This window comes from Sander lucioperca, chromosome 11 (assembly GCF_008315115.2).
Source record: "Sander lucioperca isolate FBNREF2018 chromosome 11, SLUC_FBN_1.2, whole genome shotgun sequence".
NCBI classification, from domain to species: Eukaryota; Metazoa; Chordata; class Actinopteri; order Perciformes; family Percidae; genus Sander; species Sander lucioperca.
The window spans coordinates 10,642,848-10,714,936 of record NC_050183.1 but is presented as its reverse complement, the minus strand read 5'-3'; the positions used below and the strand labels follow the sequence as shown (position 1 = coordinate 10,714,936).

The following is a 72,089-nucleotide window of genomic DNA, read 5'->3' as shown; positions in this document are numbered from 1 at the left end:
CGTATAAACAGTGCTTGTACGCCTAGTTTTGTACTGAACTGAACTTAACAGCCAAAATACTGAACGCACTACTGAACTAAAGACAGTTAAAACAGTGCCCAATGTATACCATAAGGAACAGTGATGTATTTACTTACTTATCTTCGTACTGAAGTGCGGTTGAACGATGATGCGATTGCCTAGCGTAAAAAACCCCGTCGGTGACTACGTATCTTTGAGCTGAACTGAACGAAACCATTCAAATTGGCAAAGTGATGTGGAATTTCCTCATCTTACTCTCCTGACCTGTACGCAATATATGAAGCTAAAGCCAGCAAGCAGTTAGCTTAGCCTAGCAGGGGGAAACAGCTAGCCTGTGTTAAAAATATCCGACCAACAGCACCTCTAAATGATTAAGTGCTGGAACTATTTTCTTGGTCTTGTGTAATGAGTTATTTAAAAAGCTTGCCGGTGCTGGTAGACACATTATCTACCCCCAGTTTGTCGTAAAACTGTTGAGGCTGTGAAAATACGTAATTAGACTACTCACCCCAAAGTCGCATTTGTGACGTCTTGGAAGCTAATTTGCCTGTGTGTTTCGTACCGGAATGTAACGTTAATCACACAGGGGGTGGGTCTTGCTTGTTCTTTCGCTTCCTGGCTAAAAAAAGACGCTGGATAAAACACATCATGTAAGATAATGTTTTGTGTGTTGTGGAACACAGCTCAGCTAGCTAAGCTAGTTTACCAGAGAGCAACCCGACCAGCAAGCAAGGTGACATATATTGTGAGAGATGAGATACGTAGTTCACTGAGTTGTTTCACACAAAAGCATGGGCGGAGCAAGAGGGTGGCTTCTGGGGCTCCAGCCCCGAATGTTTTCTCAAAAGCCCCAAATCTTTTAGGTTTTTAAAATAACTTCCACTTTGTGTCATTTCCTCTCAGTCTCTCAGGCTGGACCGGCAAATTAATGGAGCAAAAGTTCTATTACTGGGGAAATATCGTCTTTCATTCTGTGAACTTACGTCAAATTCCTATCCTATGTTATGTAACTTAAAAATGGTAACATCAGACAAGTTTTGCCTCTTTTTAGGTGGCAGAAGTGAAAATGAGTCATCCTCAACATTTGTTTTATTCTAGTTTCAGAATGATGAAGACAGTTGGAGAACAATCAATTCAATTCAATTCAATTTTATTTATAGTATCAAATCATAACAAGAGTTATCTCGAGACACTTTACAGATAGAGTAGGTCTAGACCAAACTCTGTACTTTACGAAGCCCCAACTATTACAGTGGTTGCCTCAAGAGCAAGCATTAGCAGTAGCTATTGCGACAGTGGCGAGGAGAAACTCCCTTTTTTGTTAGTAAGAAACCTCGGACAGACCCAGACTCTTGGTAGGCGGTGTCTGACGGCACCAGTTGGGGGAGTGGTGAATGGTGGCAATAATAGTCATAATAAAGATAGTGAAACAGTGATCACAATGGTAGTCGTAGTAGTTCATGTCATAGTAGGGTACAGCAGGGCGTTACGGGGTGTAGTGTGGCACAGCAGCCTGGGTGGACGCAGTTGGACGCAGCAGGACGCAGTCGGACACTGCGGGGAATCGCAGAGCGTAGCAGGGTGTAGTAAGTCCATAGCGTCAGCTGCACCCAGGACCCCGGTGTAGGTGCCACCCAATTCCAAGGCGATGTTCTGGGTGAAGAAGAAGCAAAGGGACTCCGGGGAGAAAACTCCCCAGAGCTAGGTTAGTAACAGGCATTTCTGGGACTAAGATGCACACAAAAGGAGACAAGTGAAAAGAGAGAAGAGGGAGCGGCTCATTGTGTCCTTGGAAGGAGCTTCCCACAGCAGTCTAGAGTTATAATAGCATAACTAAGAGAGGCAGGCTAAAGAGAGGGGCCCTGGACCGGGCTCGTACTCTCCCCTGCCGGAACGGGCTTGTACTTCCTGCCTCCCTCTACTCTACTCTACTACGCTGCAACTCCTCACTCCCTAACTATAAGCTTTATCAAAGATGATGGTTTTCAGTTTATTCTTAAATGTGGCGACGGTGTCAGCCCCCCGAACCCAAGTTGGGAGCTGGTTCCACAGGAGAGGAGCCTGGTAGCTGAAGGCTCTGGCTCCCATTCTACTTTTAGAGACTCTAGGAACCACAAGTAGCTCTGAGTTCTGGGAGCGCAGTGCTCTAGTGGGACAATAAGGTACTAAGAGCTCTTCTATGTATGATGGTGCTTGACCATTTAGTGCTTTGTAGGTCAGGAGAAGGATTTTAAATTCAATCCTGGATTTTACAGGAAGCCAATGCAGAGAAGCTAATACAGGAGAAATATGATCTCTTTTCTTAGTTCTTGTCAGAACACGTGCTGCAGCATTCTGGATCAGCTGGAGGGTCTTGAGGGACTTATTTGAGCAGCCTGATAGTAAAGAATTACAGTAGTCCAGCCGGGAAGTAACGAATGCATGGACTAGTTTTTCAGCATCGTTTTGCGAGAGGATGTTCCTGATTTTGGCAATGTTACGAAGATGGAAAAAGGCTGTTCTTGAGGTTTGTTTTAAGTGGGCGTTAAAGGATAGATCCTGGTCAAAAATGATTCCTAGATTTCTGACAGTAGTGCTGGAGGCCAGGGCAATACCATCTAGGGTAGCTATATCTTTAGATAATGAAGTTCGGTGGTGCTTGGGTCCCAGCACAATAACTTCCGTTTTGTTTGAGTTTAACATCAGAAAATTGTGGGTCATCCAGGATTTTATATCTTTAATGCACGCTTGAAGTTTAGCTAACTGACCGCTTTCGTCTGGCTTAATTGACAGGTATAGTTGGGTGTCGTCTGCGTAACAGTGAAAGTTAATTGAGTGTTTCCTAATAATATTGCCTAGAGGAAGCATATATAAAGAGAATAGAATTGGTCCAAGCACTGAGCCTTGAGGAACGGTCTTAATGGATGGTTTATCGTTAATATTAACAAATTGGGATCGCTCAGAAAAATAGGACTTAAACCAGCTTAGTGCGATTCCTTTAATGCCAACTAAATGTTCCAGTCTCTGTAAGAGGATGGTATGGTCAATAGTGTCGAATGCAGCACTAAGATCTAATAAGACAAGTACGGAGACAAGTCCTTTGTCAGCAGCAGTTAGAAGGTCGTTAGTGATTTTCACCAGTGCCGTCTCTGTGCTATGATGCATTCTAAATCCTGACTGAAAGTCTTCAAATAGACTATTTCTATGCAGAAAGTCACACAATTGATTAGCGACTACCATCTCAAGGATTTTGGAGAGAAACGGGAGGTTAGATATAGGTCTATAGTTGGCTAAGACCTCAGGGTCGAGGGTGGGTTTTTTCAGAATAGGTTTTATCACAGCTACTTTAAAAGACTGCGGTACGTGACCCGTTAATAAGGACATATTGATCGTATCTAGTAATGTGGTATTGACCACGGGTAGTGCTTCTTTAAGTAGCCTCGTTGGAATGGGGTCTAAGAGACAGGTAGTTGGCTTAGCTGAAGAGACCCTTAACATTAATTGTTGGAGGTCTAAAGGATAAAAGCCGTCTAAATAAGTATCAGGTCTTATCGTTCTCTCTAGCCCTCCTGCGCCCAATGGTGAGCCGTTAGAAGCTGTGGGCAGAAGGTGATGAATTTTTTCTCTAATTGTTATAATTTCATCATTAAAAAAGGTCATGAAGGCATCACTGCTCAGAGCTATAGGAATAGATGGCTCAACAGAGCTGTGACTCTTTGTCAGCCTGGCCACAGTGGTGAAAAGAAACCTTGGGTTGTTCTTATTTTCTTCTATTAGTGTTGAGTAATAGTCTGATCTGGCATTTCTGAGGGCCCTCCTATAATTTTTTAGACTATCTTGCCAATCCACACGAGATTCTTCCAGTTTGGTGGAACGCCATTTACTTTCAAGTTTTTGTGAGATTTGTTTTAATTTGCGAGTTTGGGAGTTATACCAAGGTGCTAGTTTCCTTTGCTTCATCATCTTCTTTTTGAGAGGAGCAACCGAGTCTAAAGTAGTCCGTAGGCAGGCCGTAGCAGCGTCTACAAAGTTATCAAGTTGGGAGGGACTAGAGTTAACATAACGATCCTCTGTTATATTAAGGCATGACATTGAGTTAAGTGCTGTTGGAATATCTTCCTTAAATTTAGCTATAGCACTGTCAGATAAGCATCTAGTGTAGAAACTTTTATTTAATTTCGTATAGTCTGGTAGTAGGAATTCGAAAGTTATTAAAAAATGGTCTGATAATAAAGGATTCTGCGGAAATACTATTAAATTGTCAATTTTAATGCCATATTCTAGCACAAGGTCGAGGGTGTGGTTAAAACAGTGCGTGGCCTTATGCACCCTCTGAAACCACTAGAATCTAGCAGTGAATTGAAAGCAGTACTAAGGCTATTGCTGTCAACGTCCACATGGATATTAAAATCACCTACAATAAGTACTTTGTCTGATTGAAGGACTACGCATGATAAAAACTCTGAGAATTCAGATAAAAACTCAGAATATGGACCTGGTGCTCGGTAAACAACAACGAATATAATTGGCTGTACTGTTTTCCATGTTGGGTGTTGAAGATTAAGAACAAGGCTTTCAAACGAGTTATAATTTAGTTTAGGTTTAGGATTAATTAACAGGCTCGAGTCAAATATGGCTGCAACTCCCCCTCCTCGGCCTGAGCCTCGTGGAATTTGGGTATTATTATGACTGGGAGGAGTGGCTTCGTTTAAACTAACATATTCGTCATGGCCCAGCCAGGTTTCGGTGAGGCAGAATAAATCAATGTGGTTATCTGATATCAATTCGTTTACCAATAATGCTTTCGATGACAGAGATCTAATATTTAATAGTCCACATTTGATTTTCCTATTCTGTTCTATCGTTGCAGTGGTTGTTTTAATTCCAATTAGGTTGTTTAGTATAGCACCTCTTTTGTTAGTGTTTTGTTTAAGCGGTCTCAGTCGGGGGACAGACACCGTGGTTATGGGATTATGAATGGGTGATTGCTCTGAAGGGAGCACAGAGGGGCGTGTAGCGCTGTATCTCTGATTATTGACTTTGGGAGAGTGTGTCTGGTCAGTGTGCTTGTGGGAGTGTTTACGGGATGTAAACAGTCAATCAGAGGTCTGGGTATGCAGGGCGTGGTGCAAATTTCCACGTAGCATCTGGCTTCCGCGATCAAAATACTCAATCAAATACTAAATAGGATGTAGGCTCTACAGGATGATTCTTTTCCTTGGCAACTATCATGTTTTTTCCCATATGATGTACAGATTTTTAGGCATTCTATTATCAAATGGTATGAAAAATGGTGCACATAGCTGCCGTAAATGGAGCATGCCCCCCAGACCCCCCTAGGTTTGGGCTGAGCCCCGAAGGTTTACAACGTCCGGCTCTGCCCCTGCACAAAAGTAAGTGGACAAACCTACAACAAACTTTCTTCACTTGCAAAATTCTTTTTTTAAATTGATAATCATCATGTGTGTAATTCATGGCTCAATGCAAACGGGATCAAAAAAATATTTGTCTCTACCCATTCACTGCCGTTAAGGTCCCATTGGGTCGACCGGATGAAAAAGGAATTTGCCTCTCTATTTAGCGTACAGACATGAGAGTCGTATCAATCTTCTCATCTAACTCTCGGCAAGAAAGCAAAGTGTATTCCTTAAAATGTTGGAATCATTCCTTTGAATTCAATTTATCCTCAGCTACATGTCATTACATGGATGATAATATTTCAGGAGAGACTTTGTTGCAGATATGCAAACATTTATTACTAACATATAACCAAACAAGTACAAACAATTATTTGGAGATTAGACTCCATTGTAAAGGGATATCTATACAATTCTAATGTTTAGGAAAACCAAACACATCCCCCAATGGAATCTAGACACTGGTGGTGGTGGTGAGAAAATCCGAAACTTAAAATGGGCCGTCAGCCGGGAGAAGACCGATACACCGTCGAAAATGCCTGGAGGTAGAAGGGGAGGAGGCGGGTCGCACTCTCGTCTGAAAATACAACTGACAGAAGCGGGAGAGAGAAGATATTTAAAACAAGGTAGTCATGCTGTGATTGGATAGAACATAAGTGTCTGATTCTAATTGGTATACAGAACCGAAACACCCACTGCCCAGCTGATCAGTTAAAGAGAAGAGAGACAACGTAATTGAAGTCTCCCTGACAGAATTTACGCTGAGCTACATTAAGTAAAGAACTACTGAGTTACAGTAAGTTAAATTAGATATAAAACTACATATAATAGCACTATTTTGTATGTGTTTAGAAACAAATTAGTGCATTAATCTGTTCACAGAAATACTGTAGGCTGCATAATAAGCTATATAAAAATAAAATGTTCACACTGAAAAAAATCTTATCTCAAGAGAGTAGTGATATTTTTGGTTTTACTTCTGCATTACAACTGTGATTTGATTCTAGTTAGGGCTTGTAACAAAAAGGGTTAATGACTATGTATCTGAAGGTGTCTGAAGGTTTGAACTCTGCGTTAGTGCTGAGCCAGGTGTCACTCAGACACACTGCCAAGTGAGTCAGACTCCACTTTGGTTATGGGATGTGAAGCTCAAGGTTGACACTGACACTGTCGGTTAACAAATGCCACTTATGAACTTTTCAGATGTGGCGGACCGTTCACCTCGATCAGCATCTGTAACCTTAAACAAACACCACATCCTCTGCTGCGAAGGCCTTCTGCTGCGCTGGCATGATTCAGCAGCAGATAGAGACATTATGTACGGCTTATAGTAAGATGAGAAGAGCGGAACTGGCCTTCAGTGTGTCGCCATGTCTGTTTCACACTAAGCTTACATGGCCATGCCATGACACCTAAACATATGCACAATCACAAACCCTCACAGAGATTGACATGTGACGTTATCCCAATGGAACCTGGACTACCTGACACTGCAAACATTCTCATCCCATTGCCTCCTGCTCACTGGATCAACTTTCATATGTGGTCATTGCAGTGTAAATTCTCTAAGCCTATCAATTAGCAAAAAGAATTGCATGGGTCTTCACTTGAGCTAACGTCAGAATGAACAATTAATTCAATTCAATTTTATTTATAGTGTCAAATCATAACAGGAGTTATCTTGGGACACTTTACAGATAGAGTAGGTCTAGACCACACTCTAATTTACAAAGACCCAACAATTTCCCCCAAGAGCAAGCATTTGGTGCGACAGTGGCGAGGAAAAATGTCCTTTAAACAGGCAGAAACCTCGGACAGACCCTGACTCTTGGTGGGCGGCCATCTGCTGCTGCCGGTTGGGAAAGAGAGAAACAGATACAGATATATACAGATATGGAGAAATATGATTCATAATAATTATAGCAGTTGGTATAACTAATAAAATCAAAGTCATTGTTTAAGGTCATGCTGTTTTATTGACTGTGACTCATGATAGGAATTTAACAATGATATCAGCACCAATAAAAGCAAGCCTTTCTCCTTCTGTAATGCCAGCACCATATGCTCTCTCGTGAATTGAGGCATGTGTGAGTACAAGATTTGTTTTCTTCGAAGAAGATAAAAATGACTGTGTCCCAGTTTTGTGGTATTTAGGGACTTTTTGTTCTGGCATCACAATGTTGAACATGTAATTGTTTGATGGCTTCGGTATGTTACGGATGAACTATATCTATCTACTCATCAGAGACTCGAAGAAATGCCTCTGAACTATCCACTTTCATTCAAGCATCCCAGAACATCGACAGCGTGTTTTATTTTTAAAGCATATCCAGTGACAAAGGACACTTCAACCCCTCGCTTAGATTACATGTGGACGAGTGTAAGCTCATGGATGGGGGGGTAATGTGTCTTTGAGCTGCCCCAGGCATCATTATGTCCTACGCATACATGCTTTTTAATGGGTTGAGGGGCAGACCAATCACACTTGTCAACCTGTTGCCAGGATACCGGCGGTGTGGTTGCTAAACATCGGTCCACAACTTTTACATCATGGACTATATTTCTGAAAGTTAGAATATGAAAGATTGTATTACCTCACAGAAGTGCTGAAGCAAGTCCCGGGAACACCTGCTCTTTCAGTGTAAAATATCATCACCCCTGCTCCTGAGTCCGGACAATTTCCTCATTTAATGCCTGCTCTCAATTGAGAAGATGATCACCATCTGATCCTAATAGGTTGTCTGCATGGAAACGATTAGTAAAGCAGAGGTGATAATGGTTCAATTCAATGCATTCTCATAAACGGGTTCGTGTAATATTGTACGAAAAAGTTATGCACAACAATTCGCATGATATCCTACGAAATAGCCGACAAAAGATGGCTGTGAGCCGAGTAAAGTGCACCGCGTGGTGACTGTCCTTTCAGAGGCCATTACAGTTAAGTTTAGCCGCCAAAAAGTGAGCGTCATGCGGCAACGACAGTTAAGTTTAGGCACTAAAACGACTAGTTAAGATTTGAGAAAAGGTCGTGGTTTGGATTAAAACACCAATCCCCTTAAGTAGTACTCCTGGGACACGACACACGTTTCCTGGGTGAAAGTTTTGTGTTTTCTCTGAGACACAAACTCCGCTCCCCGGCTTAAAAACCATGTGTTTATGATGCTCCCGTCCACCCTGACCTCGGCCCTACATGGCACTTTGCGCTCTTATACATCAGCAGTCAATATGGTGCATACAGCAATAAATACATGGAATACAAAGGAATTACTGTGCATTACTTTTCGTTGCGAAATGTACAAATGGTTCATGAAAACAGCCTGCTCAGTTAAAATGTATCTTAAGTCAAGATTTAAGCACTAAGCTGAAGCCCTCATTTTTTTAACTGTGGCTCACTTGAATGTCACATTAGGCAATTATTAATGTAATTATGTGGTAATAAGCCCTTGTTTCAGTTCAAACTGCCAATGTTTCAGTTCATTTCCCCACTGTGAATGTGAAATTATATTGTGCTAAGCTAACACTGCACCATGAGTGATGTCGACCGGCATCAAAAGACAGCAAAGACAGGTTTAGTGTTGGATTAGTTATGATTGATGGTTTGTGGTTCACTGGTTGTCTGCTCCTCAGTGCTGGGACTGGTTTGGTGAAAAGCTTTGATTGTGTTTACCAAAAGTGCTCCGCTCTAGTTTGTGATGGGATTCTGTGCCCTTGGGGGGAAAAACAAAGCGATCCACTGGTACTCGTTTGAACCGGAGCAGGATTTAATCCACAGTTTCATGTTTTTGTTTTTGTTTAGCAATCCCTTGCTCCAGCATCCTGCTGGTTAATCCAAATCTGTATACTGTACACTACACACTGTACACTTTACGTGTACAGTGTACGTTTGAGGAATCACTGTTTTCACTGTGTTCTCTGATAGCCATGCTCCACTTTACACCGTCCTCTTTTTTAAAAGTCTGCATTCAGATTAATAATGTTAATACCAGTGCAGCATCCTTTATGATCCATTAATTCAATTCAATTCAATTTCAATTCAATTTTATTTATAGCATCAAATCATAACAAGAGTTATCTCGAGACACTTTACAGATAGAGTAGGTCTAGACCACACTCTATAAATTACAAAGACCCAACAATTCCAGTTATTCCCACAGGAGCAAGCATTTAGTGCAACAGTGGCGAGGAAAACTCCCTTTTAGACAAATGAACAATTCCAGTTTAGGTGTCTTTTCCTTCTTCTCCAGAATATCGAACATGAACCTAAAGCGACACTAATCAGTATTTTTTATGAACAAGAGATTTAATAGACTATATGTAAACGGGTTGCTTGTAGAGCTGAAACAATGATTCTATTAATCAATTAGTTGACTGACAGAAACTCAACCATCAACTATTTTAATAATCTACTTTGTTTCTGTTATTTTTTTGTCAAACATCACACGTTGCAGCTTCTCAAATGTAACAATTTGAAGCATTTGCATATGCAGTTTGACAGTAAACTTAATATCTGGGTTTTGGACAAGTCATCCTCATACCTAAACGACTCCCAAAACAACCCATACAACCGTTCTATTTCCTGCTTCACAGTGGCAGTTAAATCATGTGACGGTAATCATGTGACCATTCTATTTAATGTAACAAGCTTAGTTTGATTTATTTTTATTTTTTTGGGGGGGGGGCTTTTCCCTTTATTTGTAGTGACAGTGGATAAACAGGAAAGGTGGGAGAGAGACAGGGGATGACACGCAGCAAAGGGCTGCAGGTTGGACTCGAACCTGGTTGACTTTTGGTTTCAATACTCAGGCGTTTACATTGCAAAAGCAAGTGTGAATTTAAAAACAAAAATATGTATACAATAAAAAACATTTACTAGAGAATAAAGTGTAAACAGAGCAGTATAACATTGTAATCAAATATTTAAATGAAAATAAAAGGTAAAGTTGAACTAATATATACATACGTATATGCCTATATATACAGATAACTTAAGATAAAAATAGAAAAGTGTGGACATCGCAGTTAAAAAAAAATATAAATAGTGGCTGTTTAGCTCAGTTGGTAGAGCAGGCGCACATATACAGAGGTTTGTTCCTCAACGCAGAAGGTCCAGGGTTTGAAACCAACCTGTGATGGTTTTCTGCATGTCTTCCCCCCCTCTCTCCCCTTTTCATACATATATATATATACATACATACATACGGGATGCCAAAGAGCAGTTGGTGGAGCAGCTGATGATTATATATATTATATAATTGATCCATTAATTCAATTATATAATATATATATAAATATATATATATATATAAATGCCAATAAGTGAGATATGTATAAGTGAGATATGTATGTACTGTGTCTGTACAGAGATCAGCACAGTGCAAATGGTCAGTGAGTAATATGATTCTTCATAGTGGTTTTATGCCATTGGATGTCATTTTCTGGTCACAAACATACCATGTAATCAATTTCATTTCAATTATTTTTTAATGACCTATTCTTTAATTCACCAGTTCCATCATAACAAATTATTTCTCATAATCACTCGTGTAATGTATAAACATCTAATTAACAAATCTGGTTCCAACTGAAGCTGGTTATACTGGAAGCATTATAAAATTCTGGCTCACTGCCTTTTTGTTGCTGCAGGCATGATTTGTTTTCCCAAGTTGACAACAGGATATCAGGTGTAAAAGTCACTGTGACAAAAGACACTAAAAACTAAGTTGAATCATACCGTGGGAAAGCATTTTATAATTGTCTGGGAGTCTAAATATTAATGCAAAAAGTGATTCAGTGAACAGAGATACAGGTTTAACTGGTCACATGGGAAAGCTTGTGCTAGTTTACAGCTCTTTACCTTTAAGCGCCGTTATGGAAGTGCAGGACTGGTTGTATGACGTTGAAAATATTCCATGCTCTGGGAAATTAATTTATATACTTCTACTTTATATGCTGTTGATATTTTTTAAAAGCAGCTACAGACGCATCTTTTAATTCAGGCGTTTTTATTAGCCACATTGTTGACTGTATTACTTATTTAAATGTTCCTTGCCATTGTGATTTATTGTGTATTTTTATTGGGTATCGATGGGTTTTCATGTATTTATTTATTTGGCCTGTGAAGCACTTTGTGACTTTGTTTGTGATAATTGCTATACACATAAACTTTACTTACTGTACTTACTTCCTGAAAGTTTTTCAAATGTTCCACTTAACGGCCTGCTTGAACTTTCCCCAACATATTGTATAGTTGTATGGGGGGATGTTTTGAACAATGCCATGTTGCCGGGCAGTTTAGTGCATAGGCTGTAAATTATCACCTCTCAGACATTGCACCGGACACTGGCAGTTTTGACTCATCTGGATTTCCCCTGCATTAGTCACCAACTGGAATATACACACAGACGCACACAAGTATGCCCCCATAACCCCCTCACTGTGTGAGAGTGATTGGCCACAGTGTGGTGTATGTGACTGACACTGATAATACATCTCTTCATAGTGCAGCAAACGTCGGGGCTACTTCATCAGCTGCTCCGCCAACTGCTCTTTGGCATCCCGTATGTAAACTCTAGACATTAAAAGGCTGTGTGAACGGGGCCTCATAATGCCTTCAGGACAATGAACACACCAAAATGAATGAAGCAGATATTGGGCTGTACACTCACCGTACAGGCTGGCTGCCATCTATGGTTTTGACTGCCGACATTGTAGATTAGAGCGAGCTTAGCGCTCACAAATCAGAGCCTTATGAGAATAATAAGCGCATTAGACATATGTGCACTCCTACTGATGACAGTATCTGAGCTGTCACTGACGTAGCTGCCAACTCATAAACACACACATACATCTCAAATGAAGTAATAGGGGTTTGGTGACTGGTTCCCAACACCGGGGCCTTAGAGTAATTAATGATGTAAGGGTTTCAGATGTCGCTGTAAATATCAGATTTAATGACATCTTGAGGTCAGTTTGTCCTTGTTATGTTGAGAGGTAGACATGGTCAAAGCTACAGCGTGTGTAAAAGGTTTATTAGAGGATTTTTGTTGTATTAATAACATAATAATTGCCCAGAGGTTTTACAAGTGCATGTTTACTGTAGTTGTGAGCAGAGATTAAACTGGGAAACTTTATTTAAGAGAGAAAGCTGGTTAACAACAACTGATGTTTACAGCAGTGGCCATGGGGAATAGTTGCTTAGACAGGCAGACAGTCGCAGTGCAGTGTAGTGATTCAGTGCACATGATAACAGCAATGGTATCTTCTTCAAAGTATGACATGCAATTTTTCTGTATTTTATCCATGTATTAAGTTTTTATTGTCAGAGAATTTGATTCAAAGTGACGGTATGGTGGCACAGTGGTTGCCCCTCAACCACAAGATTGGCGATTTTTGATCCCAGGCTCACCCGACCACATGTCAAAGTGACTCACTGCAGATATTGTTGTGCAAGACACTGAACCCCAAGTTGCTCCCCGGATGCTGTATGTCCAGTTGTCCACTGCTCCTAATACTTAGAATGGGTTAAATGCAGTAATTCAATTTGCCTACATTGTACTGTCAATTGTATGTGACAAATTAAGAATAAAGTTTCTTTTTCGTATATTGGGCTTTTTGCTAATTAACAAATCAAGTGTCTTTTATGACATCATATCACATTTTAGATACTTAAATCCAAATCCTGTGTAAAATTCTAGTCGTCAAGTTAACTTTATTGTCAATTCTGCAATATGTGCCAGACATACAGAGAAAATATGTTTCTCTACGACCCACGGTGCAATAAGAACAGGTACAACAAGTATACTATAAAAGATAAGTAATATATACAAATAAAAAATGATTAAAAAAAGATAAGTAAGATATACAATACAATAATAAATTATAAATAGTGCAAATGTAAGGCAAAACCAAACAGTATAGAAAACTAAAGATATTCACACTACACTACATTTCTACACTAGGTTTCCTTGATTTAATTTCAATTTTGATATTTACTAGTAGCCAATTTGTCGCACTCATCTTAGCCAAAGATGACAACAACAGTGTGGAGGATTAAACCTTATTACACACATTTATGATCAAAATGTTGCAAAACGTATTTTTAGTCATGCTAACGGCATGGCTCTATGGATGGCAGTGTTAGTCGGTCAGTCCATTTTGTTCGGGACTGAAAAATCTTAACAACTATTGAATGGATCGCCATGAGATTTTGTACAGGCATTCATGGTCTCCAGAGGATGAATCCTAATGACTTTGGTGATCCTCTGACTTTTTGTTTAGCGCCACCATGAGTTGGCATTTTGTTTTTTTAAGTGAAATGTCTCTATTACTATTGGGTGGACTGGAATGAAAATTGGTAGAGATTCATATCTCCCTGAATTAACTAGTATCAATGAATGATCACAACCTCCCTGTGCTAATGATTCCTTAGCACTTCTAGAATCTAGTGCCATCATCAGGTCAACATTTTCATTTGTCCAATCCTTTATTTTATGATCAAATACCTGCAAAAATAATGACATTCCCATCAGGCTGAGCTGGACTTTGAGTTTAGTGCTAATAAGCCAAAGTTAGCTTACCTTGCATGGCAGCTGGATTCTTATATCACTAGATCACGCGAGAATAACATATATCTTGTCAGGCTTTAAGTAGTCTCACTTTGCCAGACCAGCGCTGCGGAGGAAGGTCTGGCTATAACGTGCTCTGGTTTATTGACATTTCTTTAAACCAATCACAATCGTCTTGGGCGGCGCTAAGCGCTGGACGGAGCTACGGTGCCTCTGCAAAATAACCTCGGGAAGGAACTTGTTTTGGTTATGTGTACGTTCAAAGGTAGTTTTAGTCGTGCAACAGAAAACTCCGATTGAACAGATAGTCTAGCTAGCTGTCTGGATTTACCCTGCAGAGATCTGAGGAGCAGTTAACCATAGTCCTCACAAATCCACCAGAGGTTAGAACGCCAACACAAAGAAAATGGAAGGAAACGGACATTCGGCCGAAAAGTGTGCATCTGGCGGAATTTCCGGCAGCAATGGACCAATCCCGGAAGTAGAACGTTGTTGATATAGACTAGGCTTTAAGTAATGCGTTTGTATCCGAACAGCTGCGGACTGAACCAACCAGCGTCCCGTGAGGAGCTCCTGGCAGCTACGGCCGTGGTTTAGGTGTGTGTGACGGCCGCGACTGTTGGTTCAAAACAACAGTAGAGAATGTGATAGACAGATGGTTCATCCAATCACCTGCCAGGTATTTTTTACAAGTGCCTGCCCTTTATTAAACAGTTTCCAATCGCGGCTTCTCAAATGGTTCTGTGTTAACAAAAAAGTTCAAGTTTATATAAAGTTTAAATAAAGTTAAAAGTTAGCATGCTAACAGGCCAAACTAAGATAGTGGCCATGGTAAACATTACTTGCTGAACATCAGCAATTTTTATATGAAATCTTGTTTCATAGCAAATGCTTGTGCTGCGGTAGATTATATCTTTCAAATAACAGCTGTGTGAGCCCAGTGTCACGTCACCAGGTTGGCCCGCAGTGTACATGTCTGCTGTATCTGTGGCAGTGGGCGCACAGCAGGCAGTCAGAGGCTAGAGAGAGAGACTATATCTCTTTATTCAAAGTACAAGAGAGCAGCTTAGAGGTTTGTGTTCCCTGGATACACCACATCTATTTATTATCATTCCCCCCGCTGTGACCCTACCTTTTTATTTTAGCCTGCTGATTCATCTGTGGTTCATCTCTGAAAACCACACAAGACCTCTAGGTTTACGGTGTCATACTGTTAGGGTGAGAGAGAGAGACTGATATTGGATTGAAAGTATGTGCTAGGATGTAGGCTACTGTAATGAGTTTTTAAAACCGCCTTGTGTTTCGTATGGTGTCTGTTTATCTCCGCTCAATCTTAAAGAGGATATAGGAGGATCATTTTCTTCTTGTTTTCTGTAATGGCCATCTTGTCCTCCTCTAATGTCTCATTAGACATCTGAGATCTTAGAAAAAGAGTATTTCACTTCCTTATAATCAAATATTTTTGGTGATTTTGTTGTTGTTTCACTAACTGAATCTTTGCTGAATCGGCACACAATGCTGTTCAGAGTGTGTTCATGGCAATATTCAGCATGCTCGAAGCCTCCCGGGCCTTGGTGAGAAGTTTGATGCAACAGACATGCCCTCAACCCACAAAGCCACTGGGGAATCTGGGTGGAAATATCACAACTGGCAAGAGAAACACATAGCAGTGTAGGGGTGAGCTTTTCAGGACAGTGGCTAGCTGTGTTCACCGGGTGGGGAGGCACAGGGTCAAATGTAGTTGCTTGATATCTATATCCTAGCAACTGAGAGTGAGTGATATCTTGTACAACTGTAGCTGGGGATTGGTCAGAGAGCTGACACAGGCCCCTCCTATTTGTAGGCTAGCCTAAAAAAAATACCTAAATTCAAATTCATCTCTCAAACGTTCTCCACTCTGCACTGTACCCTCTGGCACTTTAATCAAGGCCTTTATTTATTTGTTTCTTTGTTTTTTTGTTCTTCGTTAATTGTATTTATTCTTGTAGCTCATGCACAGCCGGTGATACAGGTGCCTTTATGACAAGCTGATCATTTGTGAAGAGTTCAGCAAAGTGAAGTTTGGCTTGACAACATGAATTCACCTTACACAGCTGTGCAGTATTACCCAGAGTTTCCCTTTCATCGGTAAGTACATACATGTTATATCAACTGATGACTTACAGAATTAGTTTTCCTTAATATTACGATGTAGCTGAAGCCATGTGATTATAAAAACATAAAAAAGGTATTAAATCCTGTATCAGCACACTCATCTTTATTAACATTGAATTGATTTAACATGGGATACAAATATGGGAAATGTGTACTTAGCTACAAACATTTACACGTATGATTACCCTTTGACTAAGTTCTGACTTATTAAAACTGACAAAATGACTCATTGTTTGACCTGGACTGCCAGTCAGACTGATACTGTCTGGAGGTCCAAAGCGACCTGAAAACAGCTGTGTCTGCCTGGATCCTCAGCTGCTGCTCTGTCCTAATATATATTTAAGTGTGGTATACTTATGGCAACAATGCATGTGTAAAGGGCCATCAGGGCCAAAGTGGCAAACGGATTACATGACAATCGCGGTTCTTTGGTCTTCTCCTGATCCTAACTGAAATTGACTTACAGCCTTTTCAATGTAAATGCATGTTGTGATTGAAAATATGTCAGGTGTTTTGCAGATGTTTAAATCCAGAATGATAGATGATTGAATTACTAATTGCAGCACAATTCTGAATCCTGTATAACTTGGCTCATAAATGTCTCAATAGGTCAATACCAAAGTCAGGATGATAACATGATGCCAGAACAGTATGTTGCTTCTTTGACATCTGAGATTATACATTTAGTTTAGAGTTTAAAGATTATTTATATGCACAGGCATCAGGGTAAAAAAAAAGTATGTTACCGGAGAAAAAAAATTCTCACCATCAAAAAATCATATCAGTGCAACTAAAACAATAAAGTAATTATGAAGCACATTAGAACATCAAACAGAAGAAAGTAGAAAGTAGTAGAAGGTTATATGTGCCAACTATTAAATAAACATAATATACAAACTTCAATTACTGCTAACAGGCATCGCATGCAACTGTTAAAACGCACAAAATACTGGGATTAAACAAAAACAATGTATCAACCAATATAATCAATAACCAATAAGATCTAGATCTGGATATCAACATACAGTACATCTCTTATTTGAACAGTTTTTCAGTATTATATATGAAGCAAAGCAAAGTATTAAATAACTTCATCATAACTACCATAACTACATCAAGCATGTCTAATCATAATCCTTGATTTCACCCGTGATCAGACACACGTTCATGTAGTCTTCCAATGACAAAATAAATCAAACACACCTTGATTTTGTAAATACTATTTAGAAGTACAGCTTCCATCTGCACAACTTCATTCATTTATCTCACTGTGTTCATTTCATAATAATTTATATTAAATTATTTATATTATTTATATCATTTTCTTACAGCTTGTCATTGTGTATGCAATAGTGTGCAGAAACATTATGTACTGTGTGCTCTTTGACACTTTCAACACAATGCCATGTGTCTTTGTAGTAGTGTTTGACAATCACACTTTTTTAAATCATCATTGCGCTTCAAGTTTTCTACTTTGATTGAACAGAAAGTTGAGTACACAGTTGAACTACACTGCTACAGGTTTAAAACGTATTATATGATGCTTTCAAATAAAACCTGCTTCCAGTCGTGCTTTAGTCTGTTTTTGAAAAAGGGATGTTTTGGAAGCATTCACTTTTCTATGGTGTTGCTTTTTAGATTTGATCGGTTTTCAAGCATCAAGGTATCTTTTTGGTCCACTAATTTTCACCTCCTCTCTTGTTCTTTTTGCATTCCAAACCTTAGAGGAATTTGTGCTTGTCCTTTTGCCCCAGAGGATTTGACTTCAGACTGTTTCACTTCTATAAAAGTAAGGGGATGAGAAGAGGAGAAACTTTGGGGCTTTCTATTGTTTTGAAGTCATGTCCCTCTTCCAGTCAGGGCTGACAGATGAGGGGGAGAAGGTCTTAGGCCTTTGAACAAGTGATTAATAAAGACATTGGAGAAGGGCCCCGATCGGCTGGGCTGTTTGTTTTGATTGCATTTTCATCGGTCGGTGTGCCCAACCTGCCAAGAGACAATAGCCACCCCTGTTTAGTGCTGACCTCTGGCCCAGTCTCGTCTGGAGGCGCTGCACTGTCTTTAAGTGGATGCTGAACAGCCTTCGCCTCAGGCTAACTGAAAGACTCTCTGAGTAACCAGACACCCAAAAGCAGACAAACAACACCCAAAATAGGGATAAACCCATCTATTTAAACAGATAAAACTGCTAAATATATTTAAAAATAGTTTTAATAATAGATTACAAAAATAAGTTTTTAAACTAAACCAGAATTGTACCGTAGGGTGTCCATTAGTACAATAAAGAACTTATGTTTATATGTTGTTATTCAAATTTTATAAATTAAGATTTCCCACTCTGACATGTTTTACTTATTGTTTAAAGGCCTTGCTCTTAGTTTGATGACATGATGCATTTTTTAACTCTATCCAATACATTTGAGTTATAACTCCAACAGGACCATGCACACATGGTATGCAACTGCAGAGAAAACATGCAACACAGCTAAAAACTGTTTAAAGCACACGACATCAGGTGTAGCCTATAGTTTTATTATGATGAAAATGTGGCTATACATGTTGAACCTGATGCACAACGTTTGTGATTATATTCTGGATTTTAACCAGTCAACAGACAATGCTGTGAATCAAAAGCTCAACAGTCTTTTAGACAATTTAATGAGGTGACAGTTGAATGAGTTCTGCCAATTTGAAATGAAGATTCAAGCCACAATCAAAGGGAGCTTAACTGAGGCAGAGGTCAGTAGGAGGACCACACCTTAACCCTCCCTTCTCCATTAACAGAGATGAAGCCACACCTGCTCCACCTGCAATTTACCTAGGCTATTTGCTTTTTAATTCATCCACTCAAGTTGTTTTTTTGGATGGACTTATGATGCATGTAGGCTACGTATCTGCTACGAAACCCATAGTCTTTCGATTTACATTGTAGATGTCAATCTTCTGCAATTATCCTTGTCCTTTGTTGTAATAGTCAAATTAAAACTGTCCGAAGTCTAATATAGGCTATAGTACAAGCTTAAATATTTAAGAAATATAACCTACATAATTTCCAAACGTGAAATGTTTTGGCCTATATTTGATTCCAAAGACAAGCTGCTGAGGCAAAAGTAAGCTACCGTAGGCTTAATTTCTAAATTAAAATGATTTACAAATAACATTATTTTGCATTATATCACAAATATAGAACAAAAATAGGTGTGTTTGATTAATGAATAGTGCTGCAACATTTTAATTAACCTTTTTTTTTTTTTTTTGATTTTACAAATATAAAAAACATCTGTCGGCATCTGCCCTGTGCTGCCGCGAGACTCTAGTTTCCATGACAATTAACAAGGGCCGTAAAGGCAACCGGGACAAGATCAGACGGGTTAGTTAAATTCGCGACGCTGAAGGTAACACAGTTTTAAGCTAGCATTTCTTAGAATAATTGTTACGTTAGGTTAAATAAACTCCAGTTGGCACAGCAAATTGTGCTGTAAAGATACCAAGCCAAGGCAGACATGTATCCTAAATAATAGCTTGGCCAGCTAAGGGGAATTGAGGTAAAATGACCAATAGTTGTGCTAGTTAACGTTACCTGTTCAAAATGAAATGAGGCTAACTCTTGCTAAAGAGGCTAACATTTTAGTCAACAAGCTGCAATTTACCTTAAGTTAACGTTATTAAATTCACGTTAAAGCTGCATGGCAGATATATTTGTTTTATATAATTGTATTGTTACAAAACGACTTAGCTAGTGTTAGCTGTTACTGTTACTTTAACCAAATTAGATTGGCAAAAATATGTTTATTTTCTTAACTAATGCTAGCTTGCACGTGTAACGTTACGTCATTTTAACTCATATTTTAAGTTAGCCGACATATCCAATCAGTTTGATTCATATGCTCCTATCATGACTCGGCTAACAGTTAACTGATTTACAGAGCGTTTTAATGCATACCTTGTCAATGTTTTGTTACTTTACCCTACTACTAAATTTTGAGTGCATTTAGCCTGTCAAAATACTATTGTGTTATTCTTTCAATAGTCACAAACACTGTGTATTCAGTAATGTGCTTGACATGTTTAATTGACAGGTACACAGCATGTAAAACAGTGTACATGTTCAGTTCCAACACAAGATGAGCTAGAGTATAATAATCCAGTAGTTGTACATCATTGCTCCTCTTAAGGAGTTGAAGCCTCTAAATGGTGTTTATATTGGAAAAGCTTTTAAATTGACTATATTTTAATTTGCCCCAAACTGAATTATCTGTATGCTTAATCTCCTACATCTCATTCTTTTATGGTTATGTTTGGGCATTGCAAACTTAATAAACCTTTATTCTAAATGCAACACTCCATGTGTACCTCCTGCATAAGTTAAATTATTTGCTTCATTAGATATGCCTGTGTTTGTAAGTCAGGTATTAATATCATTCACCACGCAGTGTTGGGGAATTCCAAAACCCAAAATAGTGCCAGCTTCAGATTATGGCCCCCCATCTCCTCTTGCCCCCCCAAGCCCGTCCAGCTGTACACATACCAGAAGTTGCAGCAGTGCTATCATATAGACTGTGGGGGGAATTCCGCCTGTCTCAGACTGCAGCGTGCGCCACTTCAGCAGGAACAATGGCAGGCTGAGCTCTGAAGCAGGTGTAATGTTTCAGGGGAGCAGGTCAAAGTGCCTCTGTCTGAATGGTGCATAATCACCATTATGTGTAGTACAAATATTCAGTATTATGCAGGCTGACTTCTTCACAATGGACCTGCTCTTCATGAATGGCTGCCAGCAGGACTCCTCCTCCTCTTTTCCTCCACTGACTGGGTGGCCAAATCTCAGCCCTGCACATCACCATTTATGTTGAATGTTTGCTGACATTGCAGCTTCTAAAACTACCTATTAAAATAGTTTTGCCATTTTTGAAAATGCCAATAGTAAAAGTAAGTATTGCTTTTTTTGGAATATGAGTAGTAAAATGAATGTGATTGTGGTTGATTCTGTCTCCTTGCAGACTCAGGGACCCTTCGTCTCGTTTGTCCTGGAGAGAGAGCTCATTCCTGACCACCATGTCCCAGAATCAGTCAGCACAGACAACGGACTTTTTCAGCCAAGATGTGTTCAATCAGCTGTTTGATATGCTGGACCAGTGAGTGAACACTACAAAAACAACAACATTGTACTGTAAAGGCAAAAACATATGCAATAGACAAGTGACTAAGAAAAAAAAAAACGTGTATATCAACCAACTATTCTCAGTATAATCTGTCTTTTTATGTTTCAGATCTGCCATCCATTCAGCTCAGCCCATTGAGCTGAACTTCAAAGACAGTCCAACTGATGTGTCTGCAGGAAATACCATTCAGATCAGTATGGACTGCATAACCATGCATGAGCCAGATGAGACGCTCACTGTAAGTACGTAGGTTTACTGTTCAAGCAAAACACCAGTTTTCATTTTAATCGTCTTTCACTAGCAATTTCTGCTGCCTCAGATATATATATATATATATATATATATATATATATATATATATATATATATATATTAGGGGTGTAACGGTACGCAAAAATCACGGTTCGGTACGTACCTCGGTTTTAAAGTCACGGTTCGGTTCATTTTCGGTACAGTAAGGGAAAGAAATGCAAACATTAAACTGCAGGTTGTTTATTACTATAAACTTTTTGTTTTTACTTTTTTAAACACTTTTTAATAAAATATAATAAATAAAATATATATAAAATAAAAAAAGAATAAGAAAAATATTGCTGCAAAGTTCTCCACTAAATAAAATACTCTCAGTCTCAAACCAATATCACATAATAAAATATAATGAAAAATATAAACAAATAACTATGGATTACAGTGCAGCATTACCAATCCCAGCTTGTCAACAACCGAGTATGGTCGTAGATCAGCTGCTATAAAAACACCAATTGCTTTCGTTATTGCGTTGGCCCGATCGGAATTACCAGCAAAGGTCTGTTTAAATGCCAACGGGAGCTGCGTTTGAATTACGGTCGTTTTTTTCCTTGTAGTAGTGATGTTCACACTCACTTGATGCCTTTTCAAGTGCGTTAACAAGTTTGAAGTGTTGCCAGAAACATACCCGATCATTACTGAGCAATGATGAAATCCCGCCCTGCAGTCGATTTCATTGGTTTAGGTTACAGTGACGGCGGGTAGGTTTAGAGATCAGTGTTTGGTGTCTGTAAAGTGATTGACATATTGACATGACCAATGAAAACTTTAGAATCAGCTGCAGGGCAGGATTTGCGCTGAACGCGGAGACTTCCGCCACTTAATATGTTCGTGTGGAAACATGAAAATTGACCTATGTTCCGCACACAAAAGGTTGCGTTCGGCCATTCGGTGCACACGTGCACCGTACCGAAAGCCCTGTACAAAAAACGGTCCGGTACGAATACACGTACCGTTACACCCCTAATATATATATATATATATATATATATATATAAGAAATATGTAAAATTAACAATATTCAAAATATAGAGCTCAACCATGGGCGTACAGTGGGTGACATAATTAGCACAGCCAAAATTGTACTTGTATAGGACATAGGACCGGTGTTTTAACCCAAACCACGACCACTTTTTTCTAATCTTAAATAGACGTTTTGGTGTCTAAGCTGTCGTTGCCGCAGGACAGTCACCTTTCAGTGTTTCCCGCAGCACTTTGCAGTTAAGGCGGCCGCCTTAACAACACATGCATGCCGCCTTAACTAAGTCTTCAAAAAAAAAAAAAAATCCGCCGTGTTACTCTGTCCTGTTTGAGTGTCTGTAATGTACAAGTCGCATCAACACAGTCTGTAAGAAACAAGGTAACAGCGAGTTGTCAAGATATCACCAATCACAACGGAAAGAGCATTTGCTGGCGGTGAGTGTAACTGTCATTTATTCACATTTAAAGGGATAAATCGCCATTTGAAATTCTCAACGTCCCGGCTGCTGCCTGGTCTTTGAGACACAGCCGTTGTCTGTTTTAATCACTACACGCGGTTCACAATACACGGTTAGTTAGCGTAGTTAACACTACACACAGTGAAATGACGTGTCCTGTTTTTATTTCACGCATACTATCTGCTGGAGTGAGTGAATCTATGGGCTGATCTCTGTTACCTCACAGCTGTTGGTTTTGGAGAGCGTGTCACGGAGGAAATGGGAGCAATGCGAGTAAAACTGTTATAGCACATTTTTTTTAAATAGTTTAATGAGCTTAACATTTCACATTGCAACTGTTATTTTAAAAAGCTGGTTATTTATATATTATTATTTAAATTTAATATTAAGCGTAGTGTGTAGTACCGTGTATACCCCCCCCCCCGTCAGATGGCAACCCTACCACCTTAACTAACACATTTTCTGCGGGAAACCCTGCCTTTTGTCAGCTAAACTCAACTGCAAAGGCCGCTGAAGGTGACGTAAAGGGGAAATGCAGGCAGTGGACCAAAACCAAAACCCCGTTTACATTTGTATTATTTTACTACTTACACACTAATTTTAAATATATTTTATTATATTATTTACAATAATAACTGATTTTTTTTTTTAAATACCTTTTCAAAATGTTTTCTTTAACCAAATCAAATGTTTTATGGTCAAGATTCATCTCGTAGCTGGTTGGCTTGGTTCCAGACTAAAAACTCTTTATATAAGCATTTTCTAAAAACGTCAACGGAGCTATTGAATGGGGAAAATCATTTCTGGAACCAGAGTGGGCGGTCACTGTTGAGCTCTATTGTATGACCCTATTCTGTCCTTCAACAAGTAATATGCTAGACAACCAGTAAGCATTACTATTCACCTAAAACTATATCTTTTTTATGTAAACTGAGCTGTGCCTATTTTGTCTGTGGAATAAGGTTCAAGCAGTTACCTTTCTGTCAGAATCAGAATCAGAAAGGGTTTTATTGCCAAGTACGTTTTTTAACACATACAAGGAATTTGTTTTGGTGTTGTTGGTGCACCTGGCAGTACCAACTTCCATCTGATTAAGTGTTGAGTCAGTACCCTTCACAGACACAGTATGGATGGTTTACAAATAGTTCTCTTTTTTAAACCTGTCAGTTTTATGCCTTGTGAGACATTATACTTTTTTATTCATTTCTAAAACACAGAAGTGATGCCTTACAGAATGCTCCTATTTACATTTAAATGATTCAATAAAAACAGCATAGTCTCTGTACAACATAGTAGCATCTGTGATTACTTTCATTTTGAGTTAATGGGACTTCCGTTGGTAAATTCCATAGGTACAAAATGTACTTTTAATTTTCATATCAACATTGGAATTTCCCCAAGACAGTTGTGAAAAAGTGGTGCCGAGCTGTTTAACAGCCAGTGAATCAGGCTGGTTTATCTGTTTTTTCTGTCTGAGATGTTGTCTGTAAGGTGATGATATTATCTGATTCAGCCTGAGTTGTGCTTGACCTGGGTGGCCCCTCTGAGACAGGTAGCGCTCAGAGAGTCTGTTGATAGTAGAATGTGCATTTAGACATTCACATGGCTGATGGGCTTTAGGTAGTGACATTTCATTTCCTATGTTTTTTTTTTTTTTTTGTTTTTAAATCAAAATCAGCTGAACCAGGGATCTGGTTGAATTCTTAGCTTGATTTTTTTTTTCACATTCACTTTATAGTGCAGTCAAATAAAGCATTGTGGAAAAAAACACTTTTTGGTATTAGATGTTTAGTTTATGTTGCCTTACGTTTTGTTTAGATGTTGATGACCTGTAGTGAGGGACTTCTCTTGCCAGTTCTGCTACTGAGAGATGATGCATGTTCCCCTCCCAGTGTAGGAATGCTGTTGTCCAGCCAGGGTGGAAAAAAAAAAAGCAAATAAAAAATTTTGTTAAAGGAGCTGAGTAATGTTACCCTGCACATCCCCCAAGGGGCCCTGCTGCTCTTTTGAACTGGTGATTAATGGCCCCACCCCCCACAACCCACTTTCCTCCACAGCAAAGAGGGGCGTGGTGCGGTGATTGGCACGCCAGCAACGTGGGCAGCATCCGTGTGGGGCAAGAGCTCGCTGCCAAGGCTGCTTGCTAATCACCAAGCCCCAATCTTTGGTGTCTGTTCTGATGAAAAGATGAGGTGGGCAAAACCCCCCTTCCTCTCCACCCATGTGGAGGTGTGCCTCTTTCATGAGTCATTAGAATGCAGCTCACTGTTTAGTGCCCTGGGGAACTTATTTGTATTGTGTAGGGTTTTATGTTTAATCTGAAATTCCTTTTTCTTCTGGATTTTTTTTGAAGAAAATGGATTGAAGCTGCAGGGCAACAATTTAAAGCAGCACCTGCCTCTCTTGCAAAAGGTCCCAGCTCTCATCTATCAGTACGTGTCTTTTCTATGTAAAGGTGGGGGCGGCAACAAGGGGGGAGGAGGAGGAGAGGAGCAAGCGCAGGGTAGAATAACATGAAGGAATGTAGCAGAAATAGTGGCAGAAGAAATGCTTTATCCTACCCCAAACAGCTGATTTTACACCCAGATAAAGCTCTGATCAGCTGTGTGTGGAAGATGCAGCGTTGAGCAGTGGAACAGACACAGAATAGAGTTGAAACAACTTTGCAGCAGAGTAGCTCAATCAACACACAGCTTCTCTGAGATCTAATTACATGTTTGTGTTTGGATTCTTGCTTTTTTCACCACACCTTGTGTGTCTTATGTGTGATGGCTAGTTTAATCTCTAAGCAGCTGATCAGCTTTCTCCACTGTTTCCTAATTTTAACAGAATGTCAGTCTAATGGTAATGCTGTCATCTGAAAAGAATCTGCCACTTGTGGTGCAATAATTTCTGCTGCCATGTCAGTATCAGATGTTTTCGTCATTGTCATTTTCAAAGCAGTCTTTATGAGTCGTTATATCCACCTTACCTGAATAATGTATGTTAGCAGTCCATTAGGGCTGCAACAACGAATCGATAAAATTCGATTATTAAAAAAGTTGGCAACGAATTTCATTATCGATTCGTTGTGTCGCGCGACACGCCACTCAGTCGCGGAGATAAAAGCAGTTGAGTTGAGTTGAGTGCCGTGCGGAGCGGCGCAGAGCGAAAGAAAAGAAAAAAGAGCAGAGCGGGGGTAGAGGAAGTACGGAGAGAGACAAGAGAGACCCTTAACGTTGTTCTGAAACACATAGCGGAGGCAGAGAAATCAGTAGGACCTAAGTCATCCAAGGTGTGGGAGCATTTCACACTAAATAAATCAAAAACGTGTTAATTGCAAGATAAGCAAAAGCGACACGGCATGGCACGGCCGCACCACGGTAATGATTCAGCACCTAAAACGTAAACATGTTGGAGTCCTTGATGAGGAGGGAGTTCAACAGCAGGGTAAAGTCACTACACAATCCTACTTTTGTTCCGTTTTGAAGTGAGGAACGTAACGTCCCTCCAGTAGCTCATCTGGTGCTGGTGTGGTGTTTAATCGTTATCCGGCTTGACAAGCATGACAAGCTAGCTTTAGCTCGTTAATAACAGTAGTAAAGCAGGACTAAAGACACGTTTTTATTCACTCGCCTTTTTTGGCCCATTCATTTTTCAATCTATTGTCATGTATATATTCTGTGCTTTGTCCCATATCAGTTATTGTTGACAAATATATTTGTGTGTGTTGTACTTTTTAATTTAATTTTAAAGTTATTTTATAGCACTTGGTCATCTTAAGCTGTGTTTAAATGTGGTGTACAAATAAACTTAACTTACACTTACTACAATGATGGTAATAATTTAATGAATAAGCTTCAAGTAAACGTGTGTGTGTGTGTGTGTGTGTGTGTGTGTGCGTGTGTGTGTGGTCTGTATCTGCTCTTTGGGTTACTTACCTTTACACAACTATTAACTAAAACAACAAGTATGTATTGAGTTGATGTAAATTAATGCTTTTTTGTTTTTTTTATCCAATTCTTCGATTAATCGAAGATCGACAGATTAATCGATTATTAAAATAATCATTAGTTGCAGCCCTACAGTCCATCTTGCTCTTTATTTGTCTAAATGTGCAACTGTTTTAGGTCGCTGTACCTCTCAAACTACACTAGTTTTACACGTTTTTTTTCAAGTTCAGTAACAACAAGCACAACCTTAACCTTAACTTGGATTAATTATTAGGGACTGCTATATTAATCCAAAGTAAGCCTGTGCATTAAATACCAACCATAATAAGTTATTTTTGTCATGCTCTACCAGTTGGCCTCCAGTACGTTAAGAAGTGTTTTTTAAGGTGTAGTTCCAAGGAATGAGTGCTTGCCACGGTTTACTTACTAACTGTTGAGTCAGAATGAGACCTCATCTGACTGTGGATGCCCCTATTACCCTTATCTCTTGTATTTTCTCTTACATCTTTCTTAAAGCTTAGACCAGACTTAACTTTTTCTTTTATACAGCAGCATTATATCATACCAGGTTCAACTGAAAAACATGTAGGTCACACCCTTTTGAGAGAGAGTGCATGAATAAATCCTCCAGCAGTTATCCCATAAATGTCTTTTGTAAAACACCAATTATCAATATTGATTTTTTTTTTTTATAAATCTGGAGTTTTAATACAATACTTTTCAACATGCATGAGTGTTAAAGTAGACTGAGGTGGATTCAGGGGAGAAAAACAAGTCTCCGTTAGGTTGTAAAATAGTACATTTAGTTCAAAAAGTCAGTTGTTGACTTTAATACATTTAGTTTGAAGTGATCAGGACACATGACATCATTTAAACAGCAATATTAGAGATGTATAGTTTTATTTGATATCAGAAATGGCCATTCTCAATGGTGGGACAAGCTTTGGTTAGAATATACATTTTTGTTTATTCGTTTCTGGGCCTTCTGGACCAAATAGTTCCAAGAACTAAGGAGCTTGTAAACCAAATTGGGAACTAAAAGTTAAATTTTTGTTTTACTATTAACATTTTCACTGTATCTGAAGAACTGTGGCGATTAGTCAAATTCAGCCCAATAACCGATTTAAAAGTGATTTGTTTAAGATGTACTTTTTGCATGCAACAAGATAACAACACAGAGATATTCAAAATTTACTGTTGTGTGACTGCTGTTTGAAAGGATGTTGGAAAGCACATTGAAAACACCAGAAAGGCAAAACATCTTTTTCCAAAGTATGTAAGTATAGAAAAACAAAAATGAAATAGAGCTGAATTAAATTGTTCTATTTTTCATTTTTTTCTTTTATTTTTTTAGATTCAACACATATTTATAGCTGTCACTTAAACATCGACATTAAACAAACCTCCCATCACTAGTCCTAATGCTGATACTTGCTGCAACCAGTGCTTTCCTGCAGTCTTTAATGCATCTTGTGGCTAGTGTTTGCCCACTCGCATAGGTTCAGTACTTTAATCTCCACCTTGATAGTTCTTTGCCTATTGGAAAGAACTTGTTGGACTTTTTGAAGGCAGAAACCCATGGTCCGAAACCAAAACTAGAACTATTTTCCTGCGAATGAAGTGCAAAGTAATTTCCCCTTAGTTCCTAAAAAGTTTCAAATATCTGTGGTCATTGAGTATGGTTGTCAAAATGGAATGACAACAGTGAATGTATGAAAATGAAATACTGATTTATGGCATTGCCATCAAGTTGGAATTATCCATTTATGTCTGAGTTAATCAGTGTTTTCCTGATCCCTTAATGGGTATAGTGACTAGGTTGCATTTTCCCTCAGCTTCATATTACAGCAGCAGCAACATAAGTAAAGAACTAAAAACATCTATTTGACTTTTTTGTGTCAAGTTTAAGGTAAATTAGAAATGGATTGTTGTACAGCACTTTGAGTTGACACTTGTCCTAATACGTTTTTATTATATATATATATTATTAAACTACTCAGTTCACTGTGTCGGTCACTAAAATAACCCTGATACTGAATAATGACTCTGCAGCGGTTTAATTAGAGCTTGAACACAAGCCACATACCAAATACTAATTAATTACTAATAAAATAATGGCTGATTAATTGCGCAGTTGGTCTTTTCTTTTCCTTTGAAAATGTTTCTGGCAGTTTTTTAAATGAAATAGTCCAGATGGTAAATTAGTTTTATCTAAAGCAGCTTAAGTTTATTTCTTTTAAACAGGAGCATTTCAGGATTTGGTGGCAGTTGATTGTTTGGGTTTTAGGAATTGCCACCCAAGTGATGCTCTCTCTCTCTCTCTCTCTCTCTCTCTCTCTCTCTCTCTCTCTCTGTTTCTCTCTCTCTCTCTCTCTCTCTCTCTCTGTCTCTCTCTCTGTCTCTCTCTGTCTCTCTCTCTCTCTCTGTCTCTGTCTCTCTCTCCCTCTCTCTCTCTCTCTCTCTCTCTCTCTCTCTCTCTCTCTCTCTCTCTCCACTGACTTCCTGCGTATGTCATTGTGGATGGGAGCTTACACTGTTTTCAGGGCAGGTGTCTGTGCCTTCCCAGCTACTGCAGCCTGACACTTGATACTAAACTAATCTAGCTGACTTAAGGAACAGGCTCTTTAAAGGGACAAACTTTAGTAAAGCCTCTTTTGTCTGAGCCCCAGGATCTGCAGATCTTTAGCTGCGGCCTGGTCCGACTCTCTTCTTAGTTTCTCGCCGCTGGAGCATCTGAGGTGATGCGGCTAAAAGAGATGTGTCTGCACTGTCTGAGTATAGCGTTTGGAATAGGCAGGCAATATAATACCTGTGAACCGGTTTTAGGGTCCTTCAATTATTATCCACAGTCCAAAGCCTAAGAATGACTTTGTTCCACAAACAAGCATCATTTTAGGATTTGTTTCATTATTGGTTTATTGTTGTCTTCTCTGTTTAAATATGGAAGAAAGGCATGACATTTAAAAAGATTAGACTATGTGTTGATTTACAAGCCCACTGCAGTTTATTGCCACCTGAGTCTCAGCTGCATTATATAGCCATTATACTAAGTCTGTCCTGCCCTGTTACAGCTACTGTTCTATATTTTACTACTGCCTCACCCTTACGCTGAGTACTCTATCTGCTTTTCAGATGGCAATGTTGTTTTAACATAATTAGTTTGTTTAGTTAAACTAATTGTCACACTCAAAAGGTCTTCATTGAAGCCTGGGTACCTTGGGAGGCCATTGAATTGGGCCCCTTTAAAGTGTTGATTTGCCTTTGTGACAGGCTGACCTGTAGGCTCAGAGCCCCAGGGCCCCAGGGCCCGGCCAGGGTGTGGCTGGTGATTGGAGACACTGACTTCAGGTCATAGTTGTGCTTAAGTTTTCAGACAGCTCTTAAATTATTCTGACCAGAGGGCAAGAGTTTTAGCCCCATGGCTCTGTAATAGAAGTGATTTTGCCCCACTGACCAGTCTCCTCCTTTGTCATCTACCAGTGCAGCTAGCACTATCCACTCATGTTTACATCTGTAGTATTACTCTACTCCATATTGCTCTTACAGTAGATGATTGCATGTTTGGATTTACTTTCACTTACAAGTTATAAATATAAAAACCTACAGATGGATTTTTTGCTTGTTTAGCAAATAGCTGTGGCATGTAGGAGATTTAATAACAACAATTTCAATTTTTGGTTTCAAAAGCATGTCTGCTGAAAGGAACAATAGGCTGTTTTTTTTAATTTGTTGTAAATTAGGGTTTTTCAATGTTAAATGCAAGGTTTTTAGCTCCCCAAGTAAAATATGGAAAATAAATGTGTGAAGCCAAATAGTTCTTAAATTCATGTGGTAATTGTATTGGTACTGTCAAATTTCTAGAGAGCTGTTCAGGACTAGCACCGTTGCTTTATCTAGACACAATGCATGTTTCCAAAACAGATCTACATCAGTCATCTCTGATAGATACAAGCAATCTACAGGAGTCACATTGTTTTTCTACATTAGGATTGCTTAGGGGCTGCAGAGGGGTGCAATTCTTATGCTAATTAGCTACTGGATGTCTCCCAACCCCAGACTCCACTTCTCACTCTGGGCTGGCTGGCCTAATGGATTTTTCTCTGACTGTATCAACTCAAATTGTGTTAATCTTTATTGTCATCCACATTGATAGAATTTTTGTCCATTTGGATTTTTTTTGAATATCATGCACCTGTGTAGATACACTCAAGGATGCATTGTCGTGGCTTACTTTAAATGAAGTTTTACGGGTAGAAATGATGTAAGGGCAGTGCATGAAGATAAAAATAATGTTGTATGTTTTTGCTGTTAGTTTATCTGGATTGCCATATTTGCTTTGTAAGGGAAAGTAAGGAAAATGTAAATAAAGTAAAAATGCAAGCATATGATGACAGCAATCAGATTTTTTCTTGAGGTTGATTTTAAGCATTGCTACCAGGACGAAATAGTCATTGGCTGCCAAACTAATACCTCGGAGGAGCCCTGCACAGCTTCAAAGGACGAGTAAGGAGACAGTGCTTCTCCTGGAGATGGGTGTGGACTCAGGTATTGGACAGGTAGCTCCTTAGAGCCCTCCCCTCTCTTCCCGGTATATATGACCATCCCATAGATTCCTATAGAAGCTCCTGCTTGTCCACTTTGCATCTGTAGTCCACATCACTCTTTTAGAGTAAGGGAAAGAGATTTGTGGAATCCTGGAGCCAGTGGAGCAAACAGCAGCAGCTCTGCTCAATCTCAGCGCCAACATGTTGTACCTGGAGACGGGTTCCACCACATCTTACAGCGAGGTAAGACCAGCAGAGGAACTGGTAATAGGGCAGCATCCATCGTACCCATTTCTTTAGTTAGTTCCCCAGAGCTCAGGGGACTAATGAAATATCACACAAGAGTTCAAGGCCTTGTTTTTTAGGACTTAAAATTATATGTCGGTGTTCTAAATTATCCAAAATCTTCAGTGCATGTGTATTATTTGTCACATGATATTTTTTGGATGGTAACCCAGGCATTCTTTATGCTGATTAAGTAAAAGAAACGATAAATAGCCTGTTTTAATCAAGTAAAAGTTACTATAGAAAGACTTAACGCAGGGAAGATGGCTTTGCATTTGACGTGTGTTTGCGTGCACATGTGTGTGCGTGTGGTAGACAGAGAGCAGGGGAATGTAAACAGCTGGAGAATCTCTTTGAATACTGTATGTCCTTGTGAAATGGCTGCTACTGTATCTTGCTGGGCATTGACTTAGTCCGTTGATGTGATTTATTTGTGTCTGATTGTTGTTGTCGAAAGATTTAAAATGTCGAAAGTCTGACTTCCAAAAGGCTTTGGAGGGTTTTGATATTCTGCGGTGAGACTTTTTTTGTTCCTTTCTTGGAAAAGCTAAGGAAAATATAAAGAATGAAAAAGAGAGTAGACCATTTTCATAGTGTAGGTAATCTTAATAAAACGATCCGGATATTATTTTGTGCTTTATTTGATAACTAATTTTGAGAAGGAAACTTATGAGACCAGGAGTTTACACTTGCTTTTTTTTTGGGAACAGAGTGTCTTTTTTCCAAGATGTCTGACGTTATTAAATGTTCTTCTGTTCTTTCACAGACAAAACAAACCACAAATGGTAAATGCATCAACCTGCATTACATTTGTTAGTATGAAGAAGAAAAAAAATACAGAGGTTTGATTCCCATTTTTCACTTTGAAAGTGCAAGCGTCATGATTGATTCATCTGTGTTTGCAGAGCTCGACGGTAAACTCTTAAAAGGATGTTGTAAATTGAATGAAATATGAAAAGAAGTTTGTACTGATGTTACTTTCAGCTTTTTATTTTATCAGGCAACCTTGCAATATTGTGATTTTGGAAATGGTAAGGTTTGCATCAATTTAATTTAACCATCATGTTACAATAGCAAGGAGAAAGATTGGCCCCGTCAGTCTTAACAGTATTTTAGAACGCAACAACCAGGTTGTCAGTGAAATACACGCTTTACTTTTAGAATTGTCAGTATCTCTTCTATGACAATGCTCCCATCTTTCTTTGTCGTTGCTTTAGTGAACTATTGTGTCGGGCTTCTTGTGTTTTTACCATCTAAATCCTGCACCCAAACAGCAGAGCAAGAGAGCGCTGATAGATTCTCAGATTGCAGGTTGCAGATAGCAGCTGTGTCAGGTCACTGTCTTTTAAGTTGTTGAGCAGGGGGTCTTTAAGTGGTGTCCAGCTCAATCCCTCCAGTGTGTGAGGTATCAGGTTCCTCTGTCCTCAGTCTCCAGGGAGCCGCTGCAGCCATTAAAATGTGGCTGGCAAGGCGCTGCTGTTGAGTCCACCATCGTAATTGCTATAATGGTGTGTTGATGTAGATACAATCACCTACTCTGCCCACCCCAGCAGGTATAAGGTGTAGATAGACCCCCACCCAGCCACACCTCAACCCCCAAACCTGTTGAGCCTTTAATGCCTCCCTCCTCTGTGGTCACTCATCCCAGTCCCCTCGATGCTCTTATATGCTGGCCCAAGGTACAGGGAGCGGGTCAGCAGAGAGCCTGGAATGGGAGCTATTCCCCCCTCAGGCCAAGTCTGCTCTGGTTTCTGTCATCTATTAGTCGCCCAAGCTCTGGCTTTATCAGTGCTCAAGACTATGTGTGACCACCCAACAGTAGTAGCATCAACAGGACATCTAAATGTAAAGCAAATTTACAATTTATACGACTGGGACACTTATGGGCAGAGGGACTGGTAGATCACAGAATATGTGATGCCGTGTGACACTAGTGGGGATAATAACATATTAATCAGACACCAGTTATAACCACTGAACTGACACAGACCTTGCAGACATTCATGTTTTAACAGCCCTCCACAAGTTGCAGAGATCATGGTTTACCTTTAGTCAACTATATTTTAATAATATTTCTTGAGCCTACTATTCAGATATGTCCATAGTAAGACATGGTAGTTCATTTGGCCATTGGTCTACCAATAACTATAACAACAACCAGGAATACCTTGAATGCTTCAGTATGCCCTACTAAGTAAGTTGACATTAGCAGTAACTTTTAAATGAGTGCTGCCATGTGTTTTTGAAATGTCTCTGATATGTGTCCTGGATCATTCAGAATCTTACGTTCTATAATCAACAAGCCATCACTCCTTTTCCCGTTGGCCTGAAATGCTTACCCCAGCATTTTTCTCAGACAAAGAAATGAGCTTGAAGGCCCCAAACAGACTGCACAACCTTTCAAAAACCTTATTAAAGGCTGTTGAGGATGTCAAGGCTGCTGATTTACAGTGTTCCTGCTTAGCAGCCTGACATCCCAAAGGCCTAAACACAGCGTCCGCTATAAACAAGGAATTTTTAAGAGCAGCTAAAGTGGTTATTAAATGGTTGCTGTATTATAGTGGAATCAGATCTAATGAAAGGAAATGTATAGAAGGCCTGAAACTCCCTCACACAACCGTTTTAAAGGCTGGTATCCCACTTCCACCCAATTAAACATTAAAACATGATGAGTTAGGTGAGACTTGACTGCTGGGCCTCACTATCCGGTCAATTATGGCTTTATCTTTTTTCCTCATCTTTGATCCTTATATTCATTTAAATCATGAGAAGCATTGTCCAGGGCCCTGTATTTAATGTTAAGTATTCTATGTCAGGCATTCTGCTTTATGTCCCTGCTTTTATCTATGTTTGGTCTCTGGCCAGCATCAGTCTTTTCTTTAGAATAATAATTTGAGATTGATAATTGGTGCCTGTCACATTCCCCTTTGCAGATGCCTGCATCAGGTAACGGGGGAGGCTGTGTCATCTCTGAACGGCTGAGCGCCTCAATGCAACTGCAGTAAATTGTGTCACATTTCAAAAGAATCACTCTGTTATCATGATCATGATCACTGACTCCTCACATACGGGAACATATTGTCCAAACAGGAAAATTGTGTCACCTTGTTAGTTCCCAAAACAGGGATTTTTCTGCTGTTAACTCACATAGGCAAAAATAAATAAATACAAATTCTTGAGTATCTGAAAAACTTATCTTTAGTCACACCAGTTTGAACCATTCACATTTCAGCCCAATGAGTTTAACCTTTATGTGTGTGTGTAATTAGCCCATTGTAAGGGAGTGTGTGTTTGGGGAAGCCTCTGCCAAAGGCTGGAGGGTCTGTCTGCCTGTCTGTTCCATTCACAAAACACTTGTCTCCTAACACCTGCATGACCAGCATTATTGTTCTCCAGACAAGCTCTTCTAAGCCCTGGTGTCATTGTTTCCGGTGGGTTAAGCAGCCCTGCACCACACACACACAGTGACCCTCATTCGAAAATCTAGCTAGCTAGCTAGCTAGCTAGCCTGTGGCGCTGTTGCACAAGTATGCTGAGGTTGACTCGAATGACCTCTCTCAGGTGTGTCTGTCTGTGCCTGAGTTTGAGCGGATCTGTATCTAATAAAGCAGCAACATTGCTTCATACTTCACTGTCCTGATTAATAGTTAAATAACCTACCTAGTGTGTGTTTTGTTGGTCATCTGGCACATCACCTGGCAGTGTGATGGGTGTGAGCCGGACAGCTGTGGTCAGCCGTGCTTGAAATAAACAAGAGGCCCTGGAGAGATTAATGGCTGTCTAAAGAGCGAGAGCCATGGCACCTCGTCCAGGAATGTGCCGTTTATAAATGGAAAGGAATGGGGTGAATGGCAAGCAGAGCAAGTAGGAAGGGGCTGGCTACGACCCAGGTGTATTCTCCATCCTGTTTAAAGGCAGATATTTTAATGCCATTCCTCCCGTCTGAATAGTTGTGGCTGTGGAAAATGGAATGAGAAGGCGAGGTAGTGCAGTTTGTAGCACAACATTGATCTAAAAGCAAAGCTCAGCAGGTAATTTGAGTGTTTTAAATTATAAAATCACATTTAGTAGTTTTATAATATAGACGTAGCCGAGGCCAGTGATCTCAGGAGTGTTAACGTGTTGGTTCAGGAAGGAGCTAGACCATAGACACAACACAAGGAAAGATGGTTTATGTTACTCTGATATACCATGGAACTTTCCTCCTTTTCTTTTTTTTTTTTGGAAACAAGATCTCCACTTCCTGTAGCATGCTTTCTTCAAGTGTGTGAGCCTTCACCACCTTCCGTTGTCACTTGACATGCAATTTTCTGTCAGTAGTTTTATGTGTTCTTATAGTAAATTAATTCTAAACAAATTTTAGTCTCCCCAGGGTCCATATTTTTTTAAATAAGTAAAAACCTTGAACATGCATTTTAAGGTCAATCATTATTTTACCTGAATCTGTGTGGTATTATGTAGTAATTTACAAACTGTATCTTGGTGTCATTTGAAACTATGACACCACATACCGAAAGCTAATTCCAGCAAGTCACTTTCTCAATGTTTATGTAGATTAGTCTAACAGATGACAGACCAACCCTTGTAAGCATATAATGAGAATTAAAAAGTAAGTCCAGTGAGACCGGCCGTTCTGGGAACGGCAAGGATTGCGGGTGGATTACGTGTATATAGCATCGGCTTATACATTGTCCCACACTAGCGTCATAAAATCTTGTGTTATCTGTTTTTTTATTATATATATATATATTATGTTGTTTTTAACTGCTCTTTAATGTTTTATGTAAAGCACTTTGAATTGCCCTGTTACTGAAATGTGCTATACAAATAAAGCTGCCTTGCCTCCCCTTGGACATTAAATATCCAAGTTTCACAAAACAATTTGCCTATTTACATGGTCAAGATTCATTATTAACCTGTTTCCTTTCTGTCAGATTGAAGCACCTCAGAATTCTCCCATAATGACTGAAGATATTCCTCTGTTGTTGCTCCCCTCTCCCCCCATCCCCTCCATTTTGTCTCCAGTCACAGTATACAAACCTGGGGCTTCTGAACAGCATGGATCAGAACATTCAGAACGGCGGCTCAACCTCCACCAGCCCGTACAACAACGACCATGCACAGAACAACGTGACAGCCCCATCACCCTACGCCCAGCCCAGCTCCACCTTTGATGCCCTTTCTCCCTCACCTGCCATCCCATCCAACACAGATTATGCCGGGACCCACACCTTTGATGTGTCTTTCCAGCAGTCTAGCACCGCAAAGTCTGCCACCTGGACGGTAAGATGCTTACTCATCAGATTAGTTTGTGCAGTTTACTTTAGGGCTGCCCCCTTTTGGTCGATTAGTCGACTATTTGGACATCTTGGTCTTAGTCGACTAAGATTTCTTTAGTCTTTTTTTATGTGATTTCATGCTGAATGACTTATTTTTAAGAAACTTATGAACACTGATGCTCTCTGGTAAACACAAAATGTAACGTGGTGCTTTTGCCTAATTCTTTGTGTAGAAGGTCAGTTTTACAGATCTGTCGATTAAATACACTAATCGATTAGTCGATGAAATCATTTGAGTGTTAGTCGACTAAGAATTTCTTTAGTCGAGACAGCCCTATTCTGCTTAAAGTTAGTGTGATTCTAGCTCATTGTCAAGCAGTATTTATCTCCACTCCTAGCTAGCCTTTGTAACACTAGCATCTTTAATTCAGCTTCTGATTTAATAGAGGGTATTTTTCACTGATTTTCCTGAAAAGCTGAAACATGTTCCAGGGGTTTTCTGCACATACTCATACATAAACTCATTACATAAATGTGTATTAACTACTGTACTGGATAGTAATGTCTTAAAGGACTAGATTTAAATTTTGGGCAATACACTTATTCACTTATATACACTTACATAAGAGTTAGATGATAAGATCAATGACCATTCTCATATTCATCCATTTAATATAAAACTACAGTCAGTTGCCAGTTAGCTAAGGGAAGCGTACAGACTGGAAATAGGAGGAAACAGCCTGGTCTGACGCTTTTCAAAGGTAAAAAAAAAAAACAAAACAGATCTTATTAATTAACATCTATATCTTGTTTTTCATTCCATACAAAACCAACAGTGTAAAAATGACTATTTCTTGGCCAGGAGCAAGGCAGCCAGCGGAGACTTGTTTTTATACTTTGGTTTTTGTTGCCTTATATTGTTATGTTATATTATTATGTTATTGAATGTACAGACATAAGAGCAGTATTGATCCTCTCATCTAACTTTCAGTAAGATAGCAAATAAGCGTAAAATGTTGAATTATTCCTTTAACCAACATCAAAAAATGGAAACCGTTTTTACATCTCCCATGAGTCAAACGTAGTAGTGTGGATGTAGCCTTTTAGTGACGCACTGTCACACTCCTATAGGACAATTTCACACAGTTTCAGGTAAGTTTCCAATCATAATATGCTGTGAGCTAACCTCTGCTGTTGTTCTGTGTTCTTTATTCTATAACTGTATTTTTACCAGGTGAAAAACCAAAAGGTTCTTTGGCATATGTCAATTTTTTTTAACATAGTTTCATATAGTTTTTATGTGTCATATAAGCAGTCATATGCTTGTCATAATACATATGGAGACACTTTTATGCTCTAGCTGTCATCAGAACAGGTCATCATATGAGGCAGTGATTTGTCAGGTTGAAGAGATACTAACCCTGAACTCCTTATCTGACAATCTGTGCTCTAGGCAGATGTAGGTTGCACAACTACATCTGGCAAGGAAGAATGACACCTGAGAATGTATAGCTTCAAATCACGACTAAACCCCAGGCATTTCTTGCTAAGGCTCAGACATTACACTGCATTTGATGAAAAAGAAAGGAATTGGCTGTCACTAAAAGAGACCATTCACATTAACCACGCATTAACCATATATGAGCCTAGATATTGTCTTAAATTTTGAATATCGTAATGTGACTAGCTGTTTTATTATTTGCCTTTTCCCACTTAGTCATTACATCCACATTACTGATGATTATTTATCAAAAATCTCAATGTGTAAATATTTTCTGAAAGCACCAATAGTCAACCCAACAATATCGCTGTATATATCGATGTATTTGGTCAGAAATATTGTGATTGTGATTTTGTCCAAATCGCCCAGGCCAAATTTATGCCCGGTGGGCCACCAAGCTTACAATGCACTATAGAGCTGAAGATCTTTGCCCGAACCCGACTGTTGGGTCCCGTCGGGTCTTAATTTCTATCATTGATCAAATGATGTTAAAAAATGTATAAATTAGTCATTCTTGACAAAAGGCAAAAGAGCTGTGTGTGTGCGTGCGCACATTTGAATAATGTCGGGCTGTAAACGGGTTCAGGCTTTTAAAAAGCTGTCAATCAAAATGTACTTGTCGGGCTCGGGCCGAATTCTATCGGGCTCGGGCCTTGTTGGGCCTAACTTTTAAGGCCCGATTACAGCTGTAATGCACTGGGTGAAACCCTGAATGTTCATGTCATGTTTAAACTTCAATTTACTCTCACCTTGGGCTTAGTTCACTGGTACTTTGTTGATGACAGAGGTGAGCAGTTGGTCCAGGTGTGGTGATGCCGTGTGCAGCTAGATGTCACCATGCAAAGCTCCGTAAACCTACAGAACCAGCTCTTCTTGCTCTGTCATTATGCATGACAGGGCTGAGGGACAGCTGTTGCATCAGAGCCCCACCTGCTCTGATGTTTATGTGTCTGCTGTGCACTGCTGTGTGCAGACACTGTAACAGACCCACAAGTTCGGTGTATTAATGCACCCTGGCGGACAATCGTAGGTGACAGGGATGTCAACCTCAGACAAAGTTTTTTCATTGTACGTATGAATGATGTGTTTTTGGAGGGACCCTGATTGATGATATTCACATGATGTCACAGTTACGTCACGTGCAGGGTTTTCCCTACCTTTATAAGGCTTAGGCGCAGCACCCAAGCCGTTTTGGGTATCACCTAAGCCAAATGAATGTAAAATCAATGTGAGCATCAAAACTAACTAAATGACTTCATTAAATGACTCAGATCTACTGATTGTAGTTGGTCCACAGTGGACCTCTATAGTAAGCGCAACATTTAAATATGTGCACCTATTTCCACAAACCTAGGGAAAACACTGGTATTGTGTGATGTGTTGCTGATTACATAATGGACCCCCAATACAATGAAGTATTTGCAAATGGCAACTGAGATTGATAACTAAAAGTCCATGCAAGCATCCCTGTCAGATTTGTCCAACGGGACTGTTGAAAAACCTGTTGAGCTGACTGCAGTGAATTCATTGCACTGTGCCTTCCAGTAAACAGGCTGAACTGAAGGGAGTGCTGGGCGATCTCACCTTATTCCTGGGCCACGCCGAGTGTGGGATTGTGACATTTACCCAATTCCCACACTGCCTCACTCATCCCTCTCATTTTCACAGTCCAAAAACAAAAGTGTTTGTCTGATGTGCAACTGTGAGGAGGTTGTGAGTGTGGTTTGTGAGAGGCACGCCCCATAGCTTGAGCCACACTGGTTTAGGACACATCCCCATTATAGACGCATGTAGTGCAACAGTCTGTGTCCCACAGTCACAACACATGATGCAAGACTGGTTTGATTGGTCTGACTTAACATGGCAAAGTAGTGGATTGTTTACTTATTATTACCGTACTGAGTAAGTGTATCTTTCCCTGACGCCTAGGTTTTACATACTGCCGGTAATACCAGCATGATCTAACAGAATTCAGTTTTATTGTCCGAGTGGCAACTTTGAATATATCTTTGAAGATGAAAAACAACAATGAGAGCTAAAAATATAGCAAATAAAATAAAAATATGAATAAAAGGAAATCTGTGATGAATACAGTGGCACTTTTCCTGACCTGTGTCCATCATTTATTTTAAATGTTATTTATTGAGCCAAAAAAGATTATACATACAGTCTATTGTTGTCCCAATGCTTATTTCTACACAGTTATAAAGCAGATGATATAAAAAATAGGATTGTATTTTGAGATTGGAACAGTATCAAAAATGCACAAATTTAAAAGAGAAAGAAAACATTTAAAAAATATATATTTTTTTTTTCTTAAATTTAATAGTAATTGAGTCCAACATTTATGACCCTATTAACTAACCCATCAAGATAGAATTAATTGTTCGCTGTTTTAATGGATGAGCTACGTAAAGAGTCTCTTGGTGTTTGTTTACTGGTTTCTATTTTTCCGTTGTACCCCTAAAAACAATAAAACAACATATTAATACTGTCTTGTTTTCTCATGTAGTGCCATTTAGTGTCATTTAGATGCCTTACGTTAGAGAGGGTCATTTCCTCTGTGGTGTACAGTAGCCGTCGACCTAATTCTAAAGAATTGTGATTATAGTGTTGGTTCCCATCACAATGAGGCTCCCTCCCCTGATCTGAGGAGCTCTTTTCCAAAGCTCCCGTAATCTCAATCCAATAGCTCTACTGCTGGACTGATGGACGGATGGCAGAGAGCCACTGAAGATGTCACCGCCACAGCTTTGCTCGGCGCATAGATCTGCTAATGCCCCCTTTTGAAGGCCTGCGGGATCTTCCACACGACTTAGTGGACTGTGTACTGTGCTTTTTGATGACTGTTCTTATGGAGACACACCTAATCCCTAACCCACACCTTAACCTCTTCCTGTCTAGGATGACTGTGTGACACACACATACACAGTAAGGTGCAGCACGTCAACATTTCCCAGAACTGCTCCCACACCGTTTTCTTGTTGGCACTCCTGCAGTCTCCATGGTGCTCCCTCTTCAATCAGTTAGTTAGGAAAAAAAAACACTTGGCCAGGTCAAATGAATACATGGGTTAGAGATGTTTTATCTTCTTTGCTTTACTAAATTAATGGAGTGTCGCTAATGAGGCAGCCATTGTTGGCTGCAGAAGCAACTATTGTGAGGCTGAAGATTGGTTGTGTTTGCCATGTGTATTAACTGCCACCACATATAGTAGACAAAGGAGAAGAATGTCACGGTTTGGGCTATCATTGGGACGCTGTAGAGCTCGAGGGATTACAGTAATGGATTGAGGGCCTGTAGGTAATACTTGTGTAAATACTGTGTGCCTCTCGCCTGAACCCTGTGCTTTTGGAGTGGGCTCTGTCTTTTTGTGAGAGTTAAGCTTGATGGTTGCATCTCACATTGCGCCGGAGGAGAAGGAGGAGGAGAGAGCCCTTGAATGCTCAAAGAGAAGAGTGTTCTAGCGAAAGGCAGCAAGACACAGCTTGCCCCTGGAACATCTGCGGGCCCGTCCCACGCCTCACGAGATGGGGCTGAGACTTGTTTTTGTCAAGAAGCTTGTCACGACTCGCCCATCACAGGGAGACAAGCCCTAAAAGCTACAGATGGGAAAAGTTAGAGGGGAATTTTTTTAAACAAGCAGAGTTGAAAAGGTTTTTTATGATATGGGCTATGCGATTTCTTCATAAATCGTTGTGGAAAAGCCCATTCTCTTACAGTTTAGATTACAAGATTATTTTTTACTCTGCACAAACAACCCTGTACAGATACTGGCAGCATTGGTTTACCTCAACAGAAAACAGGATCATGCTGTAGTTGTATAAATACAAAAAAGGTAGTATTTCCTGGATCAAACCACAACTGAGTTTCTGGGAGCTCTCAACACAAAAACCATTGTTGCATGATGACTGAACTTTAGAATAACACAAACACGCTGGCAGCTTTATTACTTCCTTGAAGGATAAGTAGATCAAACAGGTTTTGGAAATTATTTGAGTCATTAAAACAAGTTTTTTATTGAGGAGCGCAATGTTTGAAAAGAATGAAAGGAAAAACAAGATCTTTTTCTTCATGTCTTCATATCTCTCTACTGGCTTTTATTTTCAAGCACAATGAACTCAGTTGTAGTTATAGTCATTTAGGCCGCTGGTTAGAAAAGGGTTCGATTGGCTAATCCCAAGTGACAGATGCATATTTGACTCTTTCAGCGCTGACCACACAAACGTGATACCACATGTCAGTGTACAGGTTTGCCTTGGGACAGGTGTCATCACTCAGATTGTGTGGTCAAGATTGGTGCTGATGACTACAACATAACATTCTTTATTTTGTAGACTGAGATATAGAGAAAGGCAGTTATCCTGTATAAACTTTACATTTGACCCCGTATACATTTTCTTCGAAAAAGCAGGTGTTTTACTTCTGTTTCAGAGAAAAGAGGAGAGTAGAAAAAAACTCCTTTGCATTATTGAGGAATTAAACAGGTTTGGGAGAAGCTTTGGGCATGACATGACATGTCAGGTATGAAGAAGACAAGACCCGAGGCGCCAAACAGCGCTTGTTTAAGGCCTGATGTTTGTCAGGACTTGACTTCTGCATGTGCCCGCAGCGCCTGTCAGGGAGAAAAGAATGCTACAGCTGTGGGCCTGCCTCAACCTGTGCTCCACGGGAAGTGTGTTTGTGTGTTCAAGAGTTGCATGTGTTAGAAAGTAATTGCACACATGCAGCACTGTACAAGCATCAGAACAAATTGTATGTTGCATGCAGTTAGATTATTATAAGAACATAGTTCCATTATTATACCAGCTCATTTTCTTTGTCCTGCAGAGCTGCACAACAGCGGAGTTGAGTAGGTTGTGTTTGTGAATGCAGCCACTTTAGGACTTTCGTTGTTGTTTTTCGCCTCACTGCCACATCACGTGCCAGCTGAAAGCAATGTCTCGTGTGGTTCTTGCAAATATGTAGAAACCGTTTTCTTTCAAATGATTGTGATTAAGCAGCTCTGTATTGTGCGCCTGTGTGTTCCTTTGGCTGTGCAATTCACAATGTGACCAATGAAAGGCTCATAATTACATGTTAACACCTGAGCACCGCGCCCTGTGTGAGCCACTGAATCCCATCAGTCAACTGGCTGTCCTCCACCCCTGAACACTGTTAGCTTTAGCCGGGCACTGCTTTCAGCAATCAGCAGCAGCTCCCCACTCTCACTGCTGAGCAAACACTGCACCGGCAGCACATAGCTGTGTGCTCAAAGTTTGTACCTTCAGGGCTGGGATTGGTGTGTGTGTGTGTGTGTGTGTGTGTGTGTGTGTGTGTGTGTGTGTGTGTGTGTGTGTGTGTGTGTGTGTGTGTGTGTGTGTGTGTGTGTGTGTGTGTGTGTGTGTGTGTGTGTGTGTGTGTGTGTGTGTGTGTGTGTGTGTGACAGTAGGATATGATCTAAACAAACTTCGCTTTTCTGCCTCTAACATCTCTGATTAGATCTTATTGCTTTGAGTTCTGTTGTTTTCGCCTTCAGGTACACAAATCCAGCACCCTGTAATTATTCCAAACACTACGTAGTGACCCTTTACCCAGCACATCTCTCGTTCTCTTTGCCTCATGATCTCCTGCTCACTCTTTCTCTTTTGCTCTTTCCCCGTCCCTCTGCTTGGCTTCTCCACCTCATTTAGCTGATTGACAGAGGCGTACGGGGAGTATCAGGTTAGGAGCGAGGGGGCAACTGGAACCATTCATCTTAGGCTTTTCTCTCTCTTTCTTTCTTTTTTTTTTTTTTTTTTTAAAGCTGCTTTGATTTTAAGGAAGAATCACTTCAGTCATTGTGTTGACATACATGTCCTAGAGCTTTCATTGTGCTCATCGTCAGTACATCATGTTAGCTAGATGTATTTATGCACAAATGGCAAACACTTGCGACTGATTTTTATTTTACCTTACTGTCTGCTTTAATATTTAATATTACCTTAACTTTCCAGCAGTGAATATTCGCAGCGTAATGTAGTGTTGTGTCAATTTGTCCTGTGCATGTACAGTTTATAATGAGGTCACTTGAGGAAAGGAGCATAGCGGAGAATTTGGGTTATTCTTAACTTGCCTTTTATTAGTGGATCCGGTCTCTGGTTGAAATGCACAGCAGTAATGTGTTTGCTTGCTTGCGAGCAAGAATCTGGGAAAGAGAGATGAGAAGACAGTGTTTTGAGTTTGTCCTGATGAAAGGAAAGGTTGTGCCTGGGGAGCAGAGTAGAAAATGTCCCTGCCAAGCTTGTGTAATATTTAAAGTCAGCATAGACAGGTACTGGGATGAGCTCCTTTTCTTTGGAACCAAACTTAATGGAGGTGGAATTTTATGTTGCATTGTTTTTCGAACACAGCCCCAAGCGGCTTTCACAATGTTCACTCAGAAATGAAAAAAATTCCCCACCACCCCCACCCGATGTCTCTTGCACACAGAGGAATTAAGGCTCTGCTTACACAGCACTGATTTGAATGGTTTGTTTACACAGTTGGGTTCTGCCTATTAGTAACAATTCAGTCTTTCTGATGGCTTACTGGTTATCAATCCTAACAGTGCCAGGGATCAACGTGCATCCATTCTTCATGACTCCTGGCTTACAAACCTTGAATGTGAGCCAGTTTGTGTAAGAGACCATCACATTTTGGCACCAGTCATACATGGATCTTCTGTAACTCCTGTAATACTACTTCATTCCTGTACTCAAAAGTAAAACTGAGTCATTTTCAACCGCACAAGGAAAACTGCACTCTACTTTGTGTAGTGTTAGTTTGCCAGCGTCTTCAGAAGCCCTGTTCTGTGTGATGAGTGGCCATCAGATGCTTTAGCAGAATACTCCTCCCTTGAAGATGAAAGCCAGGCCTAGTTTAATTGCTGCTGGAGGGGTCCATTTTATGGCTCTCCACGGAAGTCCCAGAGGCTCTCCGTGAGACATCCTTGAGGTTGCCCAATACACACTCGTAGCACCAAAACTCTTGTGTGAGTTTATTTAAGTAGGTCATAATCACAGTCTTGTCTTTAACCCTTTTTGCTTCAGGGAAACCAGAAGTGCACAGTCCAGGCAACAGGTGTTGATCTGTGCCATTTTTGGAAGCTTCTAAACAATTTGCTCATGAACTTTTCTGAACAACTTTGGTATCTTTAATTTAAATTATTGTTTTGCAATGCTTTATGTAATCTTTTTCTCTTTTGTCTTGTGATTTCTCTTTTCCAGTACTCGACAGACCTGAAGAAGTTATACTGCCAAATTGCCAAGACATGTCCCATTCAGATCAAAGTCCTGACCAACCCACCCCAGGGCGCTGTTATCAGAGCCATGCCTGTTTACAAGAAAGCCGAACATGTAACCGAGGTGGTGAAGCGCTGCCCGAACCACGAGCTTAGCCGCGAGTTCAACGACGGTCAGTTCTGTTTGATTTATTTATGTTTTAAACAAATCTTTGCACGTTTCACTTTAGTAAATAGTGTTTGCTGTCGACATTTAATGACACAACTTGTGTGTTCTGCTTCCAGGTCAGATAGCTCCTCCGAGCCACCTGATCCGTGTGGAGGGAAACAATCATGCCCAGTATGTGGAGGACTCCATCACTGGAAGACAGAGCGTATTAGTTCCTTACGAACCTCCCCAGGTGAGCGGTCTATCATCGCCGAGCGAGGCTAGCTGAATGCCCCGTCAGCGACGCCTCACCACCTCCGCCTGACTCTGACAGATTGTGACAGCAGTGACAGACTTGTCATGTCCAGCCTCTCAGCCCCCTGAAGCCCCTCAGTAGGAACACTACTTCATCTCTATACAGGCCTCAGAAGGAAATAGTCCTGTTTGTCTGCATGTGGGGGTAACAGGTCACATGGAAAGTTATGATATGTAATTAAAACACTTTGACAGCTATCAGGAAGGATCAGGGTGATTAATCTGTTTTTAAACTCTCCAGTAACTGGGATGTTTAAATAATGTTGAAGTCATTACTTTAGTTATTAAGGTAGGCTAAATATTGTGCCGTTGTAATTGACTTTAAAGACCACTCTAAAACCATTTTACTTCTATGTTTTTTGTGAATTGCATCAGCAAAATCTGGCTGGGGAAAATAAAGGAATTGCGCGGTCTTTGGTTAAAATCATATGTCTTTTGATATATTAAATATATGTGATACAAGACCAAAATTGTAACACTGCATTTACATACACTTAAATGTACATATTTAGGCGTCTTTCTGCTGTAACCTGAGATAAAAACTAGTAGAGCTTTCTGCATCGCTTACAAAACAAAAATACAGCAGCCTTGTTTCAAAATTATTGAAGTGGATGGAGAGAATTCTTATTTGTGGCTGCCTGCTTTTAAACGCAGGTTTTACAGGAGGCAGGACATGGCTGTGCATGTAAATGCAATCTTCAATATCCTGTCTAAAAACCAGTTCTTTGTTTTTGTTTTTCCCATTTTTCATTTCACCCAGTGATGTCACTCACCATCAGTGTCGTTCTCCTTTCTCAGGTGGGGACAGAATTCACCACAATTTTGTACAACTTCATGTGCAACTCGAGCTGCGTGGGCGGAATGAACAGACGCCCAATTCTCATCATTGTCACTCTGGAAACCAGAGAGTAAGAGACACAATTATCCTCGTCCGCTGTGATTGCCTGTCATGCCTCCAGTTAAGCGGTGGATTGTGTCTTACGTGCTGTGTGTCCCCCCCCGTCTTCTCCCAGTGGTCAGGTATTAGGCCGCCGGTGCTTCGAGGCCAGGATCTGCGCCTGCCCGGGCCGAGACCGGAAGGCGGACGAGGACAGCATCCGCAAGCAGCATGTAACGGACGGCACAAAGAGCAATGACGGTACGAAGCGCCGTAAGTAGGGCCGGGGCTGGTGGTGGTTTGTCATGCTTTGGTCTGATCTGACATGCTGCCAGTCTCGAGGACCCCTAACCGCCGCACTCGCTAACACTCCACACGTGACTGCTGCCAAACTCTCCACATTCTAACTCTTTCCTCTCTCTCTTGTTTCCCCTCCTGCTCTGACTTAGGCTCACTATTTAAAGATACTTAACACTTTACCCTCCTCTTTGCAGCCTTCCGCCAGGTTTCCCATGGCATACAGATGTCCACCATCAAGAAGAGAAGATCTACAGATGAGGAGGTTTTTTGTTTGCCTGTAAGTGTTACTTTTACTGTTTCAGGGAATTGCTTTGAAACATTGTTCTGAGTGTGTCCAAGCTGCTTACTGACCACCGCCTTTCTTTTCTTTTTTTTTCTTACAGATCAAAGGCCGTGAAATTTATGAGATTTTGGTAAAAATCAAAGAGTCTCTGGAACTCATGCAGTTTCTGCCACAGCACACTATAGAGTCGTACAGGCAGCAGCAGCAGAATCTCCTTCAGAAACAGTGAGTACTTGTTCAGATTCATTATAAAGTCTTGCTCATTTGTTCTTAGGCGCATTATGAAAAACATATCTGCATTACTTGCAAGGTTTACCCTCGAATTCCTGTTTTACTTGTGCTGTTTTTTTTAGTTATGCTCTCTTTATCTACTGTCACTGAACTGCTCGTTTGCTTGCACAGAAGATTTGTTTTGGATGAAATTGTTTTTTGTTTTAAATAGACTGCAGTGATTTAACTGACTAAACCTGACTGACTCGTTGCTGGAAAAGTGGATTGCACTGATAAAGGTTATGCATGAGATTTCTGGATTCTACTTATTGCTGCCACTGAAGCATCGCAGATAATAATTGCTCTAAAATGGGTGTTGTTCAGTGTTTCTCAGCTAAGAATGGACCTAGAGTTTTTTGCTCAATGCTGGCAACTTCGAGGGTGAGCCTTGCATCAAGTAGAGCTGCTTTTGTTTTCTCTTCTGCGCTCTCATGGGATGTGAGCCAAAGCTGACGAATCGTGACAAATGTACCTGGCTATGCTTTGTTAAGGAGAAGCTTCCAACGATTGGCAGTAACGCCTTTGGGTGCTCTGCCAGGGTTTGCACAACAGCACCCAACAAAAACCGTGCCTCAGCCTCATCTGTTCACTCTGAGCATAATTAAAACTGTCTCAGACGCACATGTTCACACACACTTTTCCTCATCCACGCCCATTTCACTATAAGCTATGGAAAAGAGGAGATGGGTGTAAATGATAGTTTGACAGCCCGATGGTGATAATTATTGCTTACGTTATAGTTTCCCATTAAGAGACTGGCAAACAGCCTCACTGTGAGATAATGCTTGCGTCTGCCGGTTTTTACTTCACTTTTGTTTGTTGCTGCCTACCGGTTGCTGTCATGTTGGTAAAGCCTATTAACAATCATTTAACAAACAGACATTTAACTAAATCCTACATTTCAGGTTTTAGTGGGTTTGTTGATAAGTTTAGATTCTAAATTCAAGATTTTTTAAAGCCTGAATATTAAAAAAGATTTGGTATATTTGCCCTTCTTTGTGTGGTTATCATGCATGTTTTTCTTAGTTTTTTTTGTATATTCTTACAATCCTCATGGCCAACATAGCTTGGTACTCATTTCTGTCATTTACAACTCCTGCAATGTTTCCCTCACAGCCTTTGAAATAAAAGGTTCTATCAACGACAATTGTGCCAGGCCTTTTTATTCCTCCACTGTGTTAACGCCAAATATTGCTGCACATAACGGTACTGACATGCTGTGATCTGTGTTCTTAGAGTGCCATCTTCTGGACAGACTCATTAGTGCAGGACATTGATGTGTTAAGTTACAGCTCTCTGTCACATAAACTTTGCGTAGTTCTGTGTGTGTATCTTTCTTTATCACTGTTTTTTTTTTTTTTTTTTTTTCAAAACCGTTCAGGGTTTCCCCCAGAAAAGTTGTTAGGCCTAGTGGCAAGTGTCTTTTTTGATGAGGGCCCGCCTGTGGCCAGTCACAGACTGATGGCAGCATTAACGTAGAGCCAAATAGTTTCAACAGAATCATGGACGGAATCGCCAAATTGAGAATTTAAAAAAGCTATAAGAGATTTCATAGGGCCCTAAAAGCTTACTGGAGATTTGAAAATATAACAATGTCTAAAGTTCCAACTGAGCCGCCCAACTTTAAGTGTGGTTTAAAAAACGTCTTAAAAGTACATTTAAAAATGTTTCACCAGTGGCTTAGGCCTAGTGGGGGGCAACTTAGGCCCAATGGGCCACCAGGCTGGGGGAATACACTGGGGGAAACCCTGCCATTTGTTGAGCTACTTTTCTGAAGCTCTGGGCCTCTCTGGGGTCACTCCTCTCTCCTCCTCTGTCAGTGAGCACTTATTTCTGCTCTCTCTCTCTTTTTCTGGTTCCTCCCTGCAGTCTGATTAAAGCCCGTCTTGGTAGCCAGCTCATGGAACCGGCAGGAGAGCAGAGGTGGCGCTGCAGCTCCTCCTGAAACTCTGACCCACATTCCTCCTCCCTCCTCCTCCGAGTCACACGGACCTCCTCTCTGTCTCCTTTTCATCAACTTTTTTTCTGATCTCCTCCCTTTCTGCCTTCTGGGATTCTGCACTGAGGATGTGACACTGGAACTTTCTGTTTTTTAAGATTTGCTGCAAAATCATGGAATATCTTTGTTATTTTATTCAGCCATTATGAGTTGGACATTGTCAGTGTGAAATGTAGGCCTTAGCCCTACATGCTGGCCTTGCAAAGCCTTTGTTTATCCACTCTGGCCTACTGGCTCTCTATCAATCTGAAATCCATAGATTACAATTTGTAGACTGATTTGCATGCGTTCTTTTTGTCCATAAAAAGTACATTTTGTAAGGTTGCCTATTATGATGACACCCTCACTTTGTTCAGGTCGTCCCTGTTTAGTTTTATGGCATGTGTCATGTATCTGTTGCTTAGAGTCTGTGAAACGTTCGTCCCATTCAGCCTTTTATGAAGGCTGAAGTTGGACAGGAACCAAGCTTAAACGTCAGTTTCTTTATCTTACTTGAGCTTATTTAAGTAAATGTGTTTTTGACCTTGCATCATCATGAGAGCTGGACTCACAAAATCTATCTCGTTGGGTTTTGGGTGGGGGGGAAGAGACTTTATTCTTGAAAGAACTTTTTGCTAATGCTGGTCATGTTTTATAAAGTCACTGCCGGACAGTTTGCGCGTTTGTTTGATGTGCACTCTGTGATGTACAGAGCAGATGTGAACATTTGCATCTGTGACCATTCTGTTTGAAACAGATTGTTTTGTTATTTTATGTGGCTATTGCACTTTGTCTGTCAGAACATAATAAATAGCTGTTTTTGTTGTTGCTTGAACTCTGTCCTGTTCTTTTACTGCTCTGCTATTTCATGATTGAAATATGTGGTCAGTATGAGGAGGAAACATTCTCTAGGGGCCCAGAAATTAAAGGAAGTTAGTAATTTACTAAAATGCTATTATCATAGTGCGTTCCATTCACCTCGGAAGCCGGAGCTGGGAATGATGTCACACCCGAGTTGACTGCGTTCCGTTTACAAAGTGCTCTAGCCAGGTTAGCCATTGTTAGCAATACCAGTTGATAACAGCGCATTACGCTGTATTTTGTGCATACAAACAGCGTAACATGTCCACAGATAGAAGTTGGACAGGACTTTGTGTACAACTGATTTAGTGTTGGACAGTAGTGCTAATAAACTGTGTATTACTACAGTGGAGCAGCCATGTTGGATTTTGAGTTTGGGGTAGTGCTATGTTTCATGGCGAAACAAGAATATTCAATGCCATGCCACGCCCACACCATTGGACATAACTGCAATAGCTTGCCAGGTTCTTTAGATTGTACTGACCAATTTTGACGTCAATCGGGTTAAATCTGTAGGAGGAGTTTGTTAAATTACAACGCCTGTGAATGGTCCAAAATGTCCCAAAAATGTTCAATTCAAAATGGCGGCCTTCCGGTTGGGTTTAGGGTATGGCTGCAAGAGGCTTTTTTGTAGATCTGGACATGATGCATACCAAATTTGATACATCTAGGTGAAACGCACTGCAGGGGCTACTTCTTTGACACTTTATAGGGGGCGCTATTGAGCCATTTGCAAGGTTTTCTGACTTCCCAACTCGGAAATCCGACTTCAGTTGGGAGCGTTTTTCCGACTAAGAAATCAAAAATTCCAACTTCCTAATAACAAATGGAATGCACTATCAGTTACAGTTATGTTTACTTAGAATAAATATAAAGAGCAAACTGCGCAGGCCTTTGTCATCCCGTGTGAGTGCTGCTGAGCGATGATTGTAACGGCATGTCGCCTCCTCTCTCCCGCCCCAGGGCGTCGATGCAGTCTCAGCCCTCCTACGGCTCCTGCTCCCCAACTCACGGAAAAGTCAACAAGCTGCCCTCCGTCAGCCAGCTCATCAACCCCCAGCAGCGTAACACACTCACCCCATCCAGCATGGCTGGAGGCCTGACTGACAGTAAGTGTGCCCCTTTGTTTCTCTTCCTGTCTATCTCAGGCTATGTCCCCCCACTAGTCACCCCGTCCCCCCTGGGCTTATTGTAAACTTATAAAGACTGCATGTCCGGGCAGGCAGGAGGGGACCTGAACACCTCTCAGCCCCCACTCCCCACCTGACAGAAAGCTTCCTCCTCAAAAAGAATGTGATCCCTGTGAGACTCTCCCGCAGGACCTGTTATGATGCATTATGTGTCATGTTGAGAGTAACCTCTGCATGTCCCCCCCCCTCCATTCCCCCCATGTGTTTCATTTGACGTTACGTAATCTCTAAATCCCAGAGCAGTAAAAGAAAGCTCACAGTAGCTCCTTTTTGTCTCTGCAGTGACTCCCATGATGGGCACTCACATCCCCATGAACGACATGAGTTCACTGAGCCCCACACACGCACTGCAGCCACAGCTACCCATGGTGCCTTCCTCCCACTGTACTCCCCCTCCTCCATACCCAATGGACAGCAGCATCTCCAGGTACCTCGTCATACCACAGTGGATACATCTACAGTTCACTTAGAAATGCATCATCACAACAAACAACATACATAGTGAGCCACAGTTTCACCAAGACCTAGTGTAGTGCAGTAAAATATGAGTAAGATTAGAATAAAGTGCAATTTACTCTAACTAAAAGAATGATTGCAGTAAAGCACAGAAGAAAATTAAAAAACAATGTCTTTTTAAGAGACTTAAAGGGCTAGCCTGCCTCTGAGAAGGTGTTCCAGAGTCAAAGAGCCCGGAGTGCAGAGGCCCCATCTCCTTTTGCCTCGACCTGGGAAATTAGTGTGAATTTTACCTTCAAATGTTGGGGAGAGAGAGAGAGAGAGAGTACTGTACGTACATCCAAGAAATCTCTGTTCAGCGGTCTTGTCTGCTGGACCAAACAGGAGCATTATTTGAATGGCATATTAATGGCTTGAAAATATCCTGAAAATTTAGAAAAAAAAGTAGAATTTGCAATTTTATGCTTTCACCGTGTTTTTGTATTTGCTGTTGCTGTGCAACATTTCCATCAATCAGATCTTCATCAGGCACAGAATAGCACTAACAAACATCACATTATAGGCTACTGCACATACAGTACCAGTCAAAGGTTTGGACACACTTTCCCGAATGGGAAAGTGTGTCCAAACTTTTGACCTGTACTGTATCTTCAATGATAGCAACCATGCAGGCCTGGAATTGTACTTCAATGATTTGCCTCTATTATATACTTTGAATACATGTATTAATTTAGAATGAGGTTGCTGCCAGCACCCATTTTAAAGAAAAAATTTGAAGAAAAAAAGATTTTATTTGTCTATTCTTTTGGTAAACTTTCCAACATAACTTGAGTCTGAAACTTTGATAAAACCAGTAATGAAGCAGCTCTTGCAAAGTAGAATTTGTTGCTACGTGCCATTACCCAGAGAACCTTTAAACAGTGAGCAACAGTTAGATTGTTCCACCTGTTAAAGCTCCTCTCGTCCCTTCCTCCCACAGCTTCCTTATACGGTTGGGCTGCGCAGGCTGCTTGGACTACTTCACAGCACAGGGCCTAACCAACATCTACCAGATTGAGAACTATAACATGGAGGTGAGCCCTTGCCTATCCAACACGAGTCATTTGATGGGTTAGAGAGAAGAGTGGCTCCGCCTGCGAATACTAACGCTCCCCTGTGTAATGACCATTAGGACCTGTCCAGGATGAAGATCCCTGTTGAGTTCCAGCACATCATCTGGAAGGGCATCATGGAGCACCGACAGGCCATGGATTTTTCCCCACCTCCCCACATTGTGCGCACCACCAGCGGGGCCTCCACCGTCAGCATGGGCTCCTCCGAGGCCCGAGGCGAGCGCGTCATCGACGCCGTGCGCTTCACCCTGCGCCAGACCATCTCCTTCCCGCCACGCGACGAGTGGTCTGACTTCTCCTTCGACCTGGATTCTCGCCGCAACAAACAGCAGCGCATCAAGGAGGAGGGAGAGTAAGACAGCCTCCGTCTCGCTCTCAATGTTCCCATTTCTCATTTCACGCCCACTGTTGGAACATTTCTTTTGAAAACCTGGTATTAATGCAAATACTGCTGAAAACAAAATTCATATTCAAATGGGAGTGCACTTATTTTCTGTATTGTTCTGGTTCTCGTTATCGCCGAGGAGAAATACACGGTGTTGAGCAAAGGTGCATTTTATTATTTTCTAATTTCTTGAGAGCACTTAAGAAATGCTGAGGATTTCAAGTATGCTTTGAGTTTTTAAATGTTCATGATTCATTCCCATGTTAAAGCATGACTGGAAACTGGCATTAGAGGGCTTATTAGGGCTTCTATTTCTGCTATGGGCCATAGCAAAAGTGTATTTTAATAATTTTTTAATAGACTTTTAAGTTTTCACCATTATGGTTGTGCAAATTAGTCAAGTACACTAATTTTCATTTGTGGCAGAAGTCAGCATTGATTGTATACATTTCACACATTTCCTGTCAGAAGTATTATGTCAATTGATGGGCAATTTGTTTTTCTGCTGTAACTTCTATATTTTGCTTTTTTTATGTCTATTGTGAGACCAATGCATCACCTTTTTGTGTCAGTTTGTGAAGTATGTGTTTAAGTGACAGATGGTCATTCATTTGATGTAGCCATATAGAGGCCTAATAGTAAAATACTATGACTGATGTCCTTTTGTGTTTGTTCTTGTTTTACTGCTGTGCAAACATGGTTGTGATTGCATCAAAGAGCAGGTGTTTCCTCTTGCAGTGGATGGCTAGTATGTTTTTAAATCCCTGAACCATGTTTTGGTAAAAGGTTTATTTCATTTGTTAACTGGCCAAAACCTGATATAAATGTATATAAATTTGTATAGTTCTTTTTTGAAAGTCTCCCTAAAGAAAATGCATGATTTTCATCATGGAACAAAGTATACAGATGTGAATATTGCCTGGTAGCCTTACCATTAAGAACAATGTTTGTATTAATTCAAAGAAGTGCATACAGTATGTGCGTACTACACTAGCCCAATGTGTAACTTTGTCTCAAGTAGTCAGCATTACTAGAAAGCAGAAACGGTCTGCATTTTCATATTTTTGTACATCGTGTTGTAAATATGTTGCAATATACCAAGGGTATTTTGATATAAATCGGAAATAAATAACCATACTTGCTGTAATACTCTCTTGTTAAATTATTTGAAGTGTGGCTTCATTGAATGATTTCTTTTTTGCAGTTACAAAAACTATTGACATTGAAGTGTGAAATTACACATAAAAGATTACATTTTGATTCCAAGGGTCACATTTAGGAACTCAAAATATCAAATTCCAATATTACATTCCATATTAAAGTCATCTAAACTAACTTTGTGCTGATTTCAAGAAGCTGCCAATACTTCTAAAGCACTTTTGAGGGGAAAGCAATGTTCCTATACACCCAACAGCACGTAACTGTGACAATGACAGTGAAATGTAGACATTTGTATTTGCTCTTCCTTTAAGCTGACACTAGAGGGAGTAAAGAACCCACAGCCATGAAGTTTGCTGCTGCAAAGTCTCACAGCTTTTCTCTGTCAGCAACAAAAGCTGTAAGGTTGATACACAATGACATGAATCACATTTCATTTCTACCTTTATTTCTCCTGAGTGCCAAATGTCATAGACTTGTAACTCATCAATTCATCTAGTAACTGTGTATGTAGCTATTTACATAGAACATAGACATGAACACACAACTCATCCGACACACATTTGTGGGCTGAACAGACAGCAAACACTCAACTCATGGTTCACTTATGGTATTTACATTCACAGAAAAATAGTCACCTTTGTACATTCTGTTACATTTTATACAGACTGTGAGAAACAATGTGATCCATCTGTGTGGGAATCCTGGTGTGTGGCACAAAGTTACTCGACCTCAGCCAAGTGAGCAACCTCCACCTCCATGGTCTGAATCACTTCGGGTGCTTCCTCGAGCTTGGTGTCTGTGAGGGCCTGCTGTGCCAGGACGTAGTTCACGACCTGCATGATGCCCTGATCCGAGAGCGTCGCCAAGGAGCCGTCGCCCGCAGCCTGAGCGGCCTGCACCGCCTCCACAGCCTCCACCGTCTCCTCTGTGATCAGCACCGTCTCGATCTCCTCGGATGGCGGCTGCTGGGCTGGCCGGAGCTCAGGAGGCAGCTCCGACGCCAGGATGCTGACGGCGTGCTCAACCTGGGTGCCCTGGTTGTGGAACTGGAGGGTGTCCTTCTCCAGCATGATCTTCCCGGGGAGGTTGTCCCCATGATACTTGGCCATGTGTTTGCGTAGAGTGCGTGCGTCTATGTGGGCCTCCTGGCACATGGGGCACACATACGGCCGCTCTCCTGTGTGTGTGCGGACATGACGCTTGAGAGAACGGGCGTCAGCCCAGGCAACGCCACAAGTCAGACACTCAAATGGCTTCACTCCTAAAAGGAGAGAGAGAGATATAGAGAGAGAAAAGAAAAACTTCAAAAGCACTGTCAAAAACTAAACATATAAATGAGCATCCACACATGCTAACACAGGACCGCTCCAGGATTTAGACTGTTCCTGTCATGTTCGGAGCCTTAGGGCACGTTCAGACCAACTAAAGCGAGGGGTTGTGCAGCAGTGGGAGTGTCATTAAATGGCCCATTTCTGTGAAGTCCTGTTATGTTCACTGTAGCACAAGTATACTTTATATTTCACAATTTCATAGTATAGTATGTAGTAAAAACAAAAAGTCATAAAAAGTCATGTCAATAAAATGTCATAGCATAGTATGTCGAAACAAGTCAGAAAGGCATAGTATATCATGTCGAAAAAAGTCAGAAAGGGCCAAAAACAGCGCCACAGCCTAAATGCACTAACCCTATTCAAAATGAATGTAAAGACCTGTGTTTTTGCCGCCGTGTGTGTGAATGCACGCCTACCCTGGTGGTTGTTGACGTGGCGTCTGTACTCTCGAAGCTGAGTGAACTTCCTTCCACACTGCTCACACTCCCTCTCCAGGTTCTGCTTTACTCGGCCTTTCTTCCCGTGAGTGGCTTTGGTCACGTGCCTCCTGAACAGAGCCTTCTCAAAGAACTCCTTCCCGCACACATTACACCTGAGGACACACATCAAACATGATTCCAACACCCAAACTCTGATGTCCTGGCTATCATGTTAACAAGAGCACAAGGTGTACATCAGTTAGAGCTGCACGATATGAGGAAAATATAGTTCAGCCCTAACATCAGTTCTGTTAGACTTAGGGCAGTGTAATACATCAATATTATATCGATATCGTTATATCAGACTAGATATCATCTTTTGTACTAAATGTGTAATTGTTGTCTAGCTCTGTGTGTATTTTTATTTCTTCTTTTGAGCGGAGCTGCTTGGCAAACGCAAAATGAATTTCGGTGTGAACTGACAAAGTTGTACCATGCAATATGGCCTAAGTGTGCAATAAGGCTGCATTACTGTAAAGTGACGTAATCTTCTGAACCTACCAGACTGTTTTAGCTGTTCTATTATTTGCCTTTAACCACTTGGCCACATATATTATATCCACATATCTATAACCACATTATTGGTGATTATTTATCTAAAATCTAATTGTGAAGATATTTTGTTAGAGCACCAACTGTCCACTTACTTAAACGGCTCGGCCACACTGTGGGACTTGACGTGGGAGTACCAGTCCTTCTTCCAGCTGTAGCATTTCCCGCACACCTGGCACTGGAACGGCTTCAGGCCCATGTGCTTGTTCATGTGCTGCTGGAGATCTTTAGATTCATAGAACCTCTTATCACAGCTGCAGGTGAAATTAGTAAGTGCATTTAAATATTGTCTCAATGAATGCCTTACCCCATGGAACGTGAATCGTGTGTCATGAACAGTTACTCACTGAGCACAAGCAAATGGACGGACGTCGGGTTTGGGCAGGTGCTTCTTCAGGTGTTTGCTCAAAGCTGAGGCCCGATGGAAAGTTGCTCCACATGTGTTGCATAGGTACTTTGATTCACCTGTTAAAAGTATTTAATGGTTTATGGTGGAAAAAAGACAAATATCTGGTTGGCTTTACAGTCTTATCAGAGAAAAGGGTCAGTTTCCCCAACTTACAATGAATAGTTCCTCACGCTTTAGTGTTTGTCCTGCCATGCAGAAAGTTTTTAGCTTATCCGTATTTAAAGTTAGAAAGTAAGTTTAAAAGATATCCGTCTCTCACATTTCTACTTCCTGTGTGAATACAATGGAGGCATATGAATTTTGTTTGTTTTTTAAATAAAAAAATTCAGCAGCAACACCTCTTTCCAAAAACACTGTGCTCATGCAAGAAGCGCTTGTATTAGTTCTTAAATACGTACGAGCGGTTTCAGAGACCTAAACCATTCACCAGTGTTCTGGTTTCACTGACAGTCTGCCTGTTTGACTTAATCATAATACCTTAATCTGAATAAATGTGGTTTAAATGTGCTAAATAAATATTCTGTTTATCACATCATCATAATCATGACAATTTACTTAGACGTTTAACAATATATACTGTATATTTTTAACTTATTGGCATATTTTGGCCTGGTAACGTCTACCGTTCAGTTCTCAGTCTGAAAGCTGCCTCGGGGTCTTTACTGTCCACGGGAACACTGTGTACCCGACAGTGGAACATCACCTGCTGTGTAATATTCACTCGGCCATCTCTGTGACCGACACGTCGACTTGACTGCCCCCATCGGACCACTTTGTTCAGCAACATGTTAAATGAATTGGTCTCTCTTTATTTCTGTCACACTACAGCGCTGCTCTGATGTCATGTTGTTGGCAGCTGGACTTCTTAATTGAAATAATTTTATCTCAAAACAAACAAACTAAAACAACATGCTGCATGGCTATTAGGGGTGTCACGATTCTCCAAATCCACGATTCAATTTGACTTTCGATTCGCAGAGGGGTACTTTGCAACAACAATTTAAGTTTCTCAGAGTTTACGAGGTGCAATGGAATGCATCATTTGTTTAAAAAGGTGCACATGAATGCGCCATGGAGTCTCGTTAGAGCCCACATGCTTTACCTTCGTTGTCTGTTTCCATAACTCACTCACAGGGAAGGCAAATAGTTGCCACACTGGTGACTTCAGGGAAGCAGGAGGATTTTCCAGTTCTGTTGTTTTTCCGTCATCTCTTACTCCGACAGTGGCCATGGTGTCTTGAAACGTGCAGCTGCAGCTAGCGTTACTGTCTTGATGCATGCAACCAGCCGGTAAGCTACGCTGTGTCTGTTTTTTTTTTTCTTTGGACGTGCGCAAAAAGGCGGGTGTGGAGAGAGAAAAATACCGGGGGAATCGCCAATCCTGCTCTTGATTTCTATAGTGAAATTCAAAACCTCTTTTCAATTTAAAATAGAAATCGTGACAACCCTAATGGCTAATACAAAAAACATTTGTTTTGTAATTAGGGTGAACTGGACCTCGAGCACAGTCTGCACTGACCTGTATGGATGCTGGTGTGCTCCTCCATGCTCCGCTTGCTCACAAACATCTTCTTACAGTATGTACACTGGAACTGTTTGGTGACGTCGTGCAGCGCTCTATGCATCTTCAGGCTGTGTTTGTGGGCGAACGTCTTGCCGCAGACTTTGCATGTGTGAGGCCGCACGCCTGTGTGATTCAGCATGTGGATCCGCAGAGAGTAGAGCTTCGGCAAAGTCTTCCCGCAGATGTCGCACACAAACTCTCTTTTGGTGTGTGGCGACAAGTTCTTCTCTTCCAAGTCGCTTTCCACCTTGCCCTCAGAGCTCTGTTCTACTGGGGGTTTGGTGATGGGCGCTCGCTGGCTGCTCTGCTGCTTGTGTCGGGCCAGGTGGGCGCGGAGTGAGGCGGCGTACTGGAACTCCTTACTACACAGCTACACGGACACAGACACATTTTTACTATATACCATTACCTAGATTAAACACATACTTGCAAAACTCTATGTGGTACCTGTGGAGTGAAAATGTAAGAAATAAGCAGTAAAAACAAACAAAGAAAGACGATTAAAAGACAAAATAAGTGCTAAAAGGATTAGTCGTTAATCTATTAGTTGCAGTGTTGTGATAGTGGTCATTTAGGAGGGGAAAATGCTAAACATTTGCCGTTTCCAGCTTCAAAAATGTGACAATTTGCTACCTTCTGTGTTTCTGGGTTTTGGACAAACAAAAAGACCTTGGAAAGACTTATCAATGAAATCAATAAATCATAAAAATCAAAGAGAGATGGGTTCCCTGGTGGCCTAGGGGTTAACTCAATGTTCCAGGTTTCAATCCAGCCAGCAACCTTTGTTGAAACTCATTTCCTATCCCTCTCTCCCCTAAATTTGTGTCATCTCTCTACTGTAATCTCTCTAATAAAGGCATAAAATGCCACACACAAAAAGAAAAATGTAACTAAACGTTACATGATTGATGGAACACTAAAACTTACACTGCACTTGTATCCACGAGATTTCTCGTGTTTTAATGTGTGCATAATGAGAGCGTAGCGTCGTTGGAAGGACATGCCACACTCGGAGCATGTGTGCTCTCCGTCGACGGTGCTCCCTGCCGGGGTTAGTTCCTGCTGAGTTTCGGCCTCAGGCTCTGCAACCTTCGGCCCAGCCTTGTCTGTGCCGAGCTCTCCTGTCGCCAGGCTCTCCGCTGTGCTGGCCTCTGGGTCAGCCCCCGACTCAGACACAGACTGTCCTTCGCCTGGAGTCTCCACTGGCTGCTTTGGTGGTCTCCCCCTCTTACCTGGCCTCGGAGCCACCTAAAAACACATTAACTATTCACTATTAAGAGAACGTGATAGAAAAAAACAAACAATAAGATGCCCTTACGTAAATCTTCATTCGGACTAACTGTTTTTTCTTTTCAGAGAATCAAAATGTGCAATTCCTTACCTACTGAACTCAAACTGGATCCTGACTGGGATCATTTTAAACTCAAACTGTTTCTGAAGAGGCAGCAGCCATGTAGTCATGAATGATCTGGTTTCCTGTTTTATGGTGCTTTTAGTCTGTGTCTTTTTCTGTCTGTATTTTCTTGATGAGTTCTGCATCTAAATGTATGTATTTTTGAGTTTGTGTTTTGTTCTTGTCTTTTATGTATTTATTGTTGAGTTTTATGTATTTTAAAGGCCCGTCTAGGGATGGGCATTGCAAATTAGCTTAGACTATAAATGCTGTGTTGTGTGTCATAGGTTTATGCTACATACTTGTCCCTATACAAATAAACATTAAAGAAATAATAAAGGTGTACCTTAGGGGTGGCAGCACGCGGAGGGGTTGTACCCTTCTTCCCCTCCTCTTCATCCTCCAGCCCCATATGTAAACGTGCATAACCGCCCTCGGCAATAGAGCGCTGCCTGAGTCGTCTTCTGTTAGGGTCATCTGACATCATCTCTTGCTTGTCTCCGTGGCTTTCATCAGCAGAGGGATCCTCCTCGTCCAGGGGCACAAACTCATCTACCTCCACGTCCTTCTTCACCTTGGCTGGACGCCCTCGCTTACGTTTCTGGGGTGTGGGTGCTGATTCTCCCGTCTCCTGAGGCGACGCCACTGCTTCAGAGGCGGCGGCTGCGGATGCCAGTTCGACGACCTCTGACGGGCTCACTTTGCCTGGGTCCACGTTTATAACAAAGGCTCCCGCTTCCGCAGCCTGTGGCTGCTCCATCGCCAGGCAGGCTGACACCACAGCGAGAGAGTCGCTGGCTCCCGCCTGTCCACTGTGGGTGACCACAGTCATGGTCTCCCCCTCCATTCCTTCTGCGCTGCGGGAGATGAGAGTAACGGTTTCTCCTGGCTCAGCCTGTCCACTGTGAGTGATCAGAGTCACGGTTTCATTTTGTCCAGCCTCCCCATGATGCACTGTGTCTCCCTCTATGGCTTCAGCGATGACTGTCATCGGCTGCTGGATGTAGGCCTCCTCAGTGGGTGCAACAAAAGCTAAGGGCTCGCCTGTCACGGCGACGCCACTCTGGGTGACCACCGCCCTGCCGTCGCTCTCTATGGTGACCACGTAGGCACCAGATTCTCCCTTAAAGTCCTCCGGAGCAGCCGGTTGGCTCGACACCACAGTGTGCACGTCTCCTCTTTGATACACCGTCAGCTTCTGTTCCTCCACCTGCTTATGCACAGACTCGCATATCTGCAGCACCTCGGTCATCAGCAAATGCCGAGCTAGGTTGGCAATATCTGCCATGACGCAGAAATTGAACGTTAGTGTGGAAGTGTACGCAAAATCCAGCAGCGGGAGGAAGCTGGCTTTGGTGAAACCTGGAGAGAGAGAGAGAGAGAGAGAGAGAGAGAGAGAGAGAGAGAGAGAGAGAAGTATGAATGTTAAAACTGAGCAACTATGATAAAGTTTTCTGATCAGAAAACAACACAATTAAAATCTCACCGGAGAGGTCAACCACAGCTTCATGTGTGGAGGCAGCGCCCTTCTCAAAAAAGAGCTCGTTGAAGTATTCACTGCATGCTGCCAGGACAGCTTTGTGTGCACGGTACTCCTCTCCTTCGATCAGCAGGGTGATGTCACAGAATTGATTGCTGATGCGCTGCTGGTTGAGTTTGTCCAACATTGTTTGGCTGTGTTTGGGCAGGAACTGATTCACCTCCCCCTTGCTGTCCACCTGGAAATAGCACACACAATACACACCAATAAAAATCTCCATTAACATAGGACTAAATTATAGGGCAAACATTTGGGCTGCACAATACATCAATATCAACTGACGCAATAAACACATTGCGAAAGGCACTCAGAGATTTTTTGTGTTAGTTGAAAGAAAATATCAGTAGAAAAATGCATTTTATAATGTAACTGTCATTGTCATTCTTTTTTGGAAATGATTGCCCTTCATTTGTTTTAAATTCAACATGCAATTTGTTGCATTTTAGCAGAATACTGAAAGAAGCAGAACTGAGAACACTTTAATATCTTGTTGTATATCGCAAGTAATATCATTATCACAACATTCAAAAACATTATCGCATATTTTCCTCATATCGTGCAGCACTATTGCACATTTGTATTTATCAGGACTGAAACAAAAAAAAACTGTGAAACATACAAAGACCAGTTCGTGCTTGGCCAACTTGGATCTCAGTTGAAAAGATGAGTCAGTGAAGACCAAACTATCATCTCCCTCTTCTTCCTCCCCTTCCTCATCCTCGTCACCATTGGCGCTGGCAGCCGCCCTGCGTTTCCCTGGCCGGGAGAACAGTCGAGGCCCGGAGCCGTCATCAGCACTGCGCCTGCTCTGACACTGAGCACACTCTCTGATGTGGTCTTTGACATGTTTCAGGATACCTGAGGGCCACAGAGGACACGTCCCTCACAGTTACACAACACCATCATTTTAAACTCCTCCAATCAAAACTATCAACTATTCTCATTATCCATTATATGACAATTATGTGCTCATCACAATTGCCCAGGAAGCAAGGTGACATCTTTATATTGTTTGTTTTTTCTGATAAACACCAAGGAAAGCATATTCAATTTACCATTATAGGAGACTAAGAAAATGTGAAAAAATATTGACATATGAGGCACTGGAACTAATGTTTTAACATGTTTGCTTAAATATAATATTGCCCTAAGTAGATTGTTTTGTATTTATTTTTGCTTCGTGACAGAAATAGTGTAGAAATGAGTACTGTTAAAAAAAGTCTGAGTGGTGCAAACACGTACAATCAGATAGTTACTGGGTTAGTTAGTTAGCTAGTTAAGAAATTCAATAGTATTTAGCAACTTCCCGTCCGTTTCTTGGTCTTTATATTCATTCTCAATACTGGAGAAGCAGTGGCAGCAAAAACTGTCCTGTCCTGTTAGTAGTGTCCTGAGGACTGTCCTTTGACTCCCATGACTGTCCCGGGACAGTCAGACATTGTCCTGTGACTCCCATGATAATCACAGGACAGTGTACAGGACAGTGTCTGACTGTCTGTCCCGGGACAGTCATGGGAGTCAAAGGACAGTGTCTGGGAGTGCCGGGACACTCCTCAGGACACTACTAACAGGACAGGGCCGTTTTTGCTGCCACTGCTGCTGGAATACAAATAAAGGTAAAAGAATAGAGTAACGAAAAGCATAGCACTTTAACTAACCACTAGATGGAAACAGAGGTTAACTCTGTGTATGGATGTGACGGGTGGCGTATTTCTCTTTGAACAAGCTCATGTTTACACCGGTTGTGCGGCTGATTTAATCCCCTCACAGTGATTCTATCTGCACTTAGGTATCTTACCTCTCCACCAGTACTTCTGAGAGATGGTCTCCCAGGTAAGCTGCTGGTTGAGGTGCTCCCCTCCTTCCATGATGATGTGCGCCTCGTTGATAAGTTCCTTCCTCCGGCCGTCCTGCAGCACCACCTCCAGCTCTGTGAAGTCATTCTGGCCCTTCAGTCGACGCTGATAAAACAAAGTCCCGTTTCGCACAACGTAGCAGGTAGCCGCTTTGCGTATTTTTCTCTTGGTGTTGCCAGGCGTCCCCGGCGCATATGGCTCCCGTTCATCAGTCAGATAGCGTATGATGGCCAAGTAGCTTTCCTCGGACGACATGGCTCAGCTGACCCGCGCTTTCCACGCTCAATTGTGGATTTATCTGAAGAGGAGGGCCCTCTTCGGCTTGTAAATGTGTGATATAAATTTTATACGGCGCTCAGATAGTAGATAACGTGAAATAGAGATTCCACAACAACATTTCAAATTGTTTTCCTAAAGGTGGAACTGCAGTTCGTAACCGTCAGGGTAGACTTGCCCGAACAGACAAAATGGCTGCTGCACAACCGGAACTTGCGTCAGCAATGGTGGAAGCACGTCGTGGACATTATCCACCACAAGAGGGAGCGATGTGCAAACTTATAACACCAGAGAAAGACATCAGTCTCATCATCACAGTTTTATTTTTTCATTTATATGTTCATTTAAGTATCATTGCTAGGTTTTCCTCCTTATTTCTAATAGCTATGTTTCTTATGTTTATAGTAATTAAGAACTAAGGAAATGACATACTTTGTGGTGCCTGTTGCCTTGGTTAAAACATTGTTTCATTTCAGTCCCAAGCTGTGATAACTAGTGTCCTTTATTGTGCTTTAACAGTGTATGCTTGCACTCATACTAACTGTACATGTTTATCTGACCAGACTGATTCCAGTTAAGATTGAGTCTTTCAAAGGCTTAAGCCTCCTACCAACAATGTACACATATAAGAAAGTGTGGGACAACTTTTTGATATAAATGTGCTTCACCCAGGACTTCTCTATAAACCTTAGATTTAAAAAACAAATACCCAAAGCTTAGATAAAGCATCAAAAATATTCAGTATGATTCTATGCAGAGTCAGTTTGGAGCCAAGCAGAGCGAGATGGCCAGCACTGAGCTCTTGTGTGGGTCCTTTGAGTCAACGGTAGGTTCACTTTAGTTGAAAGTTGTAATGCAGAAGCTTATATAGATATCACTTGGATCCCCAAAACCTTTACTCAGACTCTCCTTTTCACTGTCCAAGTTCAAATCCGAGGATGATCTTGCCCCAGCTGTGAACAGTTTACCTCTCACTGTCAGGTTTTCCCTCACTGTTGGCATTTAAAATCTTCTCTACAGACCATTTTTTCAATTGACTTTTCAGTCTACATAAACATTTGCTGTTTTAAAATGTGCATTGTTAAATAAATTTGGCATTACTTGATTGGCATTACTCTTGTGAGTAAAGTCAGATGAGGTTTTGATTAATTTCCTGTATGAAAGTATTTTTTGTGTGATATTAGTCAATATGAAAGCAGATTACTTACATTATAGGCCTGTGGGCTATGCCAAAGACCACATTTTCCCTTGCTGTGTGTTTTAATTTTTTGTGTTCAGAATCTCACGTACACATATTTCAATTTTTCAGATTCTATGACAAACCATATACTTATTCTTTTGCTTATTCAAGTATAGAGGTTAAGAGATGAGATAAACAAACAGATATACAAATGAATCAACAAAAATAACACCATAATAACAAAACTATAAATAAAACAGGGAGAAATCACTTTCAATATAATGAAGAAATATAGTCAGGCCATTCATCTGAGACATAGTTGTACCACTCCTGCCAGTGTTCAAGAAATGTTTCCATTTTTCGGTTAACATGAGCTATAATCCGTTCCATTCTGTAGATTTCTGTTATAATATCTCTCCATGAAGTAATTGTTGGACATTCTGGTAGTAGCCATTTTCTGGTAATAGCCTTTTTACTGGCCACCAGCATTGCATTTATCAAGTGTTTATTCCCTTTCAGCCAACTTTGAGGTATATTTCCAAGATACAGAGTCTTAAAGTCCAAAGAAATGTCCTCACGGAATATGACCTTATACTATTTTTCCAGTTAAACTCTCGCCAGCTCCTTACGGTATGTTTTTAGAAACATAAAATAACTCCTTCAGCATTAATATTTGGCTTTGAGTTTTACATAATCAGCTTGACAGAAGTGTTGATAAGCTAACCTTCTCAATGCAGGAGATAAGTCATACATCTGTGTCTACTGTACACAACACATTCCACATTAGCTTCAGTTATGGGACAAACCTCCTGAGTGTCATTTATCACCTCCTGTCTTTAGATAAAAGTCTCTCCAACAGGCCAGCTGACTGAGATTTGTAAGAAATTAGATGAAAGAGAGAGGTTACTTTTTTCCAAATGAGATCGTAGTTTACACTTTGAGAAAAACAGAGTCTTAAAATCGGAAAAGCTGAAACCAGTGAAAGTCTGACTTGGTAGCATTAATGCACTTTAAGAGAACAGGCTGTTCAGACAGCTCAGAAGCCTTCATTGTCAGTTTCAAGTTTCTTTTTTTTTTCCATCTCTTAAAATAAAATGAGTGGAGTGTGAAACATCCCCAGTTCTTCCATCTCTTAGTCACACACACAGATGTCCCACATGAACTGAAAGAAACGCTGCATTTCAATCCTCTGTTCTTGCATCCTCAGAAATGTAGCTCAGCGTAAATTCTTTCAGGGAGACTTCCATAACTTTATCACTTCTCTCCTAAACTGATCAGCTGTTTTCGAGGGAGTCACTTTTCAGTTAAACCAAACAGAATCGGCCATGTATTTCACAAGCCAATCACAGCATGACATCCATGTTTTAAAACATATATACGATTTATACGATGGAGTCTAATCTCCAAAGACTATGTACAATTCATATTTTGCATATGTAACTTACAAATAAATCTTGCATATCTGCAACGAAGTCTCTCCTGATTGAATTGCACTGACAGGCCTTAGTGTGGCACTACAGCCCTGGTAGAACTCTCTGTACATCGCACATAGTAGTTTCAATACCACTGCTTTGTTTTTTCTGAGGGGAGGGAGCGACACACAATGTGTTGTTCATCCATGTGTCACATACCAAACCTGACATCAAACACTGGTCAGTATTAGTAATGTGTCTCACCACTGCATTCCAGCATTCAGAGTTACACTGACTGCACCAAGGGCAAATGACAGTTGCAGCTCAAGTGATGTATTTGTTACTGCTGCCCTGCCAAGGACTTTTGGAGGTGAAATAATGAATCCCTGTTTTCCTGGTAACAAAATTCCCAGGTAACAAAATAGTCTGAAAGCTGGAATATGTGGAAATAGCTACTCTAGTGCACTCCAGTGGTGGAAGAAGTATTCAGAGCCTCTACTTCAGTAAAAGTACAAATACCCCACTGTAAAAATACTCTGTAACATGTAAAAGTCCTGTTGTTACCTAAGTAAAAGTATGTCAGGTATCATCAGGAAAATTTACTTAAAGTATTACAAGTAAAAGTACTCAATGCAGAATAAGCCTCACATTTTAGAAAATAGAAACGATCAAAACAGTTCTGTCAATCAACTAAGTGTGTAATGGTCTGATCATCTCAGCTGGACTTGTAGGTCGTTATATTGTTGGGTAGTTTAGTTTATTATAAAACATCATATTCTATAAACTACATGTGTTTTGTGTGCAAAAATCTTAATGTGTAAAGTAACTAGTAACTAAAGCTGTCAGATGAATGTAGTGGAGTAAAAAGTACAATATTTCTCTCTGAAATGTAGCGGAGTAGAAGTAGAAAGTGGCATGAAAACAAAAGACTCATAGCCTAGAAATCTAGAAGCACCCTAGCGGCAGCAAATATCATTTGCAGCCAGGGTCGTCTAGCAACTCTCCATTGGCTTCCGAGCTGGAAAAACCAAATTCTGGTCAGGCCAATCACGTCGTGTATAGACTAGAGTCAGTGGGCGGGCTTAATATAATGACAGCAGAGTTGCGACGGTTCCGCGTGAATTCCCTACTACTTGAAAACAAAGAAGATGGCTGCTGCTGCTGGCAAACAGCGGTCTTTGGAATCGGCTTTGGCCACGACTCTGGAAGACTTGGAGTTAACACTGAAGTCATTCTTAAAAAAGGAAGATGTGTTCACAGTTTTGCCGACCGGATATGGCAAAAGTTTAATCTATCAACTAGTATTGCTCTGATTGGCTATGAGTGCAGAGGGAATTTGAAAGACAACCGTTTATCCCGCCCCTCGGATTGAGCCCTGCCAATGGTGAGTTCCCAGACCCAACATCTTGATGTGGGTCTGGCTTGTCAGGCTAAAAGACTCAAGTAAAGTACAAGTACCTCAAATTTGTACTTAAGTACAGTACTCGAGTAAATGTACTTAGTTACATTCCACCACTGGTGCACTCATATACATTGTGTCAGTGTCGGACACATTTCCACCTGTTGGCATGTCTTTGAAGCCAACATCTCTTGCTGCTCTTTGCTGCTTCAGAATCTGCCTTTGTGGCCTAAACTACACCCTGACCACAAACATCCCTGACTCACTGAACTGGTGCATGGCTACAGACCCACAGCCCTGTCTTCACTGAACCTGTAACTCTCTTTTCACTCTCTGCTGCAACAAAACATCTAAGAGTCTAAGCCTTTTTATTGTAGGGCTGCAACTAACAATTCATTTCATTGTCGATTGATCTGTCGATAATTTTTCTTGATTAATCTATTAGTTGTTTACGTAAAATGATCATCAGGACGTCAAGAATTTGACATCCTCAAATGTCTTGTTTTGTCCACAACTCAAAGATATTCAGTTTACTGTCAGAGAAGTGAAGAAACTAGAAAATATTCATATTTAAGAAGCTGGAATCAGAGATGTTTTACTTTTTTTAAATAAAAAAAAAGGACTCAAAACGATTAATCGATTATCAAAATAGTTGGCGATTATTTTGATAGTTGACAACTAATTGATTAATTGATTCATCTTTGCAGCTCTACTTCATTGCACATACAAAGAAAAATCAGTGGACTATGATTATGATTATTTCAGGTCTTTTGTTATTGCCGTCTTGTTTAACTTTCCATACACAGCTGATTTGGTGTATTTGGTTCCCCCTCCTATGAGGCGGATATTTAATATGTTTATTCTCAGTTGCTGTTGGCAGATACCTAAACACGTGTCGCTGAGTGTTTAGATGAGCGCTGCATGGGAAAGAAGTCATTTGCATCCTGTCAGTGTGTTTCTGTGTAAAAAGACATTAGTTTGCTCGATCCAGACATCTGCTGAGATTTAACAGAACATCACAGGTTACTTGAATGTTAAATCTAATCCGTGATGCCTTCACATTCAAACTTCTTTCCAACAAAGCCACCTCTGTTCAGTTTCTCCGTGACACCACACAGCTTGATAGCTGTGCTGCACATCATGTCACTTCCTTCTATTGAGGTATTTGCTCAAGTGTTCATTTCCTCCTCTCTAGCGGTGTCGTTTGGTTTCAATCAGGTTTTCTGGTATGGAGACAAAGGCATTCGTGACTCAAAACAGGAAGGCTGGTGTCTGATGGTGTGTAAAAAAACACACACACACACACGCACTCAGCATTGAAATGTGCTCTTCCGTCAAGGGTTTCAAGTGTATGCAAAGAGGAGGGAAATCCAAGGCGCACAGAGTTCTGCTATAAGAAAGGCTTCAAGCTTGAAGGAGTTAGGGCTGGGCAATATATCTAGTATTTCCCCTTTACTGTACAGACCACGGGCCACAGTCCAATATATGGTATGGTAAACCTCACGTGGTGCACAGATGTTCTAATGTTTTCCTTCTCTATCCGTGACATTAGAGAGTAAACAGCCCGTGGCGTTGCAGACCAGAGAAATAGTAGTGATCAGTGCCCCTATTACCCACATGGTTGGCCATTTGGTTGTATATTTGCTGTTGAATCTTTTTCCACTCTCAGTTGAAGCAAGCCAGTATTGACTGTACACACAAAAGAGTTCATGAACAAATCATCTTCTGTTTAACCTAAAACCAGAGTTTTGAATATGAAATGATCAGGATCACCTAGGCGTTGTGGAGTCGAGATCATTTTAACTGTCCTGATATAAAAAGCCTCTATTTGTTAATGTAGACTCCATAACACTGAGCATGTTTTACTTAAAACCCTTACTGAAAAGAACAGGACTAGGCTATTGTATTTGTCTTTGATTAGGATACCTTTTGGACAGGCTAGCTGTTAGCTATTTCCAGACTTTATGCTGAGCTAAGCTAACTGGCTGCTGGTAGTCTTAAATTTCACACAGAGATGTGATTGGTATCAATCTTCTCATCTAACTCTCTCTAAGAAGACAAATAAGCATATTTACCAAACTGTATAACTTTTGCTTTGACTAAAGAAAGTTTTTATTGACTGCAAAATGCACTTCAGAACATGATGTGTATGGAAGAGTAACTAGGAAACCTAGTTAAAAGAAAAGACTAAACAGTTCAAATGATAAGCTAAATTAATGGAGAAACGGTTAAAATAGCTTAAAGTTGAATAGTTAGCTAACGGTTGAAATAGTTAGCTAAAAGTATTGGCTTAAAGTAACATAAGGATAAATGGTTATAACATTCAGCGTCACTCCAAGTAGTAGTAGTCTAGAACGATTATAAACCAATCTAAATATACAGTTTAATTGTATGAAATAATATCCAATAATATATTATATAATGAATAGTGTTATACATTTGAAACATACATTGGGAAACGATTAAGGTGCTGTGGGGGTACCCAGGACCAAAAAGTTTGGAACCCACTGGCACTAATCAGGATATTAAAGGATATTATCGGCCTGAGGTCTACAGTATATTTGTAATCTTGATTTGAGGTCTAGATTTGTACTCTACTGTCTGTCCTGTTACACTAATGGCTCTGAACTGGCAGTCAGAAAGATCTTGTGTCTAACCCAGACTCCTCTTGTGTCTAACCCAGACTCCTTGGCAAGATAAAGGTGTCTGACTATCTAAGGACAAACACAGCTGGGGAACCAAGCAAATGGAGACTGCCTTATCTTTCATTGTCTTGCTCTCGCTGTGTCCATGGCCAGACACCGTAATAAAAAGCTTGCAATGGCTTGCTTCTGACACTAGAGCACTTTTTCATTTCACACTGCCCGAGGAGAATCTCTGTGCCAGCCATAAATATGCCGGGTAGAACACCTGTAGATGAAAATGTGTCTCACAGTTTTATCCATAAACTAATAAAAGTGAGATAAACGTTTGGCCATAACTCAGTGTTTTCCAGTGGTGTGATTTAACTGCAGTGAACACAGAGGGGGAAAAGTCCAACATGGATGACACTGGCAATCAGCAGTTTGCCAAGGAAACTGAGCTTTGCAGCACAGAGGCCGTGAATGAAGGATAATGATGTAAGAGCTCACAATCACGGCTTTGTTGTCTGGCTGGCTAAGAACAACAGACATTTTACAGGTATTTATTTACAGCGCATTGGCTGAAATACAGTCGGTGAGCTAGTTTCTCAACAAGCCTTAAAATGTCCTGTGCTCTTTGGTGGCTGGGGCAATGAAGATTGTTGAGATGCAGGGGTGGAGCCCCAAATGTTTTAAAATAACTTCAACTTTATGTCATTTCCCCCTTCAATCACTCTGATGCTGTTTACAAAATTCCAAACTCCTAACATACCTACTATAGGCTACATTATTAAATAGTAATATTTGTATATATCATAATAGTAATTTTGTGTCCTTTTTGTCATCCTCAACATTTGTTGTGCTCTGGTTTCAGAATGATGAAGACAGTTGGGGAACAGGATGTAGGTTCTATAGGATGAT

General features: G+C 40.8%; 2 protein-coding genes across 7 annotated transcripts; one reads left to right on the top strand and one right to left on the bottom strand.

The window, feature by feature from the left end:
* The first annotated feature begins 16,040 nt into the window (after positions 1-16,040).
* Positions 16,041-55,142, top strand: tp63 (tumor protein p63). Of its 6 annotated transcripts, none has more exons than XM_031311774.1 (14): positions 16,041-16,108; positions 21,133-21,267; positions 21,403-21,532; positions 36,826-37,083; positions 45,807-45,993; positions 46,106-46,221; positions 47,082-47,191; positions 47,297-47,433; positions 47,655-47,737; positions 47,844-47,968; positions 51,816-51,961; positions 52,325-52,469; positions 53,478-53,571; positions 53,670-55,142. In XM_031311774.1, exons 1-14 carry the CDS (start codon positions 16,056-16,058, stop codon positions 53,964-53,966), a joined length of 2,016 nt encoding a protein of 671 aa, XP_031167634.1. In that variant the 5' UTR covers positions 16,041-16,055; the 3' UTR covers positions 53,967-55,142. The 6 variants fall into 6 exon arrangements, with proteins under 6 accessions (XP_031167634.1, XP_031167635.1, XP_031167639.1 ...); XM_031311775.1 differs by having other exon boundaries at positions 16,056-16,108; positions 47,297-47,421; XM_031311776.1 differs by lacking the exon at positions 16,041-16,108 and adding an exon at positions 19,430-19,530.
* Positions 55,143-55,585: 443 nt separating this feature from the next.
* Positions 55,586-64,743, bottom strand: zbtb11 (zinc finger and BTB domain containing 11). Its single transcript, XM_031311761.2, has 10 exons — positions 64,223-64,743; positions 63,044-63,282; positions 62,371-62,602; positions 61,231-62,246; positions 60,419-60,739; positions 59,447-59,861; positions 57,866-57,983; positions 57,614-57,772; positions 56,904-57,079; positions 55,586-56,417 (listed from the first exon to the last, which is right to left on the bottom strand). Exons 1-10 carry the CDS (start codon positions 64,533-64,535, stop codon positions 55,876-55,878), a joined length of 3,531 nt encoding a protein of 1,176 aa, XP_031167621.2. The 5' UTR covers positions 64,536-64,743; the 3' UTR covers positions 55,586-55,875.
* Between the last annotated feature and the right edge of the window lie 7,346 nt (positions 64,744-72,089).

Excerpts from the sequence above, each read along its gene's own strand:
- tp63 (XM_031311774.1), top strand. The coding sequence starts at position 16,056 with ATGAATTCACCTTACACAGCTGTGCAGTATTACCCAGAGTTTCCCTTT. Across the intron at positions 21,268-21,402 it reads CTGTTTGATATGCTGGACCA|ATCTGCCATCCATTCAGCTC; the intron begins GTGAGTGAACAC and ends TTTATGTTTCAG. Across the intron at positions 47,434-47,654 it reads CAATGACGGTACGAAGCGCC|CCTTCCGCCAGGTTTCCCAT; the intron begins GTAAGTAGGGCC and ends TCCTCTTTGCAG.
- zbtb11 (XM_031311761.2), bottom strand. The coding sequence starts at position 64,535 with ATGTCGTCCGAGGAAAGCTACTTGGCCATCATACGCTATCTGACTGAT. Across the intron at positions 60,740-61,230 it reads CGCGTGCTGCCACCCCTAAG|GTGGCTCCGAGGCCAGGTAA; the intron begins GTACACCTTTAT and ends ATGTGTTTTTAG. Across the intron at positions 57,984-59,446 it reads GCACACCAGCATCCATACAG|GTGAATCAAAGTACCTATGC; the intron begins GTCAGTGCAGAC and ends TACTTTTAACAG.